Here is a 69767-nt window from a genome sequence, read left to right as displayed (position 1 = left end):
AACATAGGCAGGTTCATCAGAGCAGAGTGCTTTCCTCCTGAATTCAGCTCGTGGCAAAACCCCACCGAGCCAGGAGGGTTAGGAGGAAGGATGTTTAAAACGACGGCTGGCAGCCAGGCACGCACCAGCAGCATCGACCCAAAATCCGCCACTGGGTTCTGTGTCTGAGGGCTGGTTGTGCCCTGTCCCAGAACGAGATTTTCTGATCCAGGGAGTTCCCTGTGTCACTCCGGATGCTCCTGTGAGTGGCGCTGGAAGAGGTGACCGTTGGGATGTTTGCTCTGCAGGCTCTGCACGTCCACAGGAACCTGCCTCAGGTGCCGCAGACCAGAGCTGCTCCCCTGCTGCTGTGGAAGGTGGGCCGGGCGCCCTGCCTGCAGTGCGTGGCCGAGGCCTTCAGCCATGGCGCCGGGTGCTGGGGAGAGCTGCGTGCTGTGCGGGGCAGAGCCTGGAAATGGGCAACAGATGCACAGAGGATTGCAGCAGCTCCTCCCAGCTGATGCTCAGATGTCCCATAACAGCAGTTCTCAGGGTGCTTTTGTTGTGGGAATCTTCCTCCTCCTGGTAAATGGCATCACGTTCAAGGCTTCTTTTCAAGGCCTTGTTTTACGTGGCAGCCGTCTGTTGTTCAGCTGCCATGTTCCCTTCAAGTACGTGACCCCGGCAGTAACCTGCAGCACCCCTCTGTCCTTTGCAGTTAAATCAAACTGCAGTGAATGGCATCTTGATCAGAAGGGACAGCACAAATGCTAAGCACATTTTCAGTAGCTTATATGTGAAATACGTATCTGACTTATAGAAAAGACAGCTGCTAAAGTTCTTCTAGAAAGACACGTTGGTTGGTAAAGGAGAAGAAAACCCACACTTGTGATATTATCTCTTGAGGTCAGCAAGCAGCAGCACAGGAAGCCCCCACACGTATGTGACAGTCAGCAGGCTGTGTCCACACAGCTGACAAGGCTGGAGAGGAGCAAGCTTTGGATTCTGACATGTTGCAGGGGTCAGACCGTGGGCACAGATACATCCTAACCTAAGTCTTGCACTAATAAATATATTGAAACTTGTCCTGGGCTCGAATGCTGAGCATCGTGGCAGCAGTCTGCCAAAGCACAGAAACAAAGATGCTTTCACATCAGCTTAAAGGCTCCCCCAGCGTGTCAGGAGTAAGGCTGGTGTGAGGACAGGCTGAAGGACCGGGTGCTAGAAGTGTATTTAAGTACCTGTCACTGAAGTGTTGTTTCTTGGTTCCAGTTTGTGTGACTGGTGACTGGGGAGGCCTCAGCGATTTTGTACTTGTGAATAACTCGTCTCTGTGCAAACATTGGAATCCAAACTGTGCTAGCTAGCTCTTGTGCAGGCAGATGCCTTTACAGAAGCTGAAGAAGGCTGTATTGCCAAACTGAAGCAGCATTCCCAAAGAATGCAAGTGAACACTGGGAGGCAATAAGCAGAGCTCCCTAGGAGCTGAAGCACCAGACATCGTTGCTGCAGGCAGAAGTGAAGTGGACAAACCTGAGATCCACAATAACATGCAGTTATTGAATACACATCATATGTGTGAATTTAGTTTTGGTTATGCAAGTTTCTCACTGTTTCTGGAGGAAGGCAGAGCTGAGAGTTGCCTGCTGGGACCCCTCACAGCTTGCACTGCGTGCTGTATTGCATCGGGAGCTTGAGGCTGCTGGTGCTGTTCTGCGCAGTGAGCATCATTTGTTGCGTGTGGAAGAGCAGTAGGGAGTTGTGTCAAATGCAACATGCAAAGCAAGGGCAGTGCTCTTGGAAATCCAGCTCTAAACTAGCAATTCTGTAGCACTTGTGTCCGCTTCTCTTGCTATTTGTTGCTTTTAATGAAATGAACCATTCCGAGCATTTCTGATTTTGGCTAGGAAATAGGGGTGAAATGGCATGATGAACTCTGAACTCTGAACCTCTCCCTTACTTCACTGTGAGTCATAGTTTTTATTGAAGTCTCTCCATCCGTGAAAACACTGGATAGCAAAGCTCATTGACTGCGATATGGAGAGGTTCTTTGGTCTTCCTTTTGCAGCTGCCCTCCCTAAAGTAATGGCAAGTCTTTATCAGTAATTCGAAGTAGAAGCAGTGTACAAAACGACACCAGCCTTCAGCCTTCCTGGAGCTCTCCTCACGGGGAGAAGGTGGTGGTCGTCTCTGTCTCCATGGCAAAGGAGAACCTCTTGCTCTCACGGCAGGACGACAGCTGCCAGAGGCGCTCCTGGCTCAGGCAGCCCAGCTCCTTCAAGAGCTTGAAGAGGTCGTTGCGGAATTTGACGCCTATGAAGGCGTAGAGGAAGGGATTGAGGCAGCATCGGAAGCAGGCTAGAGTGTAGGTCACATCGTCTGCCATGTCAAGCTTCTTGCTCTGCTCGCATGAGCTGGTGTTGTTGAAGACTGAGATGGTCTTGGCCAGCATGACGCCGTTGTAGGGCAGCTGGAAGACGACGAAGACGATGACCACCGCAATGATCACCTTGATGGCTTTGTTCTTCTCGAAGTTTCGGGCCTGGAGTAACGTTTTGATAATGATGAGGTAGCAGACAGACATGACCGCCAGGGGAATCAAGAAGCCAAAAACCATCTGGGACACTTTGATGCCAGTGTTGAAGGTCTGCAAGTCGTTAGCAATGATGGAGCACCGGGGGTGGCTGTCGTAGTTATTTACACCGCTGTGAACCAGCTCTGGGATTGAGAGAACGAAGGCCAGGAGCCAAATGAGGATGCACGTGACTTTGCTAATGAATATCATTCGGGGGCGGAAGCGGTGGGCCGAGGCAGCCTGAACAATGGCGAAGTACCTGTCGATGCTGATGGACAGCAGGAGCAGCATCCCGCTGAAGAAGCTCATTTTGCAGATGCAGTAGACTGCTTTGCAGGCAAATTCTCCAAAACACCAGAACGTGGCCGCACTCGTGGCCCAAAATGGGAGGGTCAGCAGGAACAGGATGTCTGCCAGGGCCAGGTTCAGCAAGTAGATGTCTGTCATGGTCTTTAGCCGCTTGAAGTAGATGTAGGTGAGCATCACCAGCCCGTTTCCCAGCAGCCCCGTGAAGCAGATGAGGGAGTACATGGCTGGGAGGAAGGCGGCACGGAAATCACGGACTTCCTTCTTCTCACACAGGATCTCAAACATGTTGTAGTCAATGGTGGTGTTGGCGTCGTAGTCGTCAGTGACGTTGTTCCCAGCACAGAACTAGAACAGGGAAGGAACAAAGCCATTGAGACAGGTACTGCACCGCCCCTGTCCCTCAGTGTTTTCCAGCGGGGGACTGATGTCAGCCTGTACAGCAGCAGCACCCAGCCGTGGCCAGGGATGTCCTAGGGAGCAGAGTTATCTCATGGCTGACAGCGTGGATAAATACGTGGGCTTTGGGGTTCTTGGGGGCTCATCACGGGAATTCAGCAAGAAAAGTTAGTGTGCAATCAGTATAACACCTGAAACTCTGGAATGCGTGGCTGTTATCCAGAATGCATCAGGACCCAAACACAGCGTTATGTACACGGTCAGTTGTTAGATGAAATGGAAAAATAACACAGCCTTTGGTGTTCTCCTTCTCTCAGCAAAAACTTCCTCCTGACTGAGTCTACTTGTTTGGCATTTTCTAGCTTCAGTTCACCTCCCTTCCCCATCTGAGATACTCCTGTTGCTCACACGCACTTCTCGTGGCAGTGCCAGGAGCTGCTCACGGCCATCAGCACCCTGGCATTGCGAGCACCGGGGTTCCCACGGCTCCCTGGCCTTCTACTCCCTGCTCCCACCAGGGCTGAGCCTGCAGGCGGCGGGGCTGCGCACAAAGGGCTCTGCTGGAAGGCAAAGCCGGAGCCTCCCTGCCTCCCTCGGCTGTTGTTTCTGCTGAGCGAATAGAGGTGTCAATGAAACTGCGAGGAAATGCGGCCAGTAAAGCAGGAAATGGTTGCGGTGCTGACATGGACGGGTTGCTGGCATCTCATTCACAGCCCCTGCCCCGATTTCAGTTCTGATTATTCTTGTTTCATCTTCCTACACTGCCACGCTCAGCAGAGCAGAGTGAGCCTGCGGTGGCTCTGCCCTGCTTTCCGTGAGCCATCGCTCTCCAGAACCTTCTCCCCATTGCTCGGAGATGAAAGGTTTCCCCTGGATACCTCTGCCCTTATCACCAATCTCTCAGCACGCTCCGTCTCAGGCAGGCCTGGCTTTCACCACATCCTGCATGCAATCTGGAGGCACACCGCCAGAAGTGAAAGGGGAAAGCAGACTGCAGGCCTCGCGGAGCCTCAGGGAGCCGGAGCCGGGGACGGTGGCATGGTTGAGGCTGCTGCTGTGGTTGCAGGAGCGTGAGTGCTGGGGGCCGGCCTGCAGGTCAGGAGCGGGTCACAGCGTTGGGCTTCTCCTTGCTGCTTCACACGGGCTCTGAGCAGGAGAACGTGGAGGAGGGCGCCTGCTTTGCCTGGGTGCATCGGCCCTTCAGGACCGACGCCGGTCAAAGCGCAGCGCTGGGTCCGGGAGCTGGGAACACCTGCAGGAACACTGCGTGCGGTGCTTGGTTCTTTACTGCACACACTGCTGTGAGGATGGGACTCGGTTCTAACAGTCGGGACTGCCTTAAGATCTGTTTATCCTGTTGTTTTTGTTCTTTTGTTGATGTCATCCCTTTTGTTTGCTTTCCCTCTGGTTTTAGCTCTGCTCTCACCGCCCACCTCTGGGTGCTGGGTTATGAGTGTGAGCAGCCGTGTGCCCCACAGGTCTCTCCAGGGCTGTGGGTGGCTGTTTTGCCTGTTTCTGAGATCTCTCTTCACCCACAACACAAATGCAGCTGCATTTCAACAACATTGTTTTCAACATCTTACCTGAAAAATTAGAGGAAGGCTGAAAGCAAGGGTGACCTTCAGCTGTTTACCTAAGGAAGAAGAAGACACCGTGTTAGCAGTCAGGTCGGGATTTCTGCTTGAAAAGCAGAGGTAGCACACTTGGCTGTGGCATTCTGAACTCTGCAAAGCTCCCTGCAGCTGCACAGACAGAAAAGGCGAGGAAGATGCTCACAGGACAACCCGGGGTCGTGCACCAAGCCACTGTCAGAGCACGGATTGAGTCTTGGAAGCCCGGCCTCTGCAGCCTCATCTGATGGCTGAAGACAATTAGCGCAGTGTAACCATTTTTACTGCAGACCTCTTTCTCTTTCCTCCTCACCCCCCAAGCTGACAGCTTCATGCTCCTGAAGGGTGCAGCCAGCAGCCCGTCTCCTGAGCTCTGAGCTGAGGGTGAAGCACACTCAGTGTGTGTACAAACACACTGTGAGTGCAGTCAGTTTGGCACGGCTGTTCCTGGCAGTGTGCTGACCGGACTGCAGATCAGGAAGGCTCTGCTCCCTGCTGAAGTATGGAGCCGAAGCTGGCTGAAATTTATTGCTTGTCTAAATGTCAGAGCTGGCTTCTGCTGCCTTTGGATGTGGAGATGCAGCACGCTGTCAGCTGGGAGGAAAATTAAATTCAGAGCCAGATGTGAGAGCAATCTCAGACAAACAGCTCTTCCTGCTGTGGTTAGTAGAGACATAGAGGCCAGTGAAAGCTTTCTCTTGTCTCTATTTAAAGCACATGCCAGCATCTACCTCAGGCAGTTGTGACCGAAAATTGCTGAAGCTAGGAGGCAACCTGGCAGCTGTGAGCTGTGTCTGCCTGGATGTGTGGCACTGAACTCTGTGATCCCCGAGGGTCTCCTCCAGCTCAGAGAGTTCTGCCACTGTCTGCGCGGCACAAGGCAGCCCCCCATGCTGCAGCCCCTGCCTCCTGTGATCACCTGCTCTGGGATTGCTGAGCAGGGCCCACCCTCAGGCAGGAGATGCCTCTGGCTGTGGCTGCCCGTTTCCTCTGGTGACCGTGCTGTTGTCCTCACAGATGAGCATTTGTTCAGAAGTTTGGCTGAACCCTTTGCCCCTCTGTGCTCAGCAGCCGCACGCACAGCTCTGCTCTGGATTGCTGTTTGCTGCTTCAGAGCTCCTTCACACCCTTCCCAGCTCTGCCGGTTCCTGTGCTGGTGCTGCACCGGACCAGGAGAATGCACTGGAAGCCCAAACTGCTGAAACCCTCTGCCTGTGTTCAATCAGCCTCAGGTGCCTGGGTTGCTGGCACAGGGTCACTGCCCCGGCAAAAACACAGTTGGTGCCAAGCGATGCTCTCCACCAAGCTTCTGGCTTCCCAGGGACTGGGATGGGGCTCTTGCCTGCTGGCGGTGCTGCTACCTCTGCTGGCCGTCGTTTTTGGGAGCTGGGGCCTCAGAGATGATTAACTCCTAGAGGCTGTGTGGAAGGGAGGCAGAGAAGAGCCGCCGGTCCCCATGGCGAGGACACCTGAATCTGCCTCCCTCCTGTCCCATGCAGGGAGCACAGCCTGCCTCCTGGTTCCACGCTGGTGCAGCAGCACTGCATGCTTGTCCAGGAGCAGCAGCACCTTCCCCTGCATCTCCCCTCCCCAGTACCTGTACCCAGTCCAGCCCCTGGCCCACCTGATGGGCACAAATGCACAGCAGTGGAGAGCTGCCTTTTTTGTACCGGCATCACCCTTTGAGGTGCCTAACAGAAATAGAGCTGATAACAAAGTGACTCAACTAACGATCTGCAAACAGATCAGCCAGGTATCATTCCTTTGAAGAGCTTCACTTTTTTTTTCCTCAGCCGCTGTTTCACGTTTCTTAAATGTCAGATGATTTTCAGTATAAAAAGGCTTGCACTTTCCATCCCCTCACCCCAGCTTATGCATTTGCAAAAGGCAAAAGGGGCAGTGCGGGTCCTTGAGTCACCACTTTCACATTAAGGATGGGACTCATTTCTTGGTGCTGTGCTTGCAGGAGCCCGGGGCAGGGCGGGAGGGAGAGGGGAGCAGAAGCAAATGGGCTGTAGAGAGGAAATGAGGCCCACTTTGGAGTTTAATGGGCAGTTTTAGGTAGCTGTACGTTTTCTGGCCTCTGGCAGTTCTCAGCTGTGGGTTTTTTCGTAAAGTTTCGTTCCTCAAAATATTAAGAAAAAAACCCCTTCAAAAGTCCCTGTAACAGTTGGAGCAGCACCCTCCCTTCTCAAGATTCAGCCAACTCAGTGCAGTGAGTCAGGACGTGCCCCCAGCCCCCAGCGAGCCCCCACCTCCCTCGGCAGCGCTGCACTGCTGCAGCCCTCAGGAGCACATTGCCCTGCTGCAGGCCGTGGGAATGGAGGGGGGAAGAACTGCTCTGTGCAGAGGGGAGCGGGCAGCTCAGCACCGCGTCCATCAGATGAACTGTGAGGAGATGGCGGCCCCGGCTCAGTGCAGGGCTGCAGCTGGTCTGCATGCACAGGGCGAGAGCAAGAGGGGAGCAAACCTGCTCTGCTAAACCCTCGTGGGCAAAGGATCTTTTGTTCCTGGTGGCCAGGACTGCCAAGTGCAGGTTAGAGCCTCACGCAGCTCAGTGCACGTGTGGGCAGTGAGCAACGTCCCACCGAGATCTCTACCCATATTCAGGTTTCTGGTGCCTCTTCACCATCACTATCGTTGGCTTTTGGGGAAAGAACCAGATATTTCTGAGAAGGATTAATCATACTTAAACAATAGAATGACTTTTGGCAGTTAACAGCTCAGTGCCAGTTTCCCCCTTCTTTCCCCCCTACTTCTCACTGCAGACAGGAAAGATGGGCCGAAGGGAGGGTAGCAGAACCGTGTCGCACGGTTTGTTTCATGCACTCACAGATCTCAGTCAGACACGTTGATGATCTGTTTCCACCCCTCTTAGGAAACTGAGATTCAAGAAGCAGAATAAACAGAGATAAGTAAACTGCAGAGGCTCACATAGGAGAGGGGATCGGCTCGGCTGCTACCTGCTCAGCAGCAGTGCTGCACATCCCCAGCCGGGCCTGCAGGGCGCTGGTGTGAGCTGGCAAAGTGTGAGAGGTGCAAGGAGCAGACACGAGTCTCGTGCTGCCGTGCTGCCGGGGACACGGCGGGCCAAAGAGCAGCACCTCGCTCCCATGGCACGGTGCTCTGCTGCAGTGCAGACCCACGCTGTGCCCCAGCTCAGGCTGCTCCAGGTGCAGGCAAATGCAAAGCTCGATTTTTGCACTGGTTCAAGATTTGGTGGCTGCAGTGAAGATATTCAGTCACACAAATTTCAATAAGCGAGGAGGTTTAGCCAAGAGGAAACTCCCATCCCTTGATTTATCCATGGGAGTGTAACATTACCAAGGAGATGGAAGGTCTTTTAAAGAAACATGAGAAAAAGATAGGAATGGCATGGGAAGAACTCGCTTTTGGACAGCAGAGCCTCCTTGAAATTCCCCCAGGCTGCCCTTTTTTTATGGTTTGGAAGCAAATTGACCTGAGATTTGTGAGATTTGTGCTCTTTGTCTTCTTGTGGAGAAGATGGTTTTGGCTGAGTCCTCTCGTTCAGAGCACACAGAAGGAAAATTAAACCCTTTTATATTGAATAATCTTAAAATGCTTCATCCCTGTGCCCCAGGGCATGGATTTGGGCATTCTCCCTGTTAATAAAGACGCAGATGAAGGCAGGGCAGGTACTCACCGCCGTCCATGGTCTTGTTTCTAACAGCCAAAGTCACGGTGCTGCTGAGAGCATCGTCTGCACAGCGCAGCCTGGGTGTGCGCCAGCTCCTGCCTGAGCCCCTCTTCGGGAAACGGCCTTTTATACTTCCTGCACCTCGGCAAGAGCCCGGTGACGTGCTGACAGTCAGACCCTCCTCCTCCTCGTGCTCTCGGATCGCTGTGCTGCTCCCCGTGCTCCCTGCATGCACTCATGCTCAGGTCCTTCCTCAGCGCGCTCTGAGGGCTGCACGCGTCCCCACGCTCCATGCCGAGAGCTCACGGAGCGAAGCAGCTCCTGCATTTGCACTTGGAATGTGGCAAAGGGACGGGAGCAGGATTTCCACAGCAGAGCCCGCTTCGTCACTCAGAACGCGGTGCTGCAGGAAACAGGGAAGTTTCCCATTTCCACTCAGCCCTTTCTAGGAAAGGTGTCCACCCACCACACGACAGCCGTCCCATCGCACAGCCCTTCTGCCTGTCCGCATCAGCAGCCCCCAAGCAAGTGGGCTTCCCCACCGCTTTCTGCTTTCTGGTGGTTTTGCTGTACCATCTGCTGAGGCTCGGCGCACGCCGCCTTCCTCTAAGAGGTTTTGCACATCTGCTGTCCTGTGCCTTCCCCAACATCTCGCTGCTGCAGAGGTCTGAGCTCAGCGGAGCCCGGGAGGAGCTCACACTGCAGGGATTCACTTTGGCTCATTCCATTCCTGTGGGCAGTGGCTCAGTGTCACTCAGTGGCTGTTTGTGGCTGTTTGAGCTGGATGCCGCTTCTTGGAACTGTTCTTCTGACAGGTAGAAACATAACCAGAGAAATAAGAAAAGGAAACCCTGTCCTGCCTACATTGTACTGCAGCTGATGTACAGATAACGTGCTCTGCAGCAAACTGAATCCAGCAGCCGTTGTCAGAACCCACGCTGGGCAGCCGGTGTCCAGCTCTGAGCAGTGCCTGCCTCGTGATCCGAGCAGCGTCCTGCCAACCTGCGTGGGTTTCACATGGGGTTTGTATTGCAGGGAGCAGGGGAATTGCAGCAGTGTAATTGGGAGAGACACCAACACTCGGGTAGCTTCCCACAGCAGAATCCAGCTGTCTGCACATCCCAGCTGAGAACAACTCTTCTCAGTACTGGAGCCCCACAGCCCCTGCAAGTCTGGGGCGCTGAGGACGGCTGACATGATTTCCTTTCCTGTAGTTTAGCACAGAAAGACCTGAAGATGGGGTTCTGAATAAATGTGTATGCATATTAGAATGAAGATACTGTAATGGTTAACCACAGCTAAAACAGGACCTCACTAGAATCTGAGTAAGTTTTATTTAAGAGTAACCCTAAAGCTGCTGAGCACTTGCTGCCATGCCTTCGAGACTAACTGCCTCAGCTTGAAGCAGAACCTCACCTCCCAGCTCCTAAGCCCCAGTTAAACACATCAGCAGTCACAGATCACTCGGGGGTCTCCCAGGCTTCAGCTGCAGCCCCTCCCCAGCCCTGTGCCCGCTGGGCTCTCGCTGCGGTCCCCCCTCAGCATTTCCTTCCTAGGAGGCCGATCCCACTGCGGTCCTTCCCTCATCCTGGCGTCCTCCCCAGCCCTGCACACCACATGAAGTGCCGGACCCACATGGACTCACTGCAGCTCAGGCACCTGACAGCTGTCACCCCTTTATTTGGCTTTGCAGGAGGTCGCCTACAGTTTCCCTGCCCCACACATACATCCCTGCCTGCAGCATGGAGCTCCGTGATCCTGGAGGTCCCTTCTGACCCAAGGCACTCTATGATTCTACGATCCCTGGCTTTTCAGTGCACTCTCTTGCGTCTTATCTGCAGGCAGGTGCCGCTCACACCCCGGTGACTTTGTATTGCTCTATTTTCCTTTTGTTCATCAGCTATCCTAGCAGGTACGCTGCCTTTGAGAGCTGCACCTTCAAACCACTTCCGCCAATAAGGACGAGAGATGAAAGGCTTCCCTCCAGCACCGGCAGAATACCCAGAAGAGCTGGGCGTGGGGCGTCGTGCTGCTCCGCGCTGCCTGCACAGCAACGCGCTGCCGGCTGCACGGGCTGCCCTGGGAGCCGGGAGGGGGGGCCGCCGTGTGGCTGCAGTGCATCGCCAGAGCCGCAGTGGCGATGGGGCACTGAGAGGCGCGGGGCGGCTCACAGCTCCTTTCCCTCTGTGCGCAAAGCCCCGGCGCCCCCGAGCTGCGCTGCCAGAACCAACTCAAGCAAAGTGTTCATTGTAAGCATTTCCAGTTCTGTGAAGAAAACAATCCGCTTTTTCTTATGACGCTGAATCTTCTCGTACGGTCTTGTCTTTGCAGTCTATTTCACGCCTCTGTGACTTTCTTTGACGTTCCCCCTTTAACGTGTGCATCCCACGAGCTGCCCTTACAGGAGTGTGATCCTGCTTGAACAACGCAGGGTCTCTGAGGCCCAGGCCCGACAGGCACACAGCGCTGTTTGCTCACCGCAGCGCATTCGTTACTCCGACGTTCAATAGCTATTAGAAAAAAGAGAAAAAGGCGTTTTGGTCTTAGGTGAGAACCTAGATTGGCGACAGCTGCACTGCAAGAACAGCAGAAATTGGTGATAAAAGTCACGAGCGAGAGGTCAGAGTGTCAGAGCTGCACGGGGGGTCATCAGCACGACCTCAGGAGACAGCGGAGTTCCTTTGGGTGAACTGCAGTGAAAACTGACCTTGTGACAAATCTCAGCTGCACAGAGAATCACCCACACAAACTTCCCGGCCTGGCTGGAGCTGCTGGCAGTTTCAGGTGAACAAACTGAGCAGAGCATCAGTGCCTCCCTTTGCTCTCTGCTGCGCTGGCAATCTGCTCTACAGCGTGGAAGAGTTTGTCCCACTGCTGCAGGATGCTGAAGTCGCCCAGACAGGAGCAATGGTGGCTTAAGGGTGAATGTAACTCATGTGTCCGCTTCCCACTGATGCCCCTCTTACATTGGGATGGGACCTCGACATTTGCTGTTTGCAGTGCCTGGCTTGGGATCTCTTACCTCCAGCCCTGCCTCATGCCCAGACACCCCCTCACATCTTGAGTTACTGAGCTGGGGGATGTGTGGGGAAGGTTCATGCGGTGCAGTCAGTAAGTTTACTCTGGAGAGGGCTTTTAGGGTTTTCTTCAAGCAAACAAAATAGGAGAAGTGAAATTTTAAGTAAATTCCTGACATTAAGAGCAGTACTGAGCTGGGATTCCACGCTGAGAGGAGTTCTGAGAGTGGTTTTAGGGGATGCCCTGAAAAAACAGATAAAAACGAATCTTGTGATTATCATCTCACTGTGAGGTTATTATAAGATTCTTATCCACCCAGAAGAGGAAGCAATCTGCACAGCAGGCAGGTTTGCCTCGGTGGCACACAGCTGCCCCTGCTGCCTTCTGGTCAGCCACAGCAGGGAAGGAACACGCATGGTGACGCTGGGAATTCACCTTCCTCACGCCTGCGTCACAGCGTGATGCTGTTTGTTTCCACAGAACAAAAAACTGTTGACCAGTTCAGCATCTGCTCTGCACACTGGCAGCTTCCTCACCCTGCAGTCCAGGAATTGAGCTGAGAGCAGAAGCACCCAGAGATGCAAACAAAAGGGGAGAGATCTGGTTGGCATCTCTGGTTTGCAGCTGAGATGTGAAGGAGGAGAGGGGCAGTCGCTGCCCCACACGTCACCAAACCCCTCTGGGTCAGGGCCGGGTGCTGCCTGCAGATCTGCTCCTTTTGGCCACCAAGTTCATTTGCAGCTGAAGGGGTCTGTGGTGAACAAACAGATCCTTTCTGGCCTGAAGTAACATGAAACGGAGACAGATGGTCACATGTGCATGATAGGAGAGGAAAGGCAGGGACTAAGAAGCAGCAGGAAGATACCCATGGACACTATGGGTACCACGGCGGGGAAGGTGCGTGACTGCTGGTTTTGACTGGAGAGAGTTATGAAGCATTCCCTGAACTTTGCTCCTGCTCAGATTGGGAGCTGCCAGCACCTTCCTGGAGGATATCAAACACCAGTGGGCAGGGGAACATTCCACGAGAGGAACAGGTGCAGTTGGGTCTCTTAGAAGAACTGAGAAAGGTGAAGTGCCATCATCTGCTCATGCAGAGAGCATCCTTCCCATAGCCTGTATGACCACCTTCCATGCATGGGGTTGAACACATGCAGCAGATTGGGTATGGAATGGGGAACAACAATCCTGCCAGCGGCTTCCCTGAGAAGAGCTGAGCCAGGTGTGCTTCACATACATGACAGGGTAAGAAAGCATTTGCTGATCTGCTCTGCTCTGCTGTTACAGCTCACATCTGACCTTTCCCCTATTGCAGAATTGATGCCTGCATTAAAACAGATCTTTCTTATTGTTATTTTTTTTTTTTAAGTAGAGATGATTTACAAAGAACAAAATGAACCTGTGTACAGAAATTCTGGGCTTCTGTAAGTGGAGCTGTACGTGACAGTTTACAACCCAGTATGATTCCAACCCAATAACTGCAAAACCACTTCAAAAAAAACCCAACAAAACACGAAACCCAAAGACCGTGAAAAACACACACACACACACACGCGTTAAAGAAGGAACCGAGAACAACAACAGCGCGATCAGAGCAAGCTCTGTGCCTTCAGCCGCCGCTCTCCTGCGGCTCTCAGCGCAGCGCACACAGCGCAGCCCCGCAGCCCTCGAGGAGCCGCACCGCCGGTGCCGCACTGGGGCAGATTTCACACCCAGCGATGAGCAGCGCCGCCTCTCAGCGTTCAGACCTCGGTCGGCAGCTGCGGCTCCCGCTGCCCGGCGCTGTGACGCAGCTCCGCATCCCATCCCGGCGCATCGCGGCGCCCCCTGCTGGCAGCGCGGAGCGGCCCCGGCTCTTAGCGGCAGCGAGCGCGGAGCTTTTCCTCCCCGTTCCGCAAAGCCCGGTGCGAGGTGCCGTCGCTCCAGAGGGGTTCGCAAAGCCCGGATTTGGTTGCAGCGGAGCAATTCGTGTCCTTGGCCTGGCTGCCCACCGAGCTGCGTGCAGCGCTGCGCTGCGCTGCTCTGAGCGGCTCCTCATCTCCCCCCCTCCCCGGCGGTGCCGTTTGCTTCGCTCTGACGTTTTATCCCCCTAAAGCAGCGCCGGTCCATTCTGTTCTTTCCTGCTGTAGGGACGATCCTTTCTGCAAGCAGAGCTCCCACGGCCGAGTCCTGGTTTTGCCGGAAGCAGATGAGCCTTGCAGGGCTGTTCCGTGCGATGCACAGGTAATATTTTGTTAAACTCCTGCTCGGTGGTAATTCGGGTGCACAGAGATCCTTGGGTCTCAATAGGAACAGCTCTGATGTTGGGTTGCTTTTGAAAAAGTCTCGAGAGGACTCCCAAGGGTTTCAACACCTGAATACCTTCCAGCCGTTACCCTTTGGGTCTGCTTTGTGCCACGTAACCTTTAGGTCAGCTTTGTAGGTCAGAAGGTTTTGGGGTAGCAATGATTCCTAATTACATTAATGCAGGGGAAAGAGAAAACAAAGAACTTTTTTTTTTTTTTTTAACCCAGGCTTCTTAAGTCGCTTTATTTTTTTTTGTGGTGAGATAAAAGCATATTTTTGAGAACTACAGAAGAGAACCTTTGCCTTCTTCATTTTACCTACAGAGCAAACCCAGCAGCAAAGTGCAGAGCAGCAGCTATGGCAGAGGTCAAACAGCATGAGTCAGCCCCAGCAAAGCCCACATTCTCTTGAAGGGAAAAACAAAGTGCAGAAAACAACTCCCTCATCACGTTGTCACGTTTTGGATTTGTCACCCCGTTTCCTTGTGGGTCCCCTGTGTGTGGGGGGGGAACAACACCCGCCCACTGCCAGCACCCACACGGCAGCTCTGCGTCCCACCATGGGAGCAGCGCCGCAGCTGCACAGCAGGGCTGTGTGAGCCTGCACCCGAACCCCAAACGAAGTGCATGAAACAGGGAGAGGGCGGGCAGAGGACGGCCCCGAGCTCAGCAGCAGCAGTTCGGTGCTTGATCTGTTCGTGCTCCTCGTGCGGGGTTTCATGTCTGGCTGAGGGCTCTGGTGGTGTGCCGCTCCATCAGGAGGCCCGTTCAGCTGCCGTGTGCCCGAGCCCTCGGCCGCCAGCTGACGGGAGGTGCGGGGCAGACATCGGGCTGCTGGGCGCTGAGCCCGAGCGCATCCTTAAGGAGTGCGGGACGAGAAGGGGCTCCTGCAGGAGCGCAGCAAAGGAGCGCGGTTTGGTGGCAGCTCGGCGCTGCGCCTCCCGGTGTCTCCTCGGCACCCCGCGCTCCCTTTGCAGTCCCGGCGCTTTTCACTGCTTCCCTGCAGCCGGACGGGGGCAGCGCTCCATCAGGGCCCCGTCGGGCTCCTCTCCCTTCCCGTTGCTCGCACCTCGTGCGGACACGTCCTGCCCCGGGCTCTGCAGCTCTGCCCACCGCTCAGAGTTTCAGACTCCACACGTCGGGCATTCGTTCAGGTTTCTCTGCGAGCTTGGAAAGGCGATTTTACCCTTGAAGATGACTCCTACCCAGTTACACACCTGTGGCTGCAACACGCCCCGTCTGTGCCAATAATTACTGTTATTTACATGCACCTCGAGAAAACGCAGGAGACGGAAAACACAGACAGTCCTCAAACAGCAGGGCTGCAGCACAGATAGAAGCTGCTGCTCAACGAGCTCGTTGCCCTCCTGCTGCTGCCCCACCGGTTCCACTGAAGCCCTTCCTGCTCACGTTGCAGTGACAACTCGCCTGTTTTGAGACTGGAATTCTGAGGTTAAAATTACTGTAGTTTGTAGCAGGTTTCACAAAGAGCCGCAGCTGTGGAGCACGAGCACAGCTGGGAGCCCCCCGGCCATGTCCCACGATGGTCTGTTTTACACGTTTTACACGCATTTTACACACATTTTACACGTTTTACACACGTTTTACACACTGCTGCCTCAGTGCCTCCCAGCAGGAAGGTCCTCATGGGCTCATGAAGCCGTGTGCGGTCAGAACTGCACAGCAGTTAATGAGCAGTAAGAACTGGATCCAGGCATTAAGGAGTGTAATGACATCGTATCACACGCTTTGTAAACACACAAACATCACAGCCCTGCGGGGTGGAAGTTCCACTTCATTTGGGGTGATAGAAACTGACTGCTGATCACTGGGAAGGAGGCAGCTAAAAGCTGGCCGGCAAAAAGGCCACGATTTCGTTACAGGGATTTCATTGCAGGATTTATTTCCTCCCCCGATTCCCCCATTCAGCAGCTCTTGAAGCCAACAGCTCTCACCAGTTCTGGTCACAGCATCCGAATGGCAGCCCGGATCAGCTCCGAGTTTTTGGTTTCGAGGTGCTCCTGCAGCACAGCTTTCAGTACCAAATATGTCTGCAATGGATTCCACGTTTTTGTTTCAGATAAAAGCCCTGCAAGCACAGCAGTGCCTTCAGACAAGAACCAGACCACTGTCAGTTTAGAAAACAAGACTGTTGGATTTTATTCTTTTTGGACCATTAGGAAAAAACCAAAGATTTAGAAAAACACGACCACCTCACCCCCCCCGTCCCATCAAAGCACACTATTTACCGAGGCGTGCACAGCGTGTGCTCTCCTGCAGCTGGAAACAAACGGTTTGTGTCTGTAGTTCTCTGCAGAGAGCTTCTGCTCACACAGACAAAATGGGGCACTTTCAGCAGTAGTTTTGATAGGGTTTTTTTTTTGAGGTTTTGGGAGGGCACAGCAAGGAGCTGCTGCCTGTCACTGCGCTGTGACTGCAGTAAGACACTGAAGCACTCTCCTGCTTTGCACTTTGCCAGATCTTTGCTCCTGTTAGGATATCTAAGTAGCAAATAAAGAGTCAAATTGTGAAAAGCAAGGGCTGCTGTGAGTGATCCCCCATCTCAGAAAAAATCCTTGGGACACAGCGTCGCTTACTCCAGGATAACTGCACTCAGGCACTCGGGAATCCACCTCTGTTCACTGTGATAATTTAGTCAGAGAAAGGGGAGAAATCCTGATTTTTGGTATTAGAAACAAAACTGTCGTTCTGGGGAAGAAACTGCAAACAATTATTTTGATACATATCCACCACTGTGCTTAGAGGAATGAGATGTTTTCTGTCTAAGAGCTCCTCTGTCCCAAAACGCCCTTTAGGTTACTATGCTGATAACAGGTGTTACCAAACCCCAGTTCTTTGGGAGACACGTGGCACAGGCAGTACAGATACAAAGCTGCTTAGCACATTTTGAAATCAAACCAGTACTTCATTAAGAGGACACACACGAAACAAGTCACTGTTTATTCTTTCTTCTCACTCTCCTCAGTGTTGGGGTCTGCAGGAGGCTCTTCCACTGTCGCACTGTTGCTCTCTGAACCAGTGTTGCTGTCACTGGTTCCTTCCTCTGCAGTGCTGTCAGCCCCCTCTTGGCCACTCTCCTTATCATCAGGGGTAGATGTTCCCTCTTCACCGTTCTGCTGGCTTTCTGTGCTCTCTTCTGGGTGAGGCTCTTCTGTAACAAAATTCTTCTCAGTGTCATTTACATACCAATGTATTTATTTAGGCAGCGCAGTTAGAATTTAGGAATGGAACTTGTAATAAATGAGAGCATTTCACAGCAATTATTTGTTACTTAGTACGTGCAGTAAGAGGCACAGCTCTCAAAGCCCACTGTGTGGTCCTGCATGGCACCCTGAAGGTCTCCTGCAGCTGCCTGCACTCAGGATTGGGGCACAGAAAGCAATGTGCCTCGTTAAGCTGGATGCACCAGAATCAGATGCACAAACCTGAGGCACCCCCCAGCCAAGCACAGCCTCTGCAGAGTACTTTAACACTGATCCCTCGGGGTCCCTGAAGGTGGTTTGAAATGTGGTTACCTGTCTCCATTGGAGTGCTCTCCTCTTCTTTCTTCTCCTCCATTTTGTTAGCTGCCTGTTCTTCCTCAGCTGCTGTGTTATTCTGACTGCGCTCAGCTTGCTCAGCTGCTTCCTTTTCCCTTTCCTCCTGCCTCTTGCGAGCCTGTTCCTCAGCTTGAGCAATTTCAGCTGCAATTTTTTCCATATCCACTTCCACCTTCAAACTGCATAGCTAGCAATTAAAAAAAAACCTCTTTTATTACCCCAGTTACACTGTGAAAGACAAAACATCAAGAAAACTCAGTTATTAGCTCAGTATCTCTATGTGCAGCAATATGTGCACAATGACTTGTGATTCCAGTAAGTTTACATTAAAAGCTTCAGAAACTACAGAAGTAGCAACAAGTACATATAAAAAAAACCTAGATAAGTGATCTAAACCTTGGCTCTGGATGCAGCCTAGGACACAGCATACGCTCCCCATAGTGGTTCCAGGCCCCTTTCCTTGAGCTGGAACTCCAGGAGCCTGGAGGTGCTCGCAGGGCGCACTGCCTGCACACAACCACTGCAGGACACCAAGGGAGCAGGGATCACAGAAATGCTGTGTGCTTTCCAACTGCCACACACTTCAGCAGACCTGGGACACTGCACTCATCTAATTGCAAACAATTCAATACTGAACTGAAAGGAAGAGGGCAGAGTGTCTGCATGAGCAGGTAGCCAGCAGATTGCTCACAGTGGAGGAGACTCGTACCCTTTTGAGCTCATTGTTGAAGGATTCTGTGCTTTCCAAGAACTTCCTCTTCTTCTCCTGGTGACGCTCTTCAATTTGCAGCAGTTCAGCTTCCAGTTTACGCTGGAAATGTAAGAAATGAAGCTGCTTTACTTCTGAAGAAATGGACAACAACATTCAGTTGAAAATTAAATGCAGCCGTGTTTAAATCCTTGCAGCAAAAAGTTTTCCTTGATCCAGAACCCAACATACACCAAGAAGTAAAAAAGTCTGAACAATAAATGGGTCTGTGCACTGAAGAGACTGCAGTCATAAGCAACTGAATCCATTAAACTGCACGTTTACCCCCTACAGAGAAAGGTTGTGTGTAATAATGAAGAGCTACAGGTTTGCTACTTCAGGTGTCCTGAAGAACAACATACAGCCTAATGTAACTCTCAGTAAAAAAGGTCACGGGGTGAAACCTCACATCTTGGCACTCCTGAGAAAACCCAACGAACGAACAGAGCACAGACACCCAACAAGAACAGCGTGGGGACCGAAGGGTGCGGGGCCTGGCACGCTGCCTTTCCATCGTTTATCTTTACCTGGTGAACCATTAGAGACTGAACCTGGCGTTTAAGAACTTGCATTCTAGCTGTAGTGACAACGGAGCGGACGTCAGGAACCACACTTTCGCTCAGGATCTCACTGATGAGCCGATGGTTCCTCTGGAAGCGAGCCGTGGCCGTGTGCTTCATCGAAAACCCATCATCGTAATCTGAAACGGGAGTTGGAAGCACAGCGCTGCAATTCCCCAAAGTAAGCACTGGGCTAACGAGTCTGCACCAATGTCACCACTAATTACAACCCAAAACCTAACACTGCTTTCTCGTGTCATGAAGTTCATACTAAAATATTTGACTAAGGAACGTCAGCGAGAGGAAAAAAGCGGTGTGAGGATCAGAATGGCATCGCCTCAGCTATGGCTGCTGCTCTGTATGCATCTCCCACACAGATGAGCTCTGGATTGACCTCGTTATTTATCGTGTGCTTTCCAAGTCTCCAGATTAAGATGAGCTACCAGTGCACTGAATAAAGAAACCATTTCTGATTAACTGTGGTACCAGAACAACATTCACTGAAAAAGACAAACACAAACGTAAAATACGAACAGAGGAGACTCCTGCTGACATCTGAAGCTACACAACTCTCTTCCTACATCCAGCAGCACTCAAAGCTTCTGGCCTGCAGAAGTCAAGACTTGCTGCGCTGCGCCTTCCTGCATTTGCCCCGAGCAGCTCAAGCCTTTCACTACAATGAAAATGGAAGCAGAGTCAGGTTCTCGATAGCAGAACTGCTATCTGAGCCTCCACAAACACAAGGTCTTCTTTTCTCTTCTCACGATATTCCTACAGCCCCTACGATCCTACTGACACACAGGGCAGCACAGCAGCAACGCTCCTGCCACAGGAATGAGTTTGCCTTTCATCCCAAATGTGAGCGGATCCAGCTTGGTGCTGGCACAGCTGGCTCTGCCTGCATTAATTCTGGCCCATGTACTGCAGAACAGAAATTAAAGCCCAGAACATCAGCTGCTTGGGGCACTCAACGTGTTGACAGAAGTTCAGCAGTTACCTCACATGGGAAGGTGCTGCTGCCACAGCCTTTATCTCAGGGTGTAACTGAGCAGATTTTTTCACCCTCAGGTTTCAACAAGTCCATGCTGGGTCATGAATTTAAAAGCAGCCCTTAACAGCACGAATCGGAATTTTTCCTGCTGGGTGGGGTGCATTTCCTTGCAGTCAAATAAACTTCCAGCATTTTCTCATCAACTTGTCAACAGCAAGGATAAAACTGTTCTAAACAACCTCAAATGACATCTGTTGAACTTTTGAAGTTCAGGTGCTCCTAATCATGCGAGAGCTCAGCTTATCAGAACGACGTGCTTCTGCTGAGTGCAGGGTTCCACTCAAACTGGATTAAAGGAAGCAGCTCATCATCTGGTAACTCATTTGTGAAAAGCCACTACAGAGTTTTAAGCAGACCGATTTCTTTTGAACTGTCCGCATTACTTCACGCACAATTAAGGGCTGGAAGATTTATCACTGGCTTGTCACCTTAGGTTTTGGGAGTGAGACAAGGTCAGCTGTTAGCTCTACAAAATAAAACGGAACCATGGGAATTAATATTGAAGGTACAGAAATAAAAGCAAGTCACGCTCAGCGCTGGGAAGGCTACACACAAGTAATGTTCTATCTGGCACGTCTTATGCCACAAGCCCTGTGATGACTTTCTCCCTGCACGCATGCAGACTGCTTTCTGCTTACCATCTGGATCTTCTGCTGGCTGAATGCTCATGTAAGGTTCGCCCTTCTCCATGCGCGACTGCCTTTGGCGGCTTTCTTCTTCTAACGCAGCCTCTGCACGACTTTTTGCATTGATGTAGGCAAGGTATGCAGGAGAGTTATGGTAGGCCTTCATGGACTCATTGTACTCAATCTGAAACGTGACCAACATGGTTTGATTGCACCGCTGGGCAATTTCAGACCCGACACAATGAGGTGCAACTCACAGGCAGTTACACAGACATCTCTTCTGCGCTATCTGACTGATACACAACCAGATGCCCTCAGCTTTCAGTTTCACAAATTAGAACTTCTTCCACCATCATTCAGCCAAACTGCCGCTGGGCTTTTAGGTGTGTTTGACTGCTTAAGAGGTCTTAAGAACGCTTTGTTTTTGTTGTTTGAAGTCAAACTTCAGAACAAGGCATTGATCAAATGAACTCTGGTAAAATAAAGATGAGTTGACTTAAAATATTCTCAGTAATTCTCTGGAGTTTTAACTACGCCTTTTATTTCGATTTCTTCTCTTTCTTTATTCCAGTTATGCCATGAGCCAGTTTCCAAATAACTTATGCCTTTGCGTTCTTTGATCCATCCCTGCACTGGGATGATACAGAGTGCTGCAGCCAGACTACTGGTAGCAGGACTGCATCACTGTTTTCACCTTCTCTGAAATATTTTCTTTGAATTTCTTTCTTTCACATCGCTTTTAGAATTTGCCTGGTCTACAATTTGTACAGAGATCTGAGGTATTTCCAATGGAAAACGAGATAATCTACAATCCTGGCACCAATACCTAGGAGCGTCAGTTTCTTTATTACTAGGACTGGAACCCTATCTGGGCACTGGAAAAATGCAAGCAAGATGGCCCCTGCCCCAAGGAGCTTACAATCTAAACACTGTTAGCAAGTCAAAAAAATAGAATTCCTTAATTTTGTTTCATCTAAGAGCAGCCAGCTGGGAAGTACTTCTCTACTGACTCGGAATAAAACAGCTCAGGTTTGATCAGGCTGGGCACCAACCGGGTTTGACTACAAGGCAGCGGGTGGACAAACTCCCCTTTGCAGTTTAGGATCACAGTAACAGTCCGCTGAAGTCCTCAACACTTACCAACCTAGAGAAAGGCGTAGCTGTCATCTTTTGTCACGAAGATGAAAAACAAAAACACAAGAAAGCCCTAAAAAATGGTACAATTTTTCTACTAAGAAACAAAACACTAAGCCACAGCGTGGAGATACACCAGGTAACAGCATGGAAACCAAACCCTACGTGACTGCAAGTCTTTTATGAGCACGTTCATGCCTCAATAGCAGCAGCTGCAGAGCACTAGTTTTGAAAGAGGATTCTGGTGTTGAGACAATCTTTTCAACACTGATGTTGTACAATTAAATCCATTCATTAAACAGTTAAAATCGGCACTCAATTATAAATACTTCATTTTGAATTAGGTCTAAAAACTGACCAGTCACAGCTGATGTACAGTTATTAAAAAAAAATCTAAAAGATGTGTCAGGACATACTTCCATTAAGCTACATACAGGGGGTCTCGTGAAAGCCTCATACACCACTGCAAGGGTAAGATGGGTTTTTCTTCTCAGACCAGCTCCTAGAAGAATCAGCTGTAATAAACATCCCAGATTTCTTCCATTTACCTTTTCAGCTTCATATTCATTCAAATACTCTTGCTTCTCTTCATCAGTGAGATCTCGCCACATTCCTCCAATAATCTTGCCAATTTCCCATAACTTCAAATCAGGATTGGACGCCTTCACTTGGTCCCAGACCTTAACAGAAACAGCTGGAGCTTTACTAATGATATCTAAATACTTCCAAATTAAACATTTTATATTGTCATCTCAGTGTTCTTTCTGGAACCACCACGAAAAACAGGATTAAGTTAGGAATGAGCCTGGCTAAACTACCTCGGTTATTTTCTGGGGCAGGAAGTCAGTAGGAGGTCATCTACTGAAACGGGCAATTGCTGAAACGGCTTTGGTTTCATGAGAATATTGCCTTTAACCCTCTTAATTCTCTTCTCAAATGCACATCGCTGCATCTCTGGGAAAAAGAAGTGCTACTGAGTGCACACATCCAGCAGATTACGGTAAAGAGCACTGAGCTTTTCAGATCAGAATGCAACATTTCAAAATACTTTTCAGTCTTGCTGATCAATTTGAGTTCCAACAAGTTCTGACTCCACCAAAAAGGTTTCTAACTTTACAGGGAAAAAACAAGGAGAGAGCTGCCAGTGTTATTTCTTGCTGCGCCACTTGACTTTTTTTTGCTGCTGGTTTTTTGGCCTAAGATACGCTGGTAAAGATACTGAACCAGAAGTGAAGAATCTCCTTCTGGCTCACCCGCTCCAGACGGGCTCACCTGCCCTCCCCATGCCAATCAGATTTCAGACTCCACAAGGGTCTCTCTCCTATTTTCTGTCAAACAGTTCAGAGAATAGCGAAGTAACCGTTGCCACAGGCTAGGTTGGTGAAGGAGAACATGCAAAGTCCACTCATTGCTACTCTTCAGTCCAGCTACAGCACTGTACCAAGCCCAGTATACCGCAAGGAACACTTCCTTTATACAAAAAGTTCTCTCAGTAAGTCACAGGAAGTTCTGAATGTGGCAGGGTGGATCCTTGTCAGCGGACAGCAGTAGGAAATTACCATTTTAGAGACAACCTTTCCCCCCAGAAACTGGCAACCGTAACAACAGAACAGTGCTGCGTTATTCTGCAGGGCAATGCATCTGTACTTTACAATTCCCTTAAAGGAAAGTGCAGGCTGTTAGGAGTAAAAGTTTAAAAGTTGAAACTAAAATAACAGCGATGAATTGTTAGCATGTACAAGGTTTACTATTACTTGTACCCATACCCACCTTCCGGCTGTACCTCATGTAGGGCATCAGGGGCTTGTCTGGGGGCTTTGGGGGCTTTGGAATGGTAATACCAGAGGAAGCCTGTGGAAGAAAATGAAGAAGCCCATTTGTTAATGTGCTCACGTGCTCTGGGGAAGCATTTACTCTCGCACAGTTGAAAGGACAAACACACCCCCTATTCAAGAATGCAGCACCAACCCCCCGAGCCCGTGCACAGGCACACAAGCAGTCCTGTTAAACTGCTCGCTATGGAAAGCAAATCCCCCTCTGCAACTGATCCATCCATCGGAGGCGTTATCTGCCTCCAAGCTGCAATGATCCATGTCAGCCTCTGCATGTTTGTGTGCTCTGATCTTCCTTCCGGCCTGTGCAGTGCTGAACACCTCGTGCTAAGTAAGAAGACACGGAGGAGGGCTGCTGATGGAGAGCTGCTGCACGCCCTGCTCATCCCTTACAGGACTCCTGCAGCTTTGTGCCCCTCACCACAACCTCACAGCCCACCAGCTCTCCCACAGCACTCCCACCATTGGGCAGTTACCACCGTGGGACCATTTCATAAAAGCAGAAAGCAGTTCTGAACTTTTTCAGGATTGAGTAGATTAAGCAAATATTTGAAATTGGCCATAAAGGCCAACCTTGTATTCAGCTTTCCAATTGTTCCTCTTCAGTTGTTTTTTTTTTTTTTTGCTGAACTTATGAAGTTCTATGAAACAGTGCATACAGAACTATAGGTATAGATAATGTACATGGAGTATATGCATTACCAAAATGTATACATAGATACACACACAGATGGGTTTGAAAAACATTAACGGAAACTGTTTAATGCTTTTAAATTAACAGGAGTTCCAAGACACCATACATATACTGATATATGCATGGCACAGAAAGCTGTGTATGCTTATGACGTACAGAAACAATGAGAGTTCTCAGAGCAAACCTAACTTCATCTTGCTTAGGAAAATAAATACATGGTCAGACAGGACATCAGTCGAGTTCCAGCCTGTATGGGGAAGGCCTCTTCTGTAAGCATTTCAATAAGCCTGAAGGACTCATGAAGTCTGAAAGGAGGTTTATAGAAGAGGCACAAGAAGAGGACTCTTCACTTAGGGCACTGTATGTGTTCCTTGACAAATCACTTCTTATACCACGTCCTAAACTGAGCAGATGTTTTGAAGTTAAGAAAGTCTTAAACGAAAAACTTCGTTATGATAATTACAGGAACTTTTTTTTCTTTAAATAGGGATTTACTCTATTGCTGTCGTGTTAATTAAGAACATTTTGTGCCTCCACTGCCTTTTTCCTGACTGCACCTGATGCTCAGGACTTGCTCTGTATTTGAAGGAAGTGTCACCTCTCACTTCACTTCACTTCCTCCATCAGAAATGGATTTGATGTCCATTTTCGATACACCCACAGAAACAGAATATCTGATTCCATTTTATATCATTACACTTCTGTTGAAACAACTGTTTCTGAACTGGACTTCACACACTTAAACCAGACCAGGACTGGAAAGGAAAACAAAGGCTCACACTCCTCGCACAGCTCAACAGTGTGATGCTACTACTGTCAACGACCCCCGTCTGCAAAGCATCCCTCCTTATTTTTGTATAAATTTGCAGTTCCCTCCCCCCAGGGATCAGTACCTGCAGAACAGACCTTCCCTACACGTGCAGCGGCCACTGAAGACCACGGAGTGTCTCCTTGGAGTCCTGCATCACACAATTCCCACATCTTTCCCCCTCCTGAACAGAAGTCCGTTCGCTTGTGAAGGGTTTCAAAGTGAAGGGGAAGGGGTAGGGATGGAGAGTGAAAATCAGAAGTAATCTTTTGTTCCTAGAAAGCGAGGCAGCAGCCAAGATTCAGAAGAACCTAACTCTAAAGCCATTTCTGGGCAGTGCCTGCTGTTTGCTGGATGATGTAATAGTTGATTCTCCTACCGTGACCCGGCTGTTGGTGCCCGGGTTCCCTCCCAGCCTGTAGTTGTTGTAGGCCAGATGGCTGTATGGATTGTATCCCACAAACCCTGGTGTGCTGGGCATTTGCTGATGGAAACAAATGAGACAAAAACACGAATGAGAAATGAGATCAAACGAGGAAAACACATAAATGAAAATGAACTGCAATATGGCATGCAAAAGCAATCAGAATTTAAACAAGCAAATGAGGTGTAGCAGTTGATATCTTCTCAACACACAGAATTTAGTCCAATATAAAGCTATCAAGGAAACAGGATTCTTTAGCAGCTGTGTCACTACAAACGTCCAAAGTTAGTGCTTTTACTTCTGCTAAGCGTGTCACAAGTTGTCCATCAGTCCCGATCACATTTCCAAGCTTAAGCCACCAAGAAATTCAAGAGGAGTCTCATATCCAAACTTAGAAGGCAAAGTAGCACACAGTATAGGGGCAAAAATTCCCCAAGTCAACATTTACTACAACAGCGAAAATCTCTGCCTCCTCCTTTTCCCATCCTTTTGACTTCTCACCAACAGGACGTTGCCAACAAACAGGGTAAAAACAAACAAATCAGTCTCTCCAAGCACCATCTGTGCACCAACACCAGGAGCAGAAGACCTTACTGGTGGTTTGCAGAATCAAAACACTTTGGAGAACTGTAAGGATTAGAAAAACCAAGAGAGGACGATGCATGGAGACGCCGCTCTGTTAGGAGACTGCAGACTGGCGGGGCTGAAGAAGTGCTGCAATGCAATCTGCAGGTTAGAAACCACAAACTGATCTTAGGCCACCACTGAATCAGAGACGTTTCAGCAGTTAATCAAACACATCTTCATCCGTTCTTGCAGGTGGACCAATTTGTTCTCACCTCCGGTAACGCTGAGAAAACCTATTTTCTGAGCACACAGATGGTGGGTAAGCAGGGACTGCAATCAAACATCAGGAGGTTCACTGTCTCTCCTTTCTCTTGCGAATTTCACTCCTGCACTTCAACAAGCTCTTTTCGTCATCCAGAATTCAAATGGTGTTGCAAATAAAGCAGACCAGGCATGGAACGGCGATGGAGCACTGCTCCCATCCGGGGCCCCAGCAGCATCTGCAGCACCACACCAGGTTCACCCATTACCTGCACCGTCTCACACTTGAGAGCCACTCTGGTAAGGCCGTTGCAGGGCCTTTCAAGGCGCTGTGCTCACTGTTCCCACTCTACATTACAGCTGCAAAAGCCCTATGATTAAGTTTGAGGATCCAAGGTGTGACAGATGCAAACACACAACAAACAGAACCTGTAAGCCAAGCTATATCGACTTGCAAGGTTTTCAATTGTATGTGCACGTGCTGCAGTTGGTTTATTTCTGAACAAATAATACAAAAGCACCCTTTAAGAACCAGCCATATGGTCCACTGCCAAACTTAAGCTCAATGGCAGCAGCTGGCACTGACTCAGTTTTCATGCCTCTGATGATGACACAGACATTTGCTGTGTAAAATGATGCCATTTGACTACATGACAGCATTACTGTAACATCCTCACTAAAGTCTGAGGACAGCGAACCTCCATTGCAGAGAAAGAAATCAGCAGGAGTTCCGTGCTACCAGGCAACCACCCTGCATTACACACCACCTGTTACTTCAGATGCAAGACTGCGGTCAGTGAGAGCTGGTGATACCCTGCTGAGCTCAGGATCCGGCCCAGGAGGGGTAAAGAAGGCGTTGCTCTGCAGCTCTTTACAGAGCACTGGTTATCTCAAGGACTGCGAGTGATTCAAGTTAACACAAAAGGTGCTGGAAAGACAGGCAGTGCACACCACTGTTAGCAAACGTGAACCTGGCTTTGGGAACTGCTGGGGATTTGCAGCTCGACTAAAGGATGCACGGCCTCTGCAGCCACCCTTCAGCAGTGCCTGTGCCCACACTGTGCCCCAGGCACAGCTCCTGATGCAGGGATTCACTTGTAAGGTACAGGTAAGGTACACGCCACACATTCCTCCTAACAGCACAAATCTACTAAGTCATGTCAAAATGAAAGCTGAATAAATGATGCAAAACACAATGATTTCTTTCTTTTTCCTTTTTTAAGCTTAACTTGTTCTTTACACGTTGCAATCACTTTCGGGCCTCTTCTGATGTGAAGTAGAGCACAGTGAAGTGAAAGCACTGCATTTCACCTGACTGCATCTGCACTTTCCATCCCAGATGTGGAGATCAGGGATGACAGCTCTTGGGTAACAGATTTCAAAAGAACTCCACTGTAGCACCTTTACTCATTCTTTTGTTCCACACATTCATGTTTTCCCCCATGAGTTCTCTGCCTCCAAAACAAGAGCTGTGTTTGCTTTCAGGAGCTTTTCCAACCACAGCACATAGTATTTCAGACTGCTTTTATACATGCACAAGCACTACTGGACATCATTTTCATCTTTTCCTAACCAGCATTCCATACCATTTTACTATAAATTAGGATATTTATCATGCAGTGGACCCCAAAATATCAGTATTTTTATGAAATCTGGATAACATTACCATCAGTGAGTGTTTCCTTTTTCTGACCAAATACAACAGACAATTGCATTCCACTGAAAATGTGTTGGACACACAAAAAATGCATACGGTTTTGCTCATTATTTGTGTACAAACTGAGCGCGGAGTTTGAGAATTAAGTGTATCAACTTGTCCCTGAATATTCCAGTATTCCATTGCAAATGCTGCAAATACCATTTTAGGGCAATGGGCAGCACTGTCTGCATGAGTTTAATGGCCACATAGGTGAGTAATTCCAGTGACTGCTGATAAAAAAGGCCAGATCCTGCAGACGCTGAATTTAAGATGAAACCAGTTTATTCAACTTCTTTTTCACAAACTGTTTTGAAATTGAGAGGATTTCAAACAACGCGTATCATAATAATGAAATACAACAAGTGTGTTTTTCCAACACAGGAAGTGCTGCATCTCCATCGTTATGGCTCTAGTAAGTCACTAACAGCTCTGCTACCAGGGATCTGCGATAACGAGAAAAATCACTGTACTTACGGTTGCGGGAGCTGGGGTAGGAGGTGGAGCATAAGATGGCCTTTCTGTTAAAATATAAACGTAAGCAAAGAAAATCCTTGAAAATTTGAATGAGTTCTTTAAAAGGAATCCTCTGTGGCAAACAATTTAACGAGAACATACAGCGAAGGACAGAAGAAACTTTAAAAGAAAACAAAACACATCACTGCTACATTGCTGGTCTTTTATTTTGGCAGATTAAGGAATATGAGATGAGGGTAAGGAACAAAGCAGGGCATAGCAGAAGCCGTGAAAGTCAGATCTGCAGTGAGACCAAACGCTTGGGCTGCAGCAGTGCCTGAGACCTCTGGGCAGGTGTCAGAAACAGCTGAGTGCAGCGAGAGCAGAGGGCACAGCAGTCAGACAGCATGGAGCGCCGTGGACACAGCACTGCGCAGCACTGCTGCTCTGTGTACAAGGACTACGGGCACTGCCTCAGAGCCTGCTGAACCACATCGGTCATTCACCAAAGGAAGAAAAGTCTGAAAACTTACTTGACATTTTGAAAGGCAAACTTTCAGCCACCTGACATTATATTTGTGTTTCTGAAAGACAAAAGAACACCACCCCATTAAGCATTATGCCAGCCTGCGATGCTTCCACCACCCGTCCATTCATTACAATTACCAAAAGCTCGCCAGTTCCGAAAACAAAAGGCTTTCCGGAAACAAAAGCTCTCTCTGCCCAAACAGCCGCGCTTCCCACGAGTTCAATTAAAGGGCCGCGGCACGAAACGCGCGGCTGTGCGGCGCTCACGTTCCGGATTTCGCGAACCGGCGCCCCGGGAGCCATTTCACGTCGCGCCGAGCGCCGCCCGCAGGGAGCCCTTCGGCAGCCCGGCCCCGCTTCCCGGCCCTTCTCCTCCAGGAACTCCGCGAAGTTCCACCGCCACCCGGCCTGCCAGCCGGGCCCTCGGCGCGGAGCTCCGCACGGAGCTGCAAACGCCGCCCTGCCCGCCAACCGCGAGGGCCGCGCCACCCGGAGGAGGCCGTGAGCGGAGCCGCCGCGCGAGCAGCGCCCATCTGAGCCCCTTCGGTCCGGTGTAAAGGGCCGAGAGCCGCCCCGCGAGGGGCACCGAGAGCTCCCCGCTCGCCCCGCGCCCCCACGCACTCACCGCTCCGCCGCCGCCGCGCTCCCTTTGTTCCTCCCCGGGCCGAGCCGGCGGCGAGCACCACGCCTGCGCGCACCGCTCCGCACTTTCGCCACGGCCGCCGCCCTGCTCCCGCCCGGGGGTGTCCGGATGACGGAGGGCTGGTCGGTCCGTCCTGCTCGCCTCGGAGACGCCGCCGAGTTGAGGGCTGCCTCGCGCTCCGCTGAGAGGGGAAGGAGAGCGGAAGGTGTTGTGGCGAATCTGCGGGGAACGCTACCTCACCCCGCCGAGACCGGGATGGGGCGAGGGCGGGGCGCGGCGTTCCCGCGCTCCCGGGGCGGCGGGCGGGACGCTGTGCTCCGCGACCGCAGCCTCGCGTGCCGTCAGCCAGCACAGCCAGGGCGCAGGGCGGGCGGGAGCCGTGCGCTTCCACGTTCCTTTCAGCACTTTCCACAGAGATGTGGCCACGTTCCCCGGTAGCGAATCTGCGGCGCAGGGTGGCGTCGCGCATGGTGCCTCGCGGCCATTGCGCGCCTTTTTTATCTGAGGCGGCGACGCCGCGCGTCCGGCCTGAGTGAATCCTGTAAAAAATCCCGTAAAAAATCCCATAACCGGGCGAAATAAGGGCTGTTTGGGGAACCTAGAATAGCTCTACCCGACGTGGTGACAATGGCGGCTTCGCGAGGCGTGAAGTTAGGCCGGCCAACAGAAGGGCCGAATGACGGCGGTGCTGCAAAGCGCCCCGAGGCCAAGGCATGGCACCGCGTGCTCCGCTGGGATCGGTTACACCGCGGAGCTGTCAGTGAGAGGCTGCAGGTGAAATAAAGGTTGGGGACTGGAAAACTGTCCTGCGGCTGAAAAATAACGACCCCTGTGCCTGTAACGGACGGCTGTGGTGGGCCTGGTGCACGAGGAGAAACAAAGCATGACTGCCCTTGGAAAGGCACCAGAAACAGCTCTTTTTAAACACAAACAAACAATGCCTGTGTAACCCTGAAGGGTGATGGAAGGGGAGAAGAACAAACTGGCCGTAATGCCGAGGTGCTGCAGTCCTTGGTGCCTGCAGCCTGGCCTGCTTTGTTTTTGTTCTTAAGTAAGCACGCTTTCATGGACACGTGAAGAGATGACTCTGCCCCCACTGCTCACAGTGTGCTAATGGAGATTTGTGGTATTACACAGAATAATCTGACTTGCATTTGACAACAGAAGGAATATGACAATTGAAAAGATCCTCCAACAGCCAAATCTGCAGCCTTTTGGTCCTCCAGCTTCACTTGGGCAGAACGTTTGTAAGGTAAAGATAAAATACTTACAGAAGTGAAAAATAGCCTTGTTTTGTCTTGGATTTGACTCCATGCATTCATTGCATTGCATTGTTCATGAAATTAAATTGTGTTCGATGTTGCATTAAATTTGCACAAGTTACTGGAATGTTCAATGCAGTTCCATGCTAATAATTCTGAATCGCTGTACATATTTCCAAGGTCAGCAATTTACTGTTTTCTTTGGTTTGCTTGGTTTTACTTGGCTCTTCTTGTGCCCATGCACACCCACCTATAGTTCACACTGACACCTGCGGAGGTTTGGGTAGTTTATGAGCCAACAAAGAAATTTGAAAAGAGCAATTTTGCAGGTAACTTAAAAGATACTCCCTGGTATCGGTACTTCAGGGGAAGAAAATGAAGTTAAAACCAGGGTGCATATTTGAATCAGTTTGAGAGTAGCAGCAGTTCTTGATATGCTGGAGGAATTCTGTGTCAGGCAGTCCCATGTGGAGAAGCAGCCCTTTGATCAGGGAAGGGTGGGCTGCCTGCAGTGCTGTAGTAACAAAGCCAGCTATTACTGTGTGCTGCAGTGTTTTTTTCTTTTAGCCTCAGGTTTCGTGGTCATAAAACAGTACAGCTGAGTTACTACAGCTGGTTTCCAGCTTTAATCAGAAGCTGTGTGTTTTAGGAGCTGTTGAGCTGAGTGTTACTGCTGTGGGGATGGAATACAGCTCTCACTGCAGGATAGCTCAGGATGTGTTTGTGCTGCTGCTGCTGTACTGAGACGGCTTCAGAAACGGCGAGGTCAGGTGTGTGGGTGATGTAATGTGCAGTTAAAGGCTGCAATTTTTCTGATTGCTTAAGCTTCCCAACTGAGAGTGACTAATGCACAATAATACCAATATTCTAAAATAATGTTTAGATAGTACTGCAAGATTAAGGCCGGGTCTGTGCTCTGTACTGTGCTGCTGAGGTTTGTGTCACAAGGGAAGACATTTGGAGTTAGGCTGAGGAAGAGAAACCCCAAGAACTGAGTACTGGGGTCCAAGAGTGAGTGGGCGCTCACTGGCCAAAGAAAAAATGTGTCTGTGGGTAAGGTTTTCCTTTTTTGGTTACTGTGGAGCTGCCAGGGCTTTCTGTGTGTATGGTAATGGCGATGTGCCTGTGCAAGCTCTGCCTGCGTGAGAGGAGCTGTAAGGTTATGTGTTCAACCAAGTTTCTGTTACATGTTTACTTGCTCTTTACCTTCGCCAGCCAGCTTATCTTTTAGATCATCGCTTTGTAAGCCAGATGCCATCATCTGTTCCTGGTATGGCACTCACGCAGAGATCTTGTCAGGTTGGCTGGAATTAGCAGCAGATTGTCTAGTAGGAGGACACACAGCTCCCACGTGCTGGTAGAGGTCCTCGGGGAGTTGGAGTTATAGTGCAGGGAGCTTTGCAAAGTGCTCAGATGCAGGGTTGTGGATTTTCTTACCTACAGCTTTAGTTTGTGTTCTCTGCCACCCAGACCCCCCAAGACAGACACACTGAAGCTCACAAAGCAGCATGGGCAAACTCTGTTTTATTATTTTTATTGTTGTACTGCTATTTGCTTTGGTAAGTTTGTATCCCTGTTTAAAGTGCCTTAAAGCAATTAAAACTTAGTTTAAATTCAAGTATTGTGAAATATAGAGTACAGCACAAAAAAAAGCTGCATAGTGAAAATGCCAGGAGAGGCTGTTACATTCAGGATGCCAACTCAGGTATTAACACCACCAGATCAGTTTTAAGGTTAACGATAATTAGCCAGCTTTATACAGTAGATAGAGAACCGTGGGCAACGTAAACATGGCGTTCTTGCTGTTGATAAAAGGCAGAAGCGTAACTGAACGGCGGAGGACTTTGTGGTGCCAGTCCTGTGACACGTGCCTTGAGTCATATGGCACTCACTGACACTGCAGTCAATTCTTTCCTGCTGCTTTGGATCCCGCAGATTCTGTCTGTGTGTTTTCTTGTTTTGAGCCGCCATAGTTCCAGTGATCCCAGCAGGAGTTTCTGACCTCCTTAAATCCCTGTAAACAAACGTCCTTACTCTGTTTTGTTCGTTTGAAGTTTGTCCCGTGGTCTCATAAAGCATGTTGGGGTTCCATTTCTGGTTTCTGTCCGTGTGCAGATGCAGGACTGCCAGCTCTGCTTTGCATTGCCCATTGCTCTGCCTGCTGCCTCCAGGGACACTTCATGTGCTGGCAGCTCTGACTCAGCACACGCAGCCCTTATTTTGTCCGTCCCACTGAAGCCATAGTGGCCGTGACCTGGCAGCTCAGTGATCTGCTGTGTGCTGGGTCAGGGGCCAGTTTTACCTAGGATTTGTCAGGAGAGGAATCTGTTGAAGGTATTTAAATTCACGTTGCAACTACTCATAAAATGAATTAAATATCGGTATTAAAAATGGATGCTTGACTCCTTAAATTTGATTCTCAATATGGCTGGGAGTCGTTTTGCAGATGCACAAGGTGAGCTAAGAGAGTGATTGATTTTCAGTGGGAATCCCTGCTTCAAAAGCAGCAGAACCATACAGCTCAGTGCTATTTGTTTGTAATGGCACTGCTGAGAAATGTGTTCATGGTCATAGGGGAGAGACATTTTTGCTCAGTTGCTGCCTAAAAAATACTTAAAAATACTATTCACTTTTGAAAGAAAATTGTTGGTTAATACCTGGTGTGTTTTAAGAGCGTTGTTGCATGTCACTTTTTTTTTTCTATTAGAAAGTGTTTTAAAATATCTATCAAGTATGACAATTATGATAGGAATGGTTCATCAGCCAATATGCATATGCAGTATTGAAGAAGAGAATGAAATATGTGGTTCTCATTCCCAGAGTTCTCTTGGCGAGGTACAAAGTTACAGTGTAATTCTTTTAATGTTTGGAGAAGTACTACAAAACAACAGCGATGAGAGAACTGCGGCCTGCGCCCGGAGCAGAAAGCCGGAGGCAGTCAGGCTTTGCAGGATCTGCCTCTCCTCTCTTCTCCCCGCCGCTGTGCGTTGTGTGCAGGGCCGTACGGCGGCAGGGGGCTCCGGCCTGCTGTGCCCAGCGCTAGGGTGTGATGGAGGGAATGCTGCACGAGCGCCTCATCACCAGCCTGACCTCGATGGCAGGCAGGGCTTTCTGCTGGCTGGGTTTGTGCCCTTCCTCGGCCGCTGCCAGGTGCAGGTCAAAGCGCAGTGAAACGGATTTCTTCCTCAAGCGCGGGTTGTCCTTGAAGAAAGAGCCTTCCCACTGCTTAATGACTTCGTCCACTTTTTCTGTCCTGAAACAGTAAAGCACATGTTTCAACCCTGTGGGTGCTGTGCAACATGTAACTTCGGGACTGCTTTTAAAATGTTTCACTGAGTAACCAGAGTTCTGATTTATTTATTCGCTTATTAGAATTTGAACAGCTTCCTTCTGGAAAGCCCAGTCCAGGGGACATTTCAGTGTGGCTTTGTTTGTACGCTGTTAAGTAGACTTGGATACAAAACCATTGATCTGAACAGATAGTTTGTTTCCAAGGAGAAAGAATAAAACATTCCAACCCTCAGATGCCCCCTGAGCAGCCAGGCTCTCCTTCCCTCTATAGTAATCAGCAGAACAGAGGGGTTTCCCAATAGAGCCAGGCCTGAATTTGTGTGTGTAGAAACGCCCCAGAGGCACTTTGCAGACACGGCATGGGCTCGTTTACTTTCAGCTTTAACTAAATGTATTAATAGTTTCATTCTTGACAGAAATTGCAGTTAGAAGCAGTGTCATGATATTGCTAGCTCAGGAAGTAAATGCTAATAAAGAGATGTTTAATTTTTAATTTATTGTTAAAACACACCATTCAATAGAACTTGAACTACCAGTGCTACTCTGGAGCTTCCTAGCTGTGTGGATACTAAAGAAAGGAAAAATCAGAGAGCGAATTGTAATGCCCAAGATTCACATTTAAATATTTTCTTAAATTGATGCTTATCTTACTTTATAGTGCCATGAGCTTCAGCACTTTGCTTCATAATATTTCCTTCTAGGACTGCTTGTTTTGTCATCAACTCCATCTTGTCACTTTTGTGCTTCTTTACTCCATCTATAAAAGAAAACGCAGATGTGCCATGCAGGTGGATGGGGGGTGGCAACAGCCCAGCTCTGAAGCTCTGTGGAGGCCGTGAGCCCAAGGGGCGGCGAGCACCGACCTGCAGGCAGCGTGAGGGCGGTCGTGGTGAGGCTGGGCTTCCTGCCCTTCTGCTCGGGTATGGAGCGGCCGTACCTGCAAAAATAAACAGCTTCACCAGCACCTCGTAGCACTGAATTACTTTAATCCATCACTTGTTTCACAAGCTGTGGGCAATTTAAAAATAGGAGGAGTATGAGAAGTTCTGTTTGACTGTAGTAACCATTAGGATTTCTTGTTCTGAATGTAAAACTAAAGAAAGTGAAAATGTCTGTTTAATTTTGTCAGCAATTTGAACAGGTTGTAGTGTGTTGGTTGTGTGCCAGGTAGAGATATTTATTTTTATTAATACTGTGTTGAGTGTATTTTCAGAGTTAGAAGCACCAAATCTGAGTCCCTTGTGTGGAATCTTCTTATTCAAATGTGTGAGGCTGCTGGACGAAGGCCCTGCATCATCTGAGGGAGGCAGTGATCTGCTGAGAGCTCTCTGAGCCCTGTTTTGTTTGGGTACCAGTGGAAGCGATGCTGTGCATTTCCTTATCCTCTGTTGCTGACAGAGCTGTAGCTGCCTCTCGCAGATCTGCACGTGAAAGTGCTGGTGTTCAGTGTGCTGGGGAGGGCAGACAAGGAGCAGCTAAAGCAGTGTCACTGCCAGACACTGTTAGACAGCGTGCTGATGTGCAGAGCCCCAGATGTGTGACTGACACTTGTTTCAGGTGGTGCTGAGTGATACGAGCCTCGTGCAAAGGGATCCTCCGTGTGATCCTACAGGAACAGCCACACAGACCTGCACTGACAGCAGTGCCTCCAGTGAGCGTGCAGGCAGCTCGTTATTACCTGCAGTGTACTGAGAGAAGTCTGACATCCATAAGTGTGGAACTGGTAAAGCTGAGCACAATGAAAACGCTTGTAAGGATTTTATAATACCACATTTTACTGAGTGGCTCTTGTATTTACAATGCGACGGTTATTTCACTGGGGAGTTCTGAAGAGGAAGACAACATGAGTTCAGCCAGCAGTACCTGTTCTCTTCCTGCTCCAGCAGGCTGCGGTACGTTGCAATCTCCTCCTCCAGCTTCATCCTCGTGTTCAGGAGAATTTCGTGCTCTCGCAGCTGCTTCTCGATGCCTCTCCTCACTTCCTGCAGGTCCTTCTCCAAGCATTCAATCTCCGCCTCTAAGTTCTGTAGCTGCATGTGGTACTGCTGCTCCGTGGCACGCAGCGAGCGCTCCAAACCCTTTTCCTGTTGAATTTAACTCTTGTAAGATTTGGAAAGTGTCCGCGAAGATGCTGTACATACTTGTCATTAACAGTCAGACTGTTTTTATGTCGAGTCCTCTAAGAATATTATTAAGAACAATAGTACAATAGTTTTTAAGGTAAACTTTGTTAAGGCTGAGATATTTTCCAGTAAAACCTGTAATCATTTAAGAGAGGATAAAAGCACACGGCCCTGGGTTATTTTCCCCAGAGCCGGCTGCTGCTCTGCAGCGCTTACCACAGCGTGCAGGGATTCGATCTCGCTCTGCATGTGGTGCCACTGCCGCCGGGCCTCGCTCAGCTCTGCTCTGGCCGCCTGCAACGCTTCTGCATCTTTGTCCATTCTTTTCACTGGAGCTGCTTCTTGCTGCAGGGATAAAGAAACAGATAACATAAAAATATTTATATAAAAATAAACTAAGCAGGCACACAAAGATCTCTTGTTGGGATTTTTTTTAGATTCCCATAGATTTGTTAGAGCTAGCAGTGATGAGTTAACATTCTATGTGCTGTGTAATGAGGAAGCTATCCTGCTGTGCACGGCGAGTCGTTGGCTGTCTGCAGCCCCAACATTTCTTGTAGAGGAATTCCAGTGCAACCCAAATGGTTGTATTTAGCCCACATCCAACTCCTGAGCACACAGGCTTGGCTTCATGCAGGCAGGGGAACTGCAATGGAAATGGTCTTTAGTTGTAATGTATTTTTAAAATTTGTTTCTAGGAACAGCTTTATAGAAAGGGATGCATGAATATGTTACAGCTGATAATAGCTGTCATTATGTTCCTGCCTGAGCAGATTGCTATTTGAGGGCAAGCACCTCCATGCATTACCTGAATAGCATCTCTGTCCAAGCCTACAGCTTCTTGTTCTTTAAGAACAGGTTAATTAATTTGCACAGAATGGGAAGGGAAAGTTGGCATGCTGTGTGCTGACAGCCACGTGCACTGTGGCAGTTCGTCTACGCAGCTCACGATGGAAAGGAACTCTTTAAGGTCAGGTGTTACAAACATTTCCCCCACCCTCCAGTATTCTAACCTGTCGTAATGACCACCATCACACCACCGTTTTGGCGAAACCCTGCAGTTGGCTGTTCTGGAAGGGCTCGCTCAGTGCTCCCTGCTCGTCCCTGCAGAGTTGCTGTCACACAGCTGTTGTGGCTCTGCTGGGCTGCTTCGTGCCACGCTCAGCTGCGGGCCTGGCCTGGCCTGGGGCTCCAGCGCTGCAGCAGCACTGTGAGCAGTGCTTCAACACAGCTCCCAATGCCTGCAGTCCCTCTTCTGCAGCACTACTGGGTGACAGCGTGTCTGATTTGCAGATTGAGTCTCTTGGCATTTGATGTCAGTCACTTGGTTTGCTGTTTTATTTCAAGTCTTTAAGGTTTTAGAGATGTTTTGTATATAAACCTAAACCAGCAGCACTGCACGTTGATAACCTGTCACGAATCTGTATGGAAGAACAAATTATATTTGCTGAAAAGTGTGGCAGTTTTACTGTGAGCATTAGGAAAGAGGCCCTGAAAAGGCACGGGTTTCTTTAATAGAGGTGCTGAAAGCTGGAAGGCTTTCTTCAAATAAATGGCTCCTTTACCTCGCCTCCGATATTCGAGATTCTCGTCTGCTGTGTGGTAACAGAGTGCAGCTCGTGTGGCTGTGCAGCCAGCAGTGCGCTGTGCAGGTACAGAGCAGGGCTGCACGGCTCTCCGTTAGCGCGCATTTAGGCTGTAAACAAAACCTTTTCTTTCTCTTCCAGTCCAAATCTTACTGCAGTAAAACCAAAATCCCGTCCCCCGTAATATGCTGCATGGAAAAGACAATGCCGTACCTCACAGAGGCTGAGGGAGGAGCTGCACGGACAAGGGCTGCCTCCTCCTCTGGAAGGTGTCTGCATGAAGTCATTACCTGGGTCCTCGCTGAGGCGGCGCTCCTTATCTGATTCCTGGTGTCGGCCGTTTCATACTTTGCCCCGCTGCCCCCGAGCAGCCGGGCCGCTTCCATCCCCCTCCCATGCTCCCGTTTGGTGCCCGGCCTCGCTGGGGGTGGGGGGGCTCTGCAGAGCCTGCGGCGGGAGGAGGCAGAGCAGCGGCGGCTCTTAAAGCCGCAGAGCTCCGTTCTGGGCGGCGGAGCGCCGTCCGTCCTGCAGGTGTCTGCTAACGCGGCGCCTGGTGCTTCGGCGGCGGCTGGAATCAGGATGCCCAGCTTGTGTGTGGAAGTGAACGCGTGCAGTGTCTTCATGTTTCTGTTACGCTTTAAGTTTGGGTTTTTTATAACCTCAAACTGTGTGAGGTTAGGAGATACGAGGCTTACTTTCGCCATTGCTACATGGGGGGCGGGAAGTGAAGGCAGTCTGTCCTGCTTTCTTTCTGTTCCCTGGCCTGTTTTAACTGCTGAATAGTTACAGCCTCAGTGATCGTGTATGGTAAGAACTTCCCTTAACTTTCTGAAGTTTTTTCAGCAGTGTGCAGTGTGGGATATTTAGTAAAAATTCTGATTCCACTAAGAAAACGAACCCACAAAGCGATGTGTTTTGGACTGCAGCATACATCAGTAAAACGAGGGGAAAGAGGCAGTAATCTTACAAGATGCTCCTTTGAAGAAGTCAAAGCCTTGTTCCACTTCAAAGTCTCCTTGTGTGCACAAGGCTTCCTTGTTCCTGACTGTCTGCTGGCACATGTGAAAGGATCCCATGTAGTGCTTGGATTTCTCTGAGCTGGTTGTTGTCCAGCTGACCTGGGCAGGAATGAGAATGTTTTGTTCTCCACTGTTTTTTCGGCAGCTGTCGTAAACATTCTACTTTTACTTAGTTCTAAAAACAATTATTGTCAGTTTTTTCGTTGATCCACGTTCGCGAAACAAACACAAGATTTTTTTAGTTTAGGAGAGTATAAACAAAAAGGAAGAACCCATGTGTCCAAGCAAATAATGCATAATTTTATTATTTTTTTAAAGTTTTCATCACAGTAGCGGTGCTTTGCAGCTGCCCTGCAGTTCCCTGGGGCTCAGAATGTTTTCTGCTTCCACCAAGCAGTCAGGGCTGCTGCTCAGAAATGTTTCTGTTTGAAGTGCGGTGCAGAGGTCTGGGTGTTGGACTTGGTCCCAATAAACCAAATGTTGTGCATCAAAAGGTGTCAAGAGCTGAAATGTTGATCTTGTTTCTGAAAACTTTGTTTTTCCTTCCCTTTTTCCAAGCGTAAGGGGGCCATCTGGCTCTGATGTTGCTGCAACTCTAAGGTAGGTTTAAGCTACCTTATTTTCACTAGGTTTTGTGTCATGTTGGATTCTAGCAACTTTCAGTTCTCATATTTTATTGCAGATGTTGGATTTTTGTCGTCTAAATACCAGTTGTCAATTCTTTGGATTCTGTGCTAATGTCACTGTGGTTGCAGGCTCCTTTGGTTCGCCACTGGTGACAGAACAGACCACAAATTGAGTGGTTTCTAGTAATCATAAGTGATTCTACTTTATCTTTTAGATCAGTATTAAATTCAGGATTAATGTGCATGTAGGTAAAGTAGAAATCTGCAATAGTACAAAAATGTCTGAAATCTAAAAATTTCTGAATTCCCAGTGATTATTCACAGCAATCACAGCTGCATTCCTTGACACGATGTATTACTTCGTATTTCTTCATGTAGGCTGTGTGGAAAACACGTAATCTTGGAAGAGGAATGTGGAAGAAACACACTTTTCTCTTCACAATGGAGATGCTGTCTGTCACATGCTCCCAATTATTACCTCTTCATACTGACATGTATATAACAGTCTTCTAATTAATTTCTCTCTGGCATTTATCACGGTGACTTTTATGTAGTGGTTGGCTTTCAGACACGGTGGTTTTGCCGTACTGATTTCATCCTCTGATTGTTTTTATTACCCTGGCTTTTGCTCGTTCCAAGCGGGAAGCGAAGCAGTGCTCATCGTTGGGTTTGCAGAGAGCGAAACAGAAGCACAGCATGAAATCTGTGCTGCCATCAGAATTTGAGTTTGGGTCAAACGTTGAAGGGACGTGATGGAACGTGCAGAACGTTTGTATTCTGGAGGCACCATGGATGCTTACAAGAGGTCGCAGTGTGTTCTCTTATCTGTGAATCACACAGAAATGGTCAACATTTGGACTCGCGCACAAAGATGGAGGTGCAGGCTGGGGGGGTTGTGGACCGGCTCTTCGTTTTGTTCGGAACGGCGGATGTTGAGCAGCTCTCCGCCGGGCGGCCGGCAGTCAGACCGAGGGCTCAGAACGGACAACGGTGCGTCCAGCAGGCGGCGCTCCGGAGCGCCTCTCCGGGTTTGTGCCGCGCTTGGAAATCGGTGAAGCCGCTCCGCTCCCCTGCGGCGGCAGCCGCTGCACTGCTGGCAGAAACTTCTCTCTTCGTCCTCTACACGGCTGCAAGTTGATAGCTTGCTTTATTTATTTATTATTTATTTATTTTTTATCCACTGTTCCTTTAATCCCAAGTTTAAGCAGTTTTTAAAAATTATTTTCACGTTCTAACATTGGATTAATGCCTCTATGTGAGGAGCGCAATAGTGTGGATATTACATATGGTAAAGCAAAATGCTGAACAGAATGGAATATATGGCTCAGGAGTCCTCGGTGGTGACGCAAAGAATGAAAGGAGATTAATATCTTAAAGCTTGCTGAATCCTTTTATTAGTCAAGAAATTTGGAAAACTTGGTTAAAACAGCAAAAATGTATTATCTATTAATTCTAGTAACTCAGAAATATAGAAAGCATATTTGATTGGATGTGTGCACAATGTTTCTAGTAACTGAACAGAGAATTGATGATAGACTTAAAGAACACCATGAAAATAATGCAGCTAATACCAATGGACTGAAGTGGAAACTGTATGGATGCTAAGAATGAAAAAGTATGTTCTGCTTCTATCAGAGAATCTTAGTAAAAAGCCAATCTATTTTTTTTTTTTTTTTACTCCATTCAAAAGAACAAACTTGTTTATACTCCTGCTTGGAAAGAAACATGGAAAGAATGGATCTTTGCGACCTCGGGTTGTGCCTCATATCTTCTCTTCAACTTCCTTCACGTGCGATGCAACAACTTTTCCATCCACCACTTCCTCAACGATCGTCTTGATCTTCCTGGTTTTGGTGGGATCTGAGCATCACAAAGGACACAAAGCAAATATTGAGCCAGTTGTTACCACACCTCACATGGACAGCTGCGTGGAAATTAGTTACTTGTTCCAAAGAACTATGATGTAATTAAACAGAATGGCATGCATTATTTTACTTTAAAACTTTGGAAATAATTCTGAATGGGTACTTAATAGTTCTGTATCTGGTAGTTATGCTGGTTATGCCAAACATCGATATTTGCCTGAATTTCAGTGTTCAAGGGCTATTACAGCAAAGCTTTATTCGGTTGAGTTCTGCCTACCCTGAGAAGAATCCAGTGACTGCGTTTGTGACTTCGGCCCCGTCAAAGATGAGCTTTCAAATACAACTCCCTGCCCACCACCCCTGAAAATGAAGCAGAGACACGCAGTACTGCAGTGTTTGTCACGTTCAGGAGAGTTTGTGTTATTTCCTCTTCAGGTTGGCATTCATAGATTAATTAAATACTGTGTAGAACTCATGATGTCTGTGAAGAAGAGCCAGTTTTCAGAATCTGTCCATCTGCCTTACTTGTCTTTTGGTGAGCGCAGCACTTGTTTTTGACTCTTCCTGGAGAGGATGCTGTTACTGAAAATAAAACAAAGATTTTGGATGGATTTTCCTTACACAAACTCGCCGTCCAGCAGGCGGCGGTAGGTTTCGATCTCCATTTCCAGGCGAGACTTGATGTCGAGAAGCTGCTGATACTCCGCGCCCTGGCGCTCCATGTCAGCCCTGACCTGCAGCAGCTGAGACTCCAGGTTCCCAATCTGAAGCTGCATTTGTGAAAGCTGAGCGCAGTAACCTCCTTCTGTTTCTGCTAACGTGTCTTCAAGGGATTTTTTCTGTGTAGGAAAGACACTGAGTAATAGCTGAGTGAGGAAGAAGGATTCCTTACAAATACAAAACAACAGAATCAGTTTGATGGCAGTAAGTGTAGCCTCACTGTTCAGAGGTATTTGTTTTTTTCTTGACATCCTGGTTTGTTAATTAGCTTTTGCTGCTTCACTGAATGTGGACATGAAAGTTCACTTGCTTTATAACATGTTACTCACAATGCAGTTGTGTACATATGACTGCTATTTAAGAACTAAAAGAATGCATGATTTAATAGGAAATACATGCAAACCTTTGATCCTGTAGAAAAGTATAAGATCTAAAAAGAGCTGATAAGTTGGAGAAGGTTCTCTGTCTAATTAGCAGTTTCCACATACCATGGCAAGCTGAGATTGTAGCTCAATTTCCAAGTTCTGAAGAGTCCGTTTCAGGTCGGTGATCTCGCTTTTCCCTGACTGAAGCTGCTCAGTGTTGGTGGAGATCTCCCTTTTCAGCTCCCCACTCTGAAATGGCAAAGAGGAGGAGTAACTCCTCTGTTCTGGGCACTCACGGTTACACGCGTTGGGCCGAATTTTCCGTCAGTGAGGTTGTTACTTTTTCATTGAACCACGCTTCAGCCTCTTTTCGGTTTTGCTCAGCGATGACTTCGTACTGCCCCCTCATGTCATTCAGAAGCTTGGTGAGGTCAATTCCTGGGGCTGCATCCATTTCAACGCTGACTTGGCCAACTGCGCTGCTCTGGAGACCCTGGAGCTCCTGGAAAGATTTGAAGTAAAAATTATCTTAATAAAAGGCAAAATACTTCTACCAGCAACGTATGCAAAGAAATGTGTGCGACACAAATTCTTTTTCCATGGAACCCTTCCTAACTACGTTCTGCCTCTTCTTTGAAGAATATGAAATGTCGAAATATGACACAGATCCTGCCTGTCATTTCCATTTGTCTCATGGATTTGATATTTAACTTTCTGATTCATTGCGTATCCCCTGAGCAAGCTCAGAAAAGAACAGCGAGCAAATGAAATACTGACATGAAACCAAGGATCTGCCACGTGTGTAACTGAGGGAAGAATTGGATGTTTCACACTTCCATCTGCCGTTTTATGAATATATAAAGAAAAAACGTATACCTCTTCGTGATTCTTCTTGAGATAAGCCAGTTCTTCATTCAGGCTTTCAATCTGCATCTCCAAATCGGCTCTTGTCAAGGTCAGCTCATCCAGAACTCTGCGCAGACCGTTGATGTCAGCCTCCACACTCTGGCGAAGAGCCACTTCATTCTCGTATCTGAAAAATAAGTAATTAAATGTGCCTTTAATGTGGATAATGTGGCCAAATGCACACTGTTACTCTATTTGTACAGCTTTTGCTATGAAATCTTAATGCACAAAATTCTCATAGTATTTCTGTTAACTTATTCTTCAGTGAAAGAGATTTGCGAGTACTAAGAACGTTTCCCCCCGAGTACCAGGGGGAGGTTTTGCAGTACTGAGAGATACTTACTTCAGTCTGAAGTCATCAGCAGCCAGCCTGGCATTGTCAATCTGCAGGATGATTCTCGCATTGTCGATAGTCGCATTGATGATCTGGAACACAAGCACCGACCAGAGAATGATTTCACAGCCCAAGGGCTTTGCAGCTCAGCACAGCTTCTTGCACAGCTCTTATTCTAAGTGTGACAAAAGTAACTTCTTAGACCATTGCATAAATAACTACAAACGTATATAGGACAGATTTCCAGCCTCTGCAAATTGTCTTGTTTCGCTTAGTGGAAGAATGCTAGTTTGCCCTGTATAGTTCAGAATCTCTGAAGGATTTGCCAGGAAGTCTGTCTGATTTATGAATTGAATTTGTGATTTTAAAAATACAAAGCTTTCTAAAATGTGAACATTTGAACAAGAGTTTGCACAGCTGGACTCCACTGCTTGCTTCCTTATTCAGATTAAACCAAGTCACTTCACAGCGTTGTGTGACAGAGCTACAGAACCAAAATTAATCATACATGGAAAGTTCCACACATGATTGCAGTGCAGGATGATTGCACGCATCCATCGGTAGCTTTGCTCTTGGTTTCTGAAAGGAAATTGTTATTTTTTCCCAAATGTGCTGCAATGAATTGCAAATGCAGAGATGCATTGAGTACATAGCTTTGCTACCTTGTTTCGAAGATCTTCAATTATTGGGTAATATTTACTGTAGTCGTTCCCAGATCCCGGTACAGCAGTTCCAGGCCCATTTTTCTCATACCACTCTCGGATTTTACGTTCCAGCTCCGTATTGGCATCCTCCAGGGATCGCACTTTGTCCAGATAAGCGGCCAGGCGGTCATTGAGGTTCTGCATCGTTTCTTTTTTAGAACCAGAAAGAAGGCCGCCATCCCCACCACCACCGACGCCAAATCCACCTCCAAAGCCAGCAGCTGCGCCGCTGCCAAAGCCGCCTCCAAAAACGGCGCCTGAACCGCTCCCAAAACCGCTTCCTAAACCCCCACCAAAGCCACTGCCTGAGCCGCTTCCATAGCCGCCTCCTGAGCCGCTAACGAAGCCTCCGCCAAAGCCGCTGCCTGCGCTGCTCCCGAAGCCCCCGCCGAAGCCAGAGCCGAGCAAGGAAGCAGCACCGAACCCTCCGGCGGATCCAGCGCCAAACCCGAGGCCGCTGCCGCCAAAGCCGCCTCCAGTGCTGCTGCCAGCCATCCGCAGAGAGCCCCCGCCAAGGCCGCTCCGAGAGGAGAACTGCCGGGATCCCACAGTGCTGCGCACAGACAGGGCCATGGCGCTGCGCAGGGCTGGGCTGGGCTGCTCGGCCAGGCGGGGTGCGGAGCAGGGCAGATCGGGGACGCGGTCCCTTTATATAGGGGCTGTCGTGGTGGCAGCACCCTGGCCCCAACCCCGCCTCCAAACAGAGCCCTGAATTCTTTCTCTCTCTCTCTTTCGATTTTAGGGAGGAGAAAAGCAGTTTAGTAAATCCAGGGCAAACTAAATGATACGTGCAAATCTAAATTGCCCATGGGAGCGGAAATCTGGCACCCTGCAGGTGTTTGTATGAGGAGAAATGGGTGGGGTAGAGCTGAGACATTGAGATGATGTTTTGCCATGTGCAATGGAGCGCAAATTTCTTTTCACATTTAAATCCATCTTAAGTAATTTTTTTGTCACTGCATATTCACTGCTTTCTTGGTTTGGGGCTATTTTCATAGAATTATGCTTGAGTGAGAAGAATGATCCCTTTTGTGTGATACTTCCCAGCATGCGTGTCAAAAATGTGTCTCTATCCACAACACTTTTCTGGTACAAACCTGTGGCAGATCGGTGTTCTCTGGGTGCCAAATAAGAACTTAGCGAGAAGATCAAACGTGGCTCTAGGTTAGAAGCTTTGAGCTGGAAGCTCTTCAAAATCAATATAGTTTTATTTCTAAGTTATTTTGAAAGACAAAACATTGATTTTCCTTTGTCCTGGGTTAATTATATCACTGGATTTGTCAACTGAAATGTACTCCTCTTTAATTAACGCACACCCAGGAGCTCAGGTGTGGTTTTTGGGGTGGGCGGGGGTGGCAAACCGTATTAAGAGCAGTAGATCAAAAGTTTAAATGAAGCATTTATGTAGAAATGAATTGATAGCCTGATATCAGTGACTCGGGACTAAGAAAGCAAAGAATTATTTCCCTTGGCAGCTCTTTATGATAATGTAAATAATGCAGTGGGCAGGAGCGACTGCAAAAGGAAGAGCTGTGTGTTGTGTGAGGAGGAAGCGCCGACTCCTTGGCTGAAGGGCTCAGCAGGTTTGTGCAGCAGCGAGGGGGGCTGGCAGACGTGGCACTGCTCGGCTCGTATCTGACAGGCAGGTTGTATGATTGGTTATCAGGTATCTTTGGAAATTCCCAGAGAATGACAATTAACGAGAAGGCTTCTTCAGTTTTGCATTTTAATTTATTATGAAATGAAAATTGATGTTTTTTTATTTGAAAATCACATTTATTGAAGTGAGTCTCCAATGCACTGCAGTGATATTTCACATTCAGAACAGATGCACCGAATCAACATTTTGATGCTTTTTCAAATACAAATCTACTCTAGATGTTCTGCTGTGTAAGGCAAAAATGATTTTATTAATAAACGCACACACACACAAAGATGAAAAACTGAATTGTCTGAGATTTGATAATTTGGCATTTTTCAACCCTTGCTGCTTTCAGGGAGAGTTAAATTGGTTTCTTTCTGAAGTTCAGTGGTGCCATTTTGGTGCTCTCCCCTCCACCGGCGCTGCTCACATCTTCTCCTCAATCTCCTTAACCTGAGAGGACACGACTTTGCCATCAATCACCTCTTCAACAATTGTCTTGATCTTTTTAACTTTACTTGATTCTGGTAATGAAATGGAGCAGTAAATTAATAAAAATGTATTGACAGGATAAAATTACTGTAGCACTGGCAACGATTTCACTAATGAGAAAATAGACAAAAGCATCTTTTCAATGCACAGTTACTAGGAAGTAAACTTTTGGGTTTATCTTCCTTCTAACATTCTGTATGTTACCCATAATACTATTCTGGGTGTTGTGTTAAATAACTGTTCATCATTATGTTTTTGCTTCAGATTTGCACAAATTTGCTAACCTGAAAACTAGGACCTTGCTTACACAGATGGATTTTTTTGCTGTTGAAGTGTGTGCACTTCATTTAGGAGCCTGATCTCCTTGTGCGGTCAGTGGAGAGAAGCAGATGCCTCTGAAAACCTTCAGGAAGGAATTCCATAACCTTGCTGCTCATCTGCCCTTTGAGAAGTCTGTGGTTTTACCTTTGGCACCTAGGTTACACACATAACGCAGGGCTTGTATAATCCCTGCAGCTTCCCTGCTCATACGGTTGATTGCTTTCTTGTTCTAAGAGTTCACTGGTTGTTTATTTGCTCTGAAACTGTGCTTTTTAAAATCAGGCTGCTTAAGTCCATAACATTTAAACAAGAAGCCATCAAAAATACATGGCTTGTGCAACATACCTTTTTCAAGATCATTTGTAAGTGCCTCCTCTTGGACAAACCTGTTCAGATCGTAAACAGAAAAATGTAAGTAAACTGTGTGACATATTGAAGGAACAACCTGGTATGCTTTCTGCACCTTTCATCAAAACACGTAAGTTTCCTTTCATCAAGATGTTGGCTAAAGCCAAGCCGTGTGTTCAGATGAGTTTTCATTACTGAAGTAAATTTCATCTAGCATTAGCGATAGGTGAAGTTAACCTGCAGGCTGATTTCTGCACTGTTACAACTTCAGCTCCTGAGTATCTGCCCAGCCTGGTTCCTGAGGCAGAACTGCCGCACGGGGAGACCTTTGGGGAAGCACTGCTCTCTGCTCGTGCTGCTCTTTCAGAAACCTCTGCGCTGCACAGCAAGGGATGCTGGACTATCCAGACAATAGGTGTCAGCTCATTTGCACCTCCTACCTATTTAAGTAGCTCAGCTGCTGGCAGCAGAAGTACAGCAGAGCAGAATCCTGCGCAGGCTCCAGAACTTGCCATAGACTGCAAGAGGAGGTCAGTGTGTGCTCACTGAGTGCCTTGCTCTAATGTGGGCAGGTATTCAGGCAGCCTAAAGCAGTTTAAAAAACTGTGCCCTGGGTTTCTGTCATTATAGTTATGGAAACGTTGATCTAAAACCGCATCACCTTTATTCATGAGTGTGGGCGGCTATCAGGCTGCTCAGCTCAAGGAGAGTAACAGCATGTACCTGTGCACAGGCTGGCACAGACTGATCTGAGCACTGCAGCAGCCTCAGAAGGAGCACAGACTGCAGCCTGCTTGGAGCCTACGGCTGAGAGCCGGGCAACAGGCAGACTTTTTCCTTCAAAAACCAGGTGCCAGAAGGCAGATTTTACCGCTGTCTGAGAATTCAGAGAGCGTTTGCACTGCTGTCGGCCCCTTTCCTCACCTGACGTCCTCTCCTTCCAGCAGACGTCGGTACGTGGCGATCTCCAGCTCCAGGCGAGTCTTGATGTCCAGCAGGATGCTGTACTCCGTGTTCTGTGCCTCCATGTCGGCCCGCAGTTGCCTCAGCTGATTCTCTAACCTGGCAATTGTCTCCTGTATTTGAGCCAACTGAAAACTGTAACGTGCTTCAGTTTCAGCCAGAGTGTCTTCCAAAGATTTCTTCTACAATGAGCGAAAAAGAACAGAGATTTATTGTTCAAGAGGATACATTTTGTCCTTAAAATTAGATTTGGAAAAATGTCTCAGTTTCTGTATTTATCTCTATAACCATCTTCTAAACACGGGCCCAACTTCAAGAACTGTGTATTACTCACCATGTTCAGATTGGTCTGTAATTCCACCTCCAGGCTCTGGCAGATCTGTCTCCGATCTGTGACCTGTCTCCTTTGTTCTTGCAGCTGTTCTACATTGATTGCTACTTCCTGGTTCAGCGCTTCTGTCTGAAATACGAAAATAGAAGGACTGTAAGCTGTGACCAAACATGACAGGGGCTCTTGCTGATGTTCAAGCCATTGACCTTACTTGCTTTTCAAATCGTTCTTTGGCTTCCTGGCGGTTCTTTTCTGCCATTTCTTCGTACTGCCGCCTCATGTTTTCCATAATGCTTGAAAGATCAGTACCTGGAGCAGCATCCACCTCTACGCTAACCGAGCCGCCCACTTGTTTGCGCAGTCTGTCAACCTCCTGCAATATTGAGCACCGCGTTAGCATCAGCTCAAGTGAACTTTCAGGCCTAAATATCGGGCGGAAGTTCAAAATTACAGACATGGAGCTGACTCTTAATTCTTAGATGTCCCTGACAACAAACAAACAGACAAACAAACAGGTGACAGTTTTGCTGCTCTCACCTCCTCATGGTTCTTCTTAAGAAACACTATTTCTTCATTCACATTTTCAATCTGTGATTCCAAATCTGATTTAGTTAAAGTCAGGTCGTCAAGGACTCTCAGCAGCCCATTGATGTCGCTCTCAACACTTTGCCTGAGCAATAACTCATTTTCAAACCTGTAAAACAAGGCTTCTTTGGTCATCATCGAAGTGCTGCCGTTTGACAGAAATATCAAATCAATGACTTCGACAGCCCGAGTCCTAGAATATTTATTTTTACAGAGCTTTGTGGTTTACTGCTCAGCTTTGATACCAATGACTAGATGTTATCCTGAATAACTGGGACATGAGGGAGTGCAGGCAATGCGTGCAACTTACTTCAGTCTGAAATCATCAGCAGCCAGCTTGGCGTTGTCAATCTGCAGGACAAGCTTTGCATTTTCCATCTGTGCAGCACTGATCTGAAAAGGAATGGTTGGAAAGGGATGAAGCAGTGGTAGTAGAACTCACAAAGGACACTGAGTGAGTCTTAAACATTAGAAAGTCTGTCACTAATTTGTATCCGGCCAGCATTAAGCATTTCCTGTTCCAGGTGAGACAGTTCCAACTCGAAACAGCAGCTTTTCCACAATAGATTGTGATCTTGCAGTTCATGTTGTTATGGATGGCTGTACGAGACCTTACCTTGTTTTGGAGATCCTCGATTGTTTGAAAGTAGGAGCTGTAGTCGTTCCTTATGCCTCCTGTATTCTTCTCATGCCACTCCTTGATCTGCTTTTCAAGCAGGGAGTTTGCTTTCTCCAGAGAGCGCACCCTCTCCAGATAGGCGGCCAAACGGTCGTTTAGGTTTTGCATGGTTGATTTCTCATTGCCGGAGAGCAGCAGGTCGTTGTCAGAAAAGTTGGAGTAGAAGGCACCGCCGGAGCTCTGCCTGCGGACGGAGCTGCTGGAGATGCGGGTGCCATAGCCGCCCGCCCCGCCGTAGACGCTGGGCGCCTGGATGCGCTGCACGGTCGTGCTCCTGATGGACAGGGCGCTGCCGCCGGGCGCTGTGCCCTGCAGGCGGGCAGCCGTGCCCAGCTGGAAGCTTTGCGTGGAGAACGACATCGTGCTTCTGCTGAGGTGGAGCGGCTGACTCTACAACAGCGAGCAGCTGGAGCGAGGTGCGGTGTGCGTTCCGTCCACTTTTATGTTGTCTGTGGGAGAGGAAGCACGGTGGTTGTAAACCCCACCTCTCTTGACGCATGCTGTAATTGGTGTCAGTGCAAACAAAGCGCAGGACATTGTCCCCGCATTCTGTAGCGCAAAGGGTTTTTAATCTCTTCATCTGCCTTTGAAAAAACTCCTCAGGAAATTTGGTTTTCTTCGTTTTTAGTTTGAATAAAAGATAAAACACAAATGAGCTGCTGAATCATTTATAGCAGCCTGTCTCTATACGGCCGTTGTCAAACAGATCCCGTGTGCAGGTTATGAAATTAAAATGAGTTGACTGTATGTGACAGGAGACTTTAAATATTTATATCTCAATCAAGTACATATTGCTGTTGTGTGAGCCGTCGTCTGGGCCCGAGGGTGGTGTAGAAAAGTCTCAAAATGATTAGAAAGATGGCATTTGTAGCGACTGCCTTAATTCATTCGATTGTGGGCACAAAACAGTAATCTTGGTGTGAAAATTACTGGCGTAGTTTGCTTGCATTGAATGTATGCTGTTCAGTGGTAGAAGGTCCTTAGAAGTTGAACTGGGCTGCAGTTCAGTTGAGATGAGTCAGAAAGTGCATTGCTGTGTGAGTAGGCAAAGCCATAAGGCTAATGGAACCACCTTGATTGCTCACTTTATTTTACATGTGAGATGCTGATGTCCATAGATAGAGCCGAGATCCAGCTTCCAGCACAGCTAGGTGCTCCTCAGCTCCAAGGCCTCCCGCGCGGCTGAAGGGAGAGCAGAGCAGAGCCCAGCAGTGTGCTCAGCACGCTGTGCCCTGCTGTTCCGCTGCTGGCTGCTCTGCCGCTGACAGGAAATCAGCTGCCTCTGTTCAGCACACAAAGAAACCCCAGCAGCTGTGTTTTGAGGAGTTCCTCCAGCTGCAGTAGATGTACTTCTGAGATGTGAAATGCTGAGATACAGTGGACAGTGAGTGGAGAAGCTGATTGCTGAGGGAGTTACTGGCGCTGCACGAAAGCAGACAGCAGGTGTGCAGCAGGACAAAGCACAGGTGTAGTTCCTCGGGGCACTGCTTTTAGTGTACTTCAGTGTATTAATAATGTATAGCTAGTCAGGCAGAACAGTTAACATGTATTGTTTGTTTTAGTGAAAAAGAACAGCTGTACGTACTGGTCTTCAATCTGGGGACAAGGAAATTGGTGGCAGACTGAGCTGTGGGGCACTGTGCTGCATCTTGGAAGCATCTTCAGGATTTGAGAACTGAGTGTGGGATTCTATGGGCCCAGTTGTGCTCAGTTAAGTTACAGTGCTGTCAGAAGTCTGCTGAGTGGTGCTGGAGCAAGGCAGAGTTCAGCTGCTCTGGAAATATGCATATTCCAAAGCAACATGAGCAGCGTTCAGGGCAGAGCTCCTTTTCATGAAGATGCAAAGCGTACATTCAGCTGTCTGAACTGTCGTTGGACCTTGAGCTTTGGGTGTAGCTGAAAAGCATAAGTGTCTGAAAAACATTTATGGCAGGGCCAGTCAAAGTACACTAGCCAGGTCAATTACCTGTTGCTATAGACACTCAGGGAGGGTCTGTTCTATCTGCTCTGAATAGGAGTCATTGCCATTATTAGGGCACGGCAAAGATAGTGCTACAATTACATCTTCTGGCCGTGTGTTTCACTGCCTGGGTCTCTTATAGTACTCTCTGATGACCTGTTTTTAGCAGACTCCGTGCTGTGTCAGGTTTTACGCAGATGTCTGAAGGTCTGTGTGTAGTCACAATAACTGTTGTAGCAACGCCAGCAAGTTGTTTGATTTCCTGTCACCTTTGTGATGGTCACTGAGCTATGAAGATAACCATACAAGGCTGTGATAACGTTGCGTGCCACGTCGCGCCTGTTAGTCACCAACCAGCCAGAGGTAACCAGGCACGGGAGTTCCAGGAAAAAAGACACACCCAGCTTTGGCTCTGGGTTTGAGCAGCCTGTAGCTGGAGCACCTCTTTCCCTTTGGCTGAATTAAAGGTTTAACTAAAAAGGTTTTTTTAGTTCAGGCTTTAGTGATGATCCGCTTTAATGGTGAAATCCAGCGCCTGTTTATTAGTCCCCGTGACTGCACGGTTGGGTTCAGTTCAGGTTTTGTGTCATAACAATTTGATTCCATAATGTCTTTTACAACGCAGTTGTGAAAAGGCTTCCGCTGTACGAAGTACATTCAAGGAAGAGGAGTTCTGTGCTCAGTATTTCAGCCGTGTTCCAGCCACGATCCATATTGCTGTGTTTGAAAAATACCCCCTTCTCTTCATAACCTCCCTGTGAGAAGACATGGCCTCGTTTGTGCCACACGTCTGGTTTAGAACCAAGAGAGCAGCAAGGTGAGCGTTCAGGCACTGTGCTGCTGTGCGGGTACAAGCCAACGGCAGCTTCTGAAAGCAGATTTTAATGAAAGAGTGAAAAAGGATACTTAGGACAGTTCTCCACCCTGAAAGCAAACAGTGTTTGCACCATTTGTTAATGCTGCACCCTAGAATGCAAACTGTAAACAGAGATATTTTGTGTTTTGCAAACTGTGATCCAGGCTCACTATGTTCGATCTGGGAAGCAGGATGTCCCAGGGCACAACAACCCTGCAGTCTGCAGGAAAAGCTCCTCCTTTGCACCTGGTGCTGGGACCCATTCCGTGTTGGTCTCTTTTATCTGAGAGCCACTAAATGGGAGCAGCTGGGCTGGGTTCACGCGAAGGCAGAAAGGACGGAGCTTTCTGGCTCTTGTCCCTGCTGACTGCTGTGAGAACAGAGGGTTTTTCTCGGAACAAGTGAGGGGTGCTTGTCTGAGCTACAAAAGCACTGCAACCAAATCAGAGGACAGATGAGGTCACTAATTGACTGCCTTCCTTAATCCCTGAACACCTGCAGTGCAAGATCTTACAGTGGCTGCCTCACCTACGTATTTTTTTCCTCATTTCCTTCTCCTTTTTACCTTTTGTCCAGTGAAAATGTTCAACTAGTCAAAACACTCCACCTTTTGTTTTCTGCAGTGAGTTTTTGATCGGAGGCAGATTTAACATGATGTTAAATTGGACAGTACTCGAGGAAGTGCTGCGGATTTGCAGTGGTGAGGAGGAGAGCGTGTTGGATGCATCCTTCCCCAGCCACTGACTGCAGAGTTGGGAGCTGCCTGTCCTGTCTTAGCCACTGTCAAGTAGAACCAAAGTCAGTGCCAAGGAAAACAGCTCCAGGCCACACAAATGACTCTTTTTTTCCCCCCCTTCCAAAGTATTGCAAATGTCAGCTTTAATGTAATCTAAGAGATCGCCAGTAGGAATTTTTCCCCTGTGGGAACCATGAGCAGCTGAGGGGCAGTGGAGGAGAAAATCAGCATGCTGCAGAATATTCTCCTTGGTGTGAGAGCAACCAATAGCAATGTTGGCTGAACGCCTGTGCGTGTGGAAATGAGGTTTGTAAGCAGCCATATGAAACAGCTTAAAGCTAGCACAAAGCTGGGACGGCTCAGTAGCCACGGGAAGATGTGACACAGAACAGTGGGGTCCCAGAATACCTGAGCTGGAAGGGCCCACGGGATCATGGACTGTGCAGGACCTCCTCCCAACGTGTCTGCATCGTTCAGCAAGCAAACACAATTTCCATGGCCCTGAGCAAATATATGCACACTGATAGCACGCTGTGACAGTTGGGTACAAGCACTGCACTGCACGCCATGACATTTATGTAGAATTTTTCCCTAGCTCTTACAAAACAGCAGCCCTTGGGGTGCTGGCAGTGCCCAGCACACAGTCCCAGCTCCAGTCGGCTCTCTGACCTTGGCACAGGGGAGGCACAGCTACGAGGGCAGCTGCTGTGCTGCCTCTCAGTCTCACCTTCACGCAGAAGTGTCGTGCAGATGGAGCTGTGTGTCACTAGGGGCCACCATAGGCCTTCTGAGAGGAGCTGCCCGTGCGAGTCTGTACTGCTTGCTGCAGCTGGCAGGTCGGCGCTGGAACCAGAGCGTGCTTCGTGACAGTTATGTAACAAAACTTCACGTATTACCTGCTTTTCTGTTCCCATATCCAGAAGAAAAATTTTTGGCATAATTCTTGTGGCCAGATGTGTAAAGCAGTATTTATCTTCACAGCCACAAGCTGCGGTTACAAGGAGTTCAGTGGTTGTGGCAGTGAGCTTGTTAAGCAACAGCTCTGAGTATTTTCTGTCTGCACCTCCTGTAATGACAGACGTGTTCATTATCCATTCAGCTGATGCCCCTTTCTTCATTGCTGCAGCTCAAGTACCTTGATCCTTAGAAGTAAACTCTGGACATTAAACATACATATGTTTTTTGTTATTTGTGTGCTTTGTTTGATTCTGTTGTGTTTTTGCATAGTAGCAGTGTAATTTCCAGTGGAACATATCACTCAGAAAATGGCTCAGTGGGAGCCTTGAAGCTGCTCTGTGGCAAGATTAATGAAGCGCTGCCACAGCTTCAACATTGCTTTGTGCCTCAGTAGGAAGGAAGGAACAGAAGTGGTGGTGATTTGCCAGCACTGATAACTTTCAGGTTCCCGTTTTGGGCCCGATTCTAACAGCACTGCACGCCGCCTCCTTTGCAGTTGCACTGCTAAGAGTTCCTTCCTGTTTGTTTGTTTCACGCCTCTGATGCTGCAGTTTCTGTTGGTGTGATCCAGGCACTGCAGCTCCCAGCTGGAGCTCGGACTTTTCTCTGAAGGTTTCACATTTTGTCCACAGAAGTCCTGCATGGTTTGTCAGCTTCTTGTCAGCTTGTTTCTTTCTTCTTCTTTCCCCTGTCTGCTTCAAATAATTATTCCTCTAAATTAATTATGTTTTCTCTAATTAAATTGTATTCCTCATTTTCACTGCATTCATTAGAGCTTAATGACAGCCTATCAAATTAAATCCCTTTGGCTCATCCTTAGGATGTTGTGAAGCAAAGAAGATTTACCCCTGAAGTCCAGATAGTTATTGAAAGTGTCTTTGCCACAGCCAATGTTGTGATTTTGTGCCTTCAAGCTTCTGCTGCATATTCAGACATTCAAGAGGCAATTTAACGTGTCTAGAAGCAGCAGCAGTGCTCCCATCCGCCATCAGGTCACGTCTGGTCCTTCGTCAGCTGTACTTTTCTATCATAAGGACTTTTCTATCATCAGGACAGTCCAGAACTCAAATGTGAGGAGCTGGTGGTTGTGTTCAAAGCGGTTCTCCTGGGAGCAGCTCCTTCCTGCCAACCCTTAGGTGTACGGCTCAAAAAGGTCATTTCAGTATAGCTCTACAAATACAAATGCCTTCAAAACACGGCTTGAAAAGAAACTGAATTACAGTGAGGCAGGGGTTCTGAGGAAGCAGCGTGCAGTAAAACAGGCCCAGATGCTTCCTGCTTTCTCAAAGCCAAACACATGGAGCCAGCAATTAAGATGCACTGCAGAATAGTTGGGGCAGTGGGGGGCAGGGGGTGCAGGCCTCTCAAGCATCATTCTTTATTTGCCTTCCCATCTATAGATTCTTCCCTCTTCTACATGATTCACACACAGGAGCAGGCATCTCCCAGCAGAACTGCAGAAACCTTTATAGGTCAGGGTGTGGGCATTGTGAAATGCTTTACTGGCTCTTCCACCTATTCTCTGTGCTTCGGTAATAGCATGCACACAGTGTTTTTAGCAGTGATGTAAATGCTAGATTTTGTTTTCTGCTCCTGCTGAAATAACGAGCTTAATTTTGCATCTGTATTAACGAGGCAGGTACAAAGCAAAAATTTTGCATTCAAGAGAAGTTTCTTGCTTGTAAATAAGCAAAAGAGCTGCCAATGTGTGGCCACATCACCAGAAAGAATGCGTGATTAATGGCACCAACCATTACTGCATTACCTCATCGCAGACCTCTTCCAGAGGATCAACAATTCACTTACCAAAGCTGTGTATTGTAATGCACCTTAATAAGTTCTAACATTTCTACAAGTGAAATGAGCTGTGACTCATACGCATTCTGGAGTGCATTCAAGTCTGTTATAAATACGTTGGAGGATTATTTAGTGCACGACTTCCTTAAATGGCAGGTGAAACTACGAGCGGGGATTTGAGAATGCTGGTGGTTTCAGCCTCCTTTTATAGCCTGAAAGTTCCTCAGTCTTGTCGGTTTGCAGTAGTGTTACATCACTCAGCCTTAGAAATGGCATTATGTCCTGCTGGGGTTTTTCTGCTATCCTCCTCCATCTGTGGGAAATAGAATGTCTTCATTTTGAGCCTGTTCCTTTTATGATCTTTCAAATCAGAAAAATGGCAGATTCCCTTGGGCCTGGGTCAGTCACTTCTTTGATACTGAATGAGCACCTCTGTATGCATTTAATGCGAATGTGGAATAAATCCCAGCTCGCGGCGTGTTCAAACAGCCGTACGATGAAATAACGCCACAATCTATAAAGCAGTACAGTATCACACTTGTGAAGATTTCCCTTCCTTCGAGACACTGATCTCAGTCTCAGGGAAAGCAGGACAAACCCCACCTCTTTTTTAGAGTTTCCCACATTCTACAAAATCAACAAAACTGCTGTCAGTGTTGCTCCCAGCAGTGATCTGTGCAGGGCTGCTGACACGAGTGCACGGACCATAGGTAGAAGTGGTGGATGCTGAGATCATGATTTGTTCCTGAGAGTAAAGAACAAGATTTCAGAAGTAGTAATGAATGACTGCAGACACAGGGTACCATAAGGCCAGTGGCACAGCATCGTGAGCTGTTCCAATGGAAGGAATCATCAGCGACACGTCGTGTTCTGAAGTCAGGAGAAATGCCTAGGAATAAGCTGTTTTTGCCATAGAATAACTGCTTTCATTTAGCAAACAGAGCACAGTGTAACTAATATGTATATGTTTAAGGACTAATTGGTTTAATTCAATTATTAAAAGCAGCCAGCATGGATATATTAGAGCCATGGACGTGTGATGACGTTGGTAAATGGAGCTGAGCGAGGTCAGGTGAGGAGCTGTGCTGGTCTGAGCACTGCGCCAGTGACAGCTGTGAGCAGCTCTGCTTTGCAGCTCTCAGTGCTGCTGCGCCGAGCTGAGCGCAGTGCAGGGACACCAGCAGAGCACCTGGGTGCTGCGTGGGGTGCTGGGCACAGCAAAGCCAGTGCAAAGGTGTGAAATAAGGATGGGCTCGTTCTCTATTGCTCGTTCTACAGCCATTCAGTTTTCTTTCTTCACAGTTTAGCGCAGTCAAAACCTAGAGCAAAACAGATCCTCTCCTTTGGTTTAGAAATTAGGGGCTGCTTAGAAGTTTTAATAGCAACCTGTATCACAAGAATGCCAGCATGCTTTGTGAATCTGGTAAATACGTACAGCTTGAAGTAACACAGGAAACTGTTCAGGAACACCCAGGCACATTTTGTCCAGCTGCTACAAACACCAGATCTGGCTTGTTGGATCTGGTAAGCCGTAAGGAAGGACGTTGTTAGTTAGCCAAGAGTTACCAGTCCTGTATTACAAGTTTTACCCAATTTAAAGAAACCATTAGGTAATCCATCCGATGCTTTTGGGATCTCTTTGTGCAACAAGGGTGGAGAGTTGGGGGAGGAGGGCAGGGGGGATCATGGACTGGTCCTGACTTGCTGGTAGGAACTCATGGTGTTGTAGAGGTGGACTTGGTTTATTTTAGATCTGTGTTGTCTTTGAAATTTTCTTTTGTGAGCCACGTTTCAAAGGAAAGCTGGTAATAGGAATCCTGCACGAAAATCCGTCACAAGGAGATATGAAGGAGTTCTGTGACAATTGCACTCATGAATATGAGGCTGCCCTGTATGCACTGTTTTATGTGTAGATGTTGACTTTGGAATGCAAATCCACGCAGACGCTCTCGGTGCTCCGCTTCGTCTCTCTTAGCTCTGCTTTCCGGGTTTCACTGTCTACTGCCCTAACAACACTGCTGTTTCTCATGCTTAGTTTTTAGAGCTGTGTATCTCTGGAAACTTTCATGCTGCTGCTGGGGTCTGAGCTGGGGCTGGGCTGATCTGAGGAAGGCGATGGAGCCTGGGTTTGGCTGAGCAGCGCAGGTCTCTGCCTTCCTGCACGCACACCTTGGTGTGCACTGCGCACAGCAGCCGTCGTGACTCCGGGATCCATCAGCCAAAACAGTGAGCATCAATAAGAAAGCAGATTGTGGAGTTTTGAAGTAAATGGGTCACCGAGAATGTATGGGAGCGTATGGGAAATTACTTGTAGTCTTGGAAGGAAAAGGTGTGAAGATAACTGAAGGAAATTTCTCTAAAACTGAAGAATAAATAAATGTTTTGAGGATGTAAAGTGTACTTTTCAACACTGCTGATAATGCTGCTTTAAACGGCAGCAACCAGAAGCTGTATAGAAGAAAATCTGACAGTTCTGCGTATCAACGTCATGTGTAACTTGCACCACCTCCTTTTGTATCTGCACCCTTCCAGCTTCGTGCTGCTCCATCAGTGCGGAGGCTCTGTGGTTCTTTCCATAGCACTGCCATTTCGGGCAGGGCATATTTAAGAATAAGCAAGATCAGAAATTCCAGTAACCAATACGAGTAAAGGAAAAGAGTTTATTGGCAGCAGTGAGGTATATGGTAAGAGACATGAGACAAGGAGAAGAAGTCAGAGATTATTCACTTTAAATTATAGTTAATTTGCAGAGCAGTAAATGAACCACAGATGGAGATTCGTGCCCCAGTGAGGCGTGCATAATGCATACATTACCAGCTCAGACAGTCATCTTGATTGAATAGTTTGGCTCCAGCATTTTGATGACTAAAAGCTCTTAAACAGCACCAGCTCTGCCCAGCTCTGCGTGGCTCTGCAATGTCAGGCTGCAGGTGGCTGCAGGGGTGTCACCCCGCGGGCCAGCGCACGGCTGGCAGTTGCAGAGCAGCCAGCAGAGGCAGCCCACAAGGAACAGAGGAGCTACAGAACGTTTTCCTTCACTCCTGCTGGTGGATCTGGTTGGTGGTGGAGGACATCAGCTGCCCATTCACGCCATCGTGCACAATCGCTTTGATCTCTCCATTGGTCAGTTCAGCATATTCTGGAAGAAAATGAAAGGTTAATTATACCAGACTTTGGGGAAACTTCATTTACAGTAATTTACCAGCTACCTCAACTGATTTATCTTTACGTGTTTTCCTTTAAGTCAATACTTATTATTGCTCTGTGTGAAATTTACTGACAGAGTCACCCTGGGCCTTGTCCAGGTCAGGGCAAATGAATAGCAAAGCTGCATTGCAGCCAATGCAAATGTGACTTCAGAGCAGATTCACCTGCATGTCCGTAGGTCATGCTCATACCAGAAGAGGAGTTTCCAGACATGCAGATTTTGTTTGCTCTCATGCTCTCAGACGGTTTTAGTCACCACATGGAGTCTTTATGCCTCCTCATCTGCCACGAAAGCTTTAGTCTCGAGCCCAGGCTTTGGCCGTGTCTCAAGGCAGGGCTGTCTGGGGAGCAGCTGTGAGAGGGCAGATGCAGCAGAATGTGCTGTGAAGTGCAGTCCTTCACAAGCCTGATGAATCACAGGAACTATTCTCAAATATGGCCTGCATGAGGAGCTAACTGCAGGGCAACCCTGCAGAGCTCTGTTGTGTAAGCTGAAAATGATTTGGAGTAGAGTTTGATAGGAAATGACAAAATTAGAGTCACTGCAGAGAACAAAATAAAGGACTTTTACCTTCATCTTTTGATTCACATGTTCTTGTTATCCTGTAAAGATGATGAAACAGAGACAAAATAATGAATATAGTGATTTTAAGAAGTTATTCTTCACCTTCTCACTGATTCTAAGACCTCCTGTAGAAGGTATGAGATGAGATGAGAAAAGCCCCGGTTTGGGCTGTGATAAATAACCTGGAGCCACCTGTCCTGCACTGCTTGCTGGGGACACTCACTGATAAAGATTACATCTTCCCTGTTCTGATTTGGCATAAATGAGACGAACTCTGTACGTAAGATGGGAGAGCAAAGGACAGAGAGGTGCAGCCATTTCTGAATGTAGATTCAGCCAAGACACAGATGGGGAAAGAGCAGTGCCTCAGCACAGGGACACGTGGGAGGTTCTGATTGCTGTATTTGTGGCTACACATGGCTGACCCCACATCTGCACTTGTCTCCACGCTTCTCCTTCACCCAAAATCTAAAAATCATTAAAAAATATATGTGTTGTTATATTAATTTAGATCATCCAAATGAACTGGATACATGTTTCTCTGCATACCAAGTGGCTCCAGCTTTGTATTACGATCCATCAGATTAAAATATCAACCCCTCTGTAGCATGGAACTGACAAGTCTGATTGAGTAAAGAAACCAACCAATAAAAGCTGAGCACTGGAACTCTTCTCATCGGTTCCAGCAGGGCAGCTTTCCTCACCTGTCCACGTTCCCCTCCAGCAGCAGGCGGTAAGTGGAGATTTCCTTCTCCAGGCGTGTTTTAATCCCCAGCAGAACCCTGTACTGGTTGTGCTGCTGCCTGATGTCATGGCGAAGCTGGCTGAGCTCTTCCTCACATTTGGAGATGATCTGCTGCATGTTTTGAAGTGCGACGGCGTAGTGATTGCGAGTGTCAGCCAAGGTGTCTTCCAGCATGTGTTTCTGACAGAACAGATCGTAACAATCCTGTGGTTATGATGGATGTAGTATATAGTACAGAAATGTCAGCAAATTTGGTCTCTGATCAAAGATTACAAAAGTTAGGCTGTGGTCATTTAAACACGTGCACTTGAATCGTTATTCATGTGAAGATAGCAGAATCATGACGTTACGTGTGCATCATGAATGGCAGAGAATGAGTAACTGAGCCCTGCCGTATTCCTTATGCTCAAAAACGGTGCTCCTGTGTTTTCTTTCTCTTCCCCCATTTTCTGTTTGTTTGTAAGGTGAGATATACATTTTTCACATCCTGCTGATGGTTGCGGAATCTATTTTGCATATTCTGACAAAGCATGGCCCAAATTTCAATTTCACTTTAATAACTGCAACAAAATTACACTCGGCATAATTTAAGCAGAGAATCGGTCCAAGACGGTTCCTAAGAATTTATGATGCAACAGTGGGCAGCCAGAGATGTCTGCCATAGATACCTTACTCAGCTGCGCCTGCAGCTCGATGTCCAGGGACTGTAAGGTCCGCGTGAGGTCCTTGATCTCGTTCTCGCTGCTCTGGATCTGCTCGGGATTCGGGGCTGCTGCCAGGGACACAGCTGTGCTCTGCGGAGCAAAGGCAGGAGAGAAGTTCAGTGGCTCTGGTCAGTCAGTGCAGCAATGGGGGTCTTGGAAATGAGCAGGAAAGAGCTGTTACCAGTTCTCTGTACCAGCTGTCAAGGCTTTGACGATTCTTTTCTATTATGGCTTCATAATCTTCCCTTATTTCTGCCAGAATCTTGGCCAGGTCTTCAGGAGGCGGCGCGTTCACTTTCACATTGACTTTGAAGTCCTGCGATGAGCGATTTGCTTCCATGTCCTATTGGTACAGGCATGGGAAACAAAGAGATTTGTTCATGAAAAGGGGAACAGTTTCCATACCTACACTTGTCTCTTCTTCAGTTCCATCCTCCCAGAATGCCCCAGATACTCCTTTCATCGTGGTGAGGTTAACTGGTAGCTCCAGTCCCCGACTGGGAGGTTTGTGTGGATAATGCTGTGACGTGACTTAAACCAGGGACTGAGACCTGCTGCCACGTGAGAGAAATCAATAGAAAACCGTGTCAGAAGGTCTTGTCAAATAAAGCTTCTGGGAGATGTCTGCACTGAAGCAGAAACATTTTTGGGTTACTTATCTGTTAAGAACACAAAACCTTTCATGAAAACCTAACAGTAATTTCATATTTCTTACCCGGTATGTTAATATTTATGGAACTATAACTAAGTTTACAGGATAGCAATATAAAAGTTCTGTGTAATTGTTAAAGGAGTAATTGGATTAAAACATATAATTACTCTGTAAACAACATAATTACAGGACAAGTGGAGCAGGTCTGGTAACATTCCTGTGCTGCAGCACAATCCTGTGTGCTTGGTACCATTTTCAGAAGCGCCCAGGCAAAGCAGCACTGCAGGCATGACATCACAGCCTCTAAATGCAGGTCAGCTGGACACAGCTCTGCTGGCTGCCTCGACTCCAAGAGCCCATCTGGTACGGCTGCTCAGTTGATGTCAGTTCATGCTGTGAGGGAACCAGCCGAGGAAAGCTGCACCTATGCTGTGTAACCCTCGTGTTTGTGCTCTGCTTTGTAGCAATCCACAGATACTGAGTAGGATGTTTGGCTCTGCATTAGCTAATAACTGAAAACAACATTAGCTCAAGCAAAATGAAAGCAGCATGTTGACGCACAGTGGTTTTATGTAAGGGGGAATAACAGATGTTATTGTGGTGTAGCTCTGAAAGAAGGCAGAGCAGCACTATTTTTTCTGACACGGATTATTATCTATTTAATTGTGCTTAGAATTTTGCAAGAATAAGCAGTCTTACTTGACTCCATTAACCACTGTGTTCAGTTTTGATCCTCTGAGAATTCAGCAGCTGCTTAGCTCAGGTCAGCCTGATGGAGCAGGAGGGAGAAGGTGACCTCGAGGGTCCCTTCCAACCTCAATCCCTGTGATTCTGTGATTCTGTGCAGTGCTATATGCAGAGTTGACGGGAAATTTGGTGATCAGTCAAACTGAACAGCAACCAGTGACGTTTCCTGAGTACAGCATCTGTCAGTGTGTATGTGTAAGGACTTGTGAGAACACTTGTGTCGGACATGGAGGTTGTTAGCTATGTATGGCGGGTGAGTAGGTGACTAGAAAAGAGCCTGGGAGAACACACAGCAGGCTGCTGTCCTTACTGAGGTGCCAGTGACTGGTAACCTTGTCCATAAGCTTCATGCTTCATCTGACTCTCATTGGCTTCTTCAAAACGCAGCTGGGTCCTGAATCATCAATCCCACTTATAGATTACAGATCTTACTCCGAGTTAATTACACGGTAGCACAGATCTGTGTGATAGCATAACTTTTTTTACCTCCTCATGGTCTTTCCTCCTGAGGATGTGTTCTTCTCTCAAGCCTTCAATTTCCATTTCCAGATCTGTTGTAATAATGGTCAGGCCATCGAGTTCCTTACGCAGGTTCTCAACATCGCACTGCACTCCCTGCCTCCGAGTCTTCTCTGCTTCATACCTTGGTCAGGAGAAAGAAGGCAAATCCCACTCACTGAGAACAGCTTCCAGCCTCTCATACAAGTGGTAGCAAAGAAACATTATTTGCAATCGTTGCTTTCCGTGTTTTTTTTTTAAATGGTCAATTTTCAGTCCATCAGAGAACAGGAAAGAACAGTTATTAACAGTTATTAACAGTTATTAACAGTTATTAACAGTTACTAACATCGCTCTCTGACCCCTCACAGTTTGACATCTTCAGCAAACCAAGGTCAGAAGGACTCTGCTGTATCTCCCCTTGCACACCTGGGGCACTTCTGCTCCTCCAGATCTGTCCCTTTCCTCCCCTTTGTGTGGGCTGTGCTGGTGTTTGTACACTCAGCCCTCAGACTCACTCAGTTCAATCCAGCCCCTCAATGGAGTTCATTTTCATGACACTACGGAATGATACAGAGGAGCAAGGCATGCAGTGTGCCCAGTCTTTGTTACAGCATTACCAAGAGCTGAGGTGTGTAAGTAGCTGATCATCATCTGTTAAAAGTCCAGATATCTGCATGATTCCCAAAAAGTCTGATTAACAGAAAGCTGAACTCCTTTCCTGTGCCAAGATCTGCCTGGAAGCTCTCAGTCCAAGCGTTTTGGCTTTTTAGATGGTCTGAGAACTCTTTCAGCAGTGTCCTGATCAAGCAAACTGCACTGAGAGCCTGGGAAGCATCGGCCCCATTGCTGTGATAGAAGTAAGAACACAAAGCAGAGGATGCTGAAGGACAGGGAGTCCAAAGCAGAGGATGCTGAAGGACAGGGAGTCCAAAGCAGAGGATGCTGAAGGACAGGTCTTTCTTGCAGAGCTGGGTGGGAGAGGTGATAACTGCAGGAAGTAGATTTGGGCTGGATTAGGGAAGTGTATGGTTCAGAGAAGAGGTAATTGGCGCTCTCAGATGACAGTGTAAATACCATTTGTCACCAGTATCAAGTGTCTGCTGTAAAACCTGCTCTTCAGGACCTGAACAAAGTATCATAAACAGGGTGACTCGGTTCAGCAATCTGAATGTCTTTCACCCTTTTTTAATCTTTTTTCTTAAACTACTTTTGTTCTGCACTGGTTCCATTTATCTGCTGTCAGCAGAAATCTCCCATCAAATCAATGTCCTGCTGGATTGTCAGGAGGAAATATCCAGCTTAATCCTCTGTCAAACTGAATAAGGAGACAAAAGAAGTTCTTACTTGAGCCTGAAGTCTTCGGACGCCATGTTAGCGTTGTCAATCTGCAGGAGGATGCTGGCGTTGGTGATCTTCCCATCCTCAATCTGCAAAACAGCAAAAACTGTGTGAGCTTCCTTGCAGGTGCCCTTGCTTGTATCAAACGTATGAACAGGAGAAGTCCCAGGGTCAGGAGAGCAAATGAACAGAAGTTTAGTTTCTTGATTCATTTACATATTTCCACAATTTTTGTCTATTATCTTCACTTTTTATTTGCTTCACTTTCCTGGAGCAGCGCTCCCTGTGTCTGTGTGTCTGGGCTGTGCAGACAGCCGTGCTGAGGTTAACACTGGCTTCATAATCCAGCCAATCATTCACTGTAATGTACTGACACCTCTAGCAGCCTGTGGTGATTAATTCATGTTTTGCTTTCGAATGTTGAAATTTGCCCCAAAATGTGAAGGAGAAAGTGTCACTCGTGTAGTGTGCTCATAAGGTAGCTTTGAGCGATTAATCCGAGTATGGAAAGTGCAGGATTGCACTCTAAATCTTTGGAAGTACTCCAGCACCTTGTACATAATTAGCAGCAGTAACTGCGGGGCATCAATTAGAGAAGGGTCCTTTTCTAACAAATAGGAAAGAGAAGTGTGGTTGCAGCTGCCTTCGCTCAGTGCTGCCGTACCAAAACCAGGCCCTGCAGCCACAGAGGAACATTCTCCGATCAGAGAGCTCCCAGCACTTGTGAGCAGCACTGCCCACCCCGTGAATCGCAGGGACTCCGGGAAGTGGGAAAACTGTCCTCACGTGTCGGAAATTTACCTTCTGCAGTGAAAATCCGAACACACAGGTGGAGTTTTAACTGATCTCGGGAACAGAACAGGCTGCGCATTCTTGAGCACTCAGCAGCACAGCGCAGGCACGGCCCTGGGACGGCACCAGGGGGACGGGAGAGGTCTGAGTCCCCAGTGTGTCAGTGCCTGGGACGCGCTGTCAGGGAAGGGGCGATTGTTGAACCCATCCTTACAGAAGGGTGCGCTTTGCTGCGGGAGGGAAAAGCCAAGAAGCCGTGAGAGCTGTGCTCGGGTTCTTTCACTTTGTGCCATTTCGTACAAATGCACCACAGCTACGCACACAGCTGCACTCCTGGCTGCCAAGGGAAGGGATCGTCCTGCTGTGCCCTGGTGGGGCAGCCGTCTGCAGGCACTGCAGTGGCAGAAGGACACACAGCTGTCGGAGGGCTGCAGTGAGGAAGGCAATGAGGGGCGGGCGGCTGACATCCCTGGTTTGCCAGCAAGGCTCTCTGCATTCGTTCCTCCGTGTGTCTTCTGGTCAGCAGTGCAGATCTTGCTCCCCCGTGTGCTCTGCAAACCAGTTTGGTTATTTGGCAGCACCAGATGCCTGGATACGAGCAAAGAATGACGCACAGGGGCTGCTGCGCTCCATATGGAGCGGGGCTGAGCGAGGCAGCCCGCTGCTCCACGTTTGTCCTCTCGTGTCTGTGGGCACGGGGTGGAGCGGTGCTGGGCCCCAGGTGGCTGTGCCTCCAAGTTCAGGTAGCCACTGCGTCATGGACTTTGTGGGTTATTGGATGGAAGGGTCCTAAATTATGTCTAAAAATCGTCTTAGGTGCTGAATTCATCTCACTATTTTAATTCATGGGTAATTAATTTAACGATGATTAATGATTAAATGTTAAATTTTCACTCACTTTGCTGGCACGATGGTAATTGCGATAATTGATGGCAAAAGTGAAAATCCTGTGTTAAACCACTGAACTGTCACTCGTAAATGATCCTTTACCAGCACTGCCTGCCCAGCACTGAGGCCATCGGGCTGACAGCACTCTGCAGTGCATTAGAAATAACGCTTTGGGTGCAGCGCGTTTGGAAGTGAGGGCTTTGCCACAGTCAGCACGGAGCTTTCAGCCACATCGTCTTTCTAAGCCTTTTCAATTTGTTAATTTCAAATCTATGTGAAAGCATTTCTATTCCTGATAATAAGTATTCATCTCTGGACCAGTGAAAAAGGAGCGCTCAGGTGACAGGTTTGGGGCCGATGACCTTCCTTTATCCTGAAAACTGAAACAGGCGATGGCAATCCTGGCAATCCTGGCTCTCTGACACGTTGCCTGTGGTCGGGGCGCCTCATCTTCTGCCTGCAGGCAACGCATAACAGCGAGCACAGCTTTGCCGAAGCCCTGAGCTCCATCCGCAGGGCTGTGGGGCTGCTGTGCTCCCAGGGCCTCTGGGAAAACATTTCTTGGGGTCGCGAGAATGCGAAGTGAGCAGAGTGCAGAGAGTGGGCAAAAGCAGCAGCATCGCAGTTGGAATAGCTCTGCTTTGTGCCCTGTGTGGCTGTGCAGTTAATTATGGTGATTAGTCACAGAGATGATTACAGCGCTAAGTACGTTCATTACGAATACAGATTAATATTATGGTTAAATTTGAAGACACGTGAGTTTGGGAGACTGAAAGAGTTACTGTTGAACATTAATATTAACAACTGGCAAGAACCAGAATTTCTTCTTTTAATTACAGTGAAAACATCCACAAGGAATTTGTCACTGCTATTTCCTTAATTACAATGAAGTATTTTTCCATCTGATTACATAAGCTCATTGGACCCAAAAGTCCTGTAGCTTCATTGTCTGCTGCCACAGGAATCAAAGAAATGAAAGGCAGCAGAACTACGTCTGAGGACGGCGCGCATGGAAGAAGGCACTCACTTCAGGCTGCCTGCTTTTTAATCTGCCTGCCTACATTGCAGTCAGAGGATCATGTTCTGCCAGACGTGGTTCTCAAACCACAGTTTCACGTACAGCACTGAGCACCTGGCAGCATTCGAGCACCTTTATGCTATCAGCCTGCACAGGGGCCCCTCGTTTCCCTTCCAGCCTTTCTTATTCCCCACTTTCCTCCTTGTGGAGGAAACGTTCATGCCCAGCTCCTGTAACCCCTTTCATCTGTATTTCTAGCATTTAAAATGTTATTCTTAATTTTCTTTAAAGGAAAGCCATCAGCATAAACGAGGAGCCAGATCCCTTAGAGGAGCGCAGACGGCATAGCTGCGTATAGCTCTGACTTACCTGTCTTTGCATGTCAGTGACGTTTTGCTCGTACTGGTTGAAGTCATGCCTCTTTCCATGGGATTTTGTCCTGTGCCACTCTAGGATGCAGCTTTCGAGCTGAGCGTTGGCTGCTTCTAAGGAGCGGACCTTGTCCAGGTAGGCAGCCAAACGGTCATTCAGGTTTTGCATGGTCTGTTTCTCATTCCCACCCAGGAAGATGCTTTCCCAGTGGCGCTCGCTGAAGCATCCCCAGGACGCCCCCCCTCCGGCGGCCAGACAGAGGGGGGAGAAAGAGGTGTGTGTGCCGCCGGCACCGTCTGCACTTGGAGGTCGGTGAGAAGTTCCTTGCTGGGCCAAACCACACCCCGCACTACCCCTGAGGGACCCAGAATAAAACTGGAAAGGGCCTTGGCTGCTACTCATGTTCGGCTCCGTTACGGATCTCACCCAATGTTTGACTCGCACTGAGCAGCTCCTTAGCCTTCCCCGAGCGGCTTTATGCCTTCTCCTGTGGGAGTTCCCTCCGCTGAATGACTACAGCAAGATTGTGTCATCATGAAACGTGCTTCCTCTTGGTCAATTCTGAAGCATTTATGAGCCTGCACACACTGTTGTTATTATTTGGAATCACAGCCGCATACCAGATTCCTTTTGCTTGTTTTCTTTTTTTTTTCTTCGCTTTTCATATTATAATTGCGAGGTGTGGCTAAAAGCAGTAGGTGTGGAACCGGATCGGCTCTGCTCGGACTGTTGACTAAACCCAGGAGCGAATGCAGAGTATTCTCGTGTTTGGAGGGGGAGATCGTCATCCGTCACAGGGCGCAGGGAGGCTGAGGGCAGGGGCTGCGCTGCCGGGCCGCTTTTCTGCTGCCGGAATTCTCAGCTTCCGAGCTGCGGCACTCAGCCCTGCAGCACCGCGTGTCCTGGGGCTGTCCTGATGCGCCCGACCTCGTCCCCCGGCTGCCGCTCAGCTGTTCCCTTCGCCGCCTGTTTCCCACCGACAAACACCAGAATTGCATCCTTTGCAATCTTTCCTACTCGTTGTATTCATGATTCGATGTGCGGTCATATTTCAATTTCTGCGGTCTTGTTGAAATATAAAGATAATAAAGTAGGAATTTAGCGCTGTTGCTATTGCGAATACTATAAATATATTATAGCTGTAGAAAATATTCCGAAGTTTGTTAAAATACTCCAAAAACTGAAGCTACCAATGGTGCAAATTGAGCCGGCAGCTGTGCAGAAATAGTCACTCTCGGAACTTCCAGGTCCCCTCCGAAGCTGCGTAAGTCAAAACCAGAACGGATCAGCGCAGCCCCTGCCCTCAGTTTGCTCTCCATTTATTCTCCAAAACTGCAATCAGTGCCGCCCCGTCCCGCACCCGGCGGCAGCGGCGGGCGCTGAGTTCGAGCGGCCGCAGTGCGGTGGAAGGGCGGCCGGAGAGCAGCGGGGGATCTGTGACCAACAGCGCTCCGCGTTCCGAAGGGTTCGGCTGGGGAGATGCTACGGAACTGTGCTGCCCTGGGAGAAGCCTGCGGAATCCTTTTTTTTTTTTTTCAGTGTTTGTTTAAATTGAAATTCGGCAGCACTGAAGAAGCGCCGCGCTTCGCCCGGCGCCGCGGGGCAGAGGAGCCGGGCTGGGCAGGGATCGGGCTCCGCCTCGTGGCTGCTTTGCGCCTCGGCTGCTGACGCTCCGCGTTCTTTCCTATTTCTCACACACTTGATGGCACTGCAGCTTGAGAGTAACGGGAGCTTGAAGCGCCGGGCAGAAATGGAGACAGCAAACTGCAATAAAACGTGACGGTAGGATGGAACCAGTGATGTCCTGCCGTTCGGTTCATCTCCACAAAGCTGAATTTCACACTGAGTTTTCTAGTGTGGCAGTTCAGCAAGATAATGTTCTGTGAAATACGATGTTGGAAAATAAGTTCAGACATAATCGGAGTCACGGAAAGGTGTGGGCTGGCAGTGCCCTGCAGCACGCCCGGCCCCTCCGTGCCACAGAGCTTCCCACGGCCGGCAGCAAAGCGAGGTGCCGGCACGCAGAAACGGCTCCTCTGAAACTGAGCTTTTTTAAATTGGAAAAGATCGCACGGTTTTCCTCACGCGCACACGTGAAGGATCCATGGAAAAGACAAAAATCTTCATTCAAAACCCGGCACAGTTCGGCAGCTGTCTTTTATGTCCCTGTTTTCAGCCAGCTGTGCGATCCGGGCGGTGCGGAACGGAAGCAATAAGGAAATGAGGGCCGCCGGCAGGTGGCGCCACGCGCTGAGCGCTGCGGGGCTCCCGGAGCGGCGCGCGGTGCCGCTGGGCGCTGTGCGGCCAATCGCCCCGTCGGGCACTGAGCGCCCTGACAGCAGCGATGTGGAG

At 48.3% G+C, this 69767-nt stretch overlaps 6 protein-coding genes across 6 annotated transcripts; all 6 read right to left on the bottom strand.

Annotated features, from left to right (window-relative positions):
* Window positions 1-2143: 2143 nt before the first annotated feature.
* Window positions 2144-4887, bottom strand: CCR7 (C-C motif chemokine receptor 7; the record flags this gene model as incomplete). Its single annotated transcript, XM_079547106.1, has 2 exons — window positions 4843-4887; window positions 2144-3208 (listed from the first exon to the last, which is right to left on the bottom strand). The coding sequence occupies exon 2, from the start codon at window positions 3146-3148 to the stop codon at window positions 2144-2146; it is 1005 nt and encodes a 334-aa protein (XP_079403232.1). The 5' UTR covers window positions 3149-3208; window positions 4843-4887.
* Window positions 4888-16790: 11903 nt separating this feature from the next.
* Window positions 16791-29887, bottom strand: SMARCE1 (SWI/SNF related BAF chromatin remodeling complex subunit E1; the record flags this gene model as incomplete). Its single annotated transcript, XM_079547177.1, has 11 exons — window positions 16791-17002; window positions 17367-17577; window positions 18100-18201; window positions 18666-18838; window positions 20388-20559; window positions 22058-22189; window positions 23280-23360; window positions 25223-25327; window positions 28269-28380; window positions 29401-29599; window positions 29743-29887. The coding sequence occupies 11 exons, from the start codon at window positions 29885-29887 to the stop codon at window positions 16791-16793; spliced, it is 1644 nt and encodes a 547-aa protein (XP_079403303.1).
* Window positions 29888-33719: 3832 nt separating this feature from the next.
* Window positions 33720-38066, bottom strand: KRT222 (keratin 222; the record flags this gene model as incomplete). Its single annotated transcript, XM_079547104.1, has 6 exons — window positions 33720-33933; window positions 34623-34728; window positions 34835-34908; window positions 35835-36055; window positions 36311-36439; window positions 37971-38066. 6 exons carry the CDS (start codon window positions 38064-38066, stop codon window positions 33720-33722), a joined length of 840 nt encoding a protein of 279 aa, XP_079403230.1.
* A 3021-nt stretch (window positions 38067-41087) lies between these two features.
* LOC306955735 (keratin, type I cytoskeletal 12-like) lies at window positions 41088-44792 on the bottom strand (the record flags this gene model as incomplete). The annotated part of the gene is made up of 8 exons (XM_079547095.1): window positions 41088-41185; window positions 41468-41550; window positions 41812-42029; window positions 42399-42524; window positions 42616-42777; window positions 43152-43308; window positions 43525-43607; window positions 44178-44792. 8 exons carry the CDS (start codon window positions 44790-44792, stop codon window positions 41088-41090), a joined length of 1542 nt encoding a protein of 513 aa, XP_079403221.1.
* A 1495-nt stretch (window positions 44793-46287) lies between these two features.
* On the bottom strand, window positions 46288-49940 carry LOC306955740 (keratin, type I cytoskeletal 20-like; the record flags this gene model as incomplete). Its single annotated transcript, XM_079547100.1, has 8 exons — window positions 46288-46385; window positions 47020-47060; window positions 47947-48167; window positions 48320-48445; window positions 48528-48689; window positions 48854-49010; window positions 49212-49294; window positions 49518-49940. The coding sequence occupies 8 exons, from the start codon at window positions 49938-49940 to the stop codon at window positions 46288-46290; spliced, it is 1311 nt and encodes a 436-aa protein (XP_079403226.1).
* An 8981-nt stretch (window positions 49941-58921) lies between these two features.
* LOC306955743 (keratin, type I cytoskeletal 23-like) lies at window positions 58922-68013 on the bottom strand (the record flags this gene model as incomplete). Its single annotated transcript, XM_079547103.1, has 8 exons — window positions 67413-68013; window positions 64352-64434; window positions 62993-63149; window positions 61289-61450; window positions 61072-61197; window positions 60363-60583; window positions 59665-59696; window positions 58922-59025 (listed from the first exon to the last, which is right to left on the bottom strand). The coding sequence occupies exons 1-8, from the start codon at window positions 67815-67817 to the stop codon at window positions 58922-58924; spliced, it is 1290 nt and encodes a 429-aa protein (XP_079403229.1). The 5' UTR covers window positions 67818-68013.
* Between the last annotated feature and the right edge of the window lie 1754 nt (window positions 68014-69767).

The sequence above is a fragment of the Tetrao urogallus genome, assembly GCF_951394365.1.
Source record: "Tetrao urogallus genome assembly, chromosome: 26".
NCBI classification, from domain to species: domain Eukaryota; kingdom Metazoa; phylum Chordata; class Aves; order Galliformes; family Phasianidae; genus Tetrao; species Tetrao urogallus.
The sequence above is the reverse complement of the archived record's forward strand: the minus strand, read 5'-3'. Positions and strand labels throughout refer to the sequence as shown.